The sequence below is a fragment of the Glycine soja genome, chromosome 1 (genome assembly GCF_004193775.1).
Source record: "Glycine soja cultivar W05 chromosome 1, ASM419377v2, whole genome shotgun sequence".
NCBI classification, from domain to species: domain Eukaryota; kingdom Viridiplantae; phylum Streptophyta; class Magnoliopsida; order Fabales; family Fabaceae; genus Glycine; species Glycine soja.
The window spans coordinates 8,389,554-8,461,642 of NC_041002.1; the positions used below are offsets into that span (position 1 = coordinate 8,389,554).

The 72,089-nt window shown below is 35.5% G+C and overlaps 3 pseudogenes; all 3 read right to left on the minus strand.

The window, feature by feature from the left end:
* Positions 1 to 25,097: 25,097 nt before the first annotated feature.
* Positions 25,098 to 25,765, minus strand: LOC114385028 (annotated as a pseudogene).
* Positions 25,766 to 25,883: 118 nt separating this feature from the next.
* Positions 25,884 to 45,771, minus strand: LOC114385875 (annotated as a pseudogene).
* On the minus strand, positions 34,097 to 36,905 carry LOC114399614 (annotated as a pseudogene).
* Positions 45,772 to 72,089: the final 26,318 nt, after the last annotated feature.

A 72,089-nucleotide genomic window follows, 5' to 3' on the forward strand; every position in this document is an offset into this window, starting at 1 on the left:
AAACTTCTTATAGAAGCAATGTTTGTGACTGCATAATTTCACTGGAAGGTCAAATGGACGAAAAATAACAACTCTGCATTGTGATTTAAGATACCTCCCATCGGCTGTAATAAATAAAACTTTATCTAAATTGTGAAATAGCTAGAAGCTAAATCTTTTTTCATGGCTAATTAATATTATTCCAAATAGCTCTCACAATACAGTTATCCAAAATTACCCAGGCCTCTTTCAAGATAATTTATTTAGAGTTCTACTTCCCAAGTATGTGATTGATACGACCTATATACATGATTTTGAATCTGCTACTCTATGGTGAATGAATCTACTAGTTACCCAAGTATATTAATTATTGTTGTTTATAATAGCAATTATGTTATAGAATTTAGGTGGGAAAGAGAAAGAAACAGAAAGATAGAGAAAAAGAGAGGGGAAAATAGAAGAAACAAAATAAGAGGATAGAGGGAAAGAGAAGAGAAACATGGAGGTCAAAGAATTGTGCACTCCACTTTTGGATTTCAGTTTGAGTCTACATTCAGTCTGTCTAAATTACAATATATAGACCTACCTTATTTATAGACAGCTACCCACTAGCCATAAAATCTAACTAACAGTAGTTGACTAGTAACTAACTAACTAACATCCCTTTTCTTTTTATATTTACATATCAAATTAGTTATAGCTATGTAGCTATAGGCAACACTTACTATATATACACATATATAAGTATTTTGCCTGGAAATATGGTACAACAACCTGAACTTTTAACCTATAAGAAGTAAGAGCCATCTATAGAATAAGAAAAAGGAAATGAAATAACGCAAGGAGGAGATGCAGTACAGTAGCAACAAGAGAAGGCAAGCAGCTAAGGTTGGCAAATTCTGGAAAGCGCAATACCTTTCCAGCATAATTGCTTTCCTGAATAACTTTCAGAGCCATTCAATAAGAGGTTCTGATAGGTAACTGGTTCCTATTGAAGAAAAAAAGTATAGTATTGTTGAACTATAACAGTATAAGTTTAAGAGGAAATAGAGCAATGCTCCCTGCTAAGGGAGGATTTCCATTAACTCCAAGCTAATGCCGAACAATCCAATGCAAGAAAGATCCCCCTCACGCCTTCCATTCTCCCTTTTCAACAGAATACATGATTTCTTTCCCTCTTTCTCTCTCCTCTAACTAACCTCCTGTTGGGATTTAATTCCAAATATAGGGATTCAATCAATCAGTCTAGTTTTATCTAATAATCAATCATCAATCCTAACCACATGCTTTCTATTCATATAGAGAGAAAGTATTGTACAAAGATAAATAGAACCCCGTTATGTTCCCATACACAAAATCATGATGAAAACTATATGCGGAAGCGTACCTGGATTAGCCATAATGGAATGATGATGATGAAAGGTTGATCAGAAATTTGGTTTTATGACCTTCCAATTGTAGATAGCCCTTCTTTTCTTTCTCTGAATTTTCTCTTTTGACAGGATAAAGAGAAATCGTACGCGATGCGTTGCTCCCTACAAATGGGGACCATAACCCCTTATATTGGTAACTGCCATCAGTTACCCCAAATTTGATAATTATAATTTGACCCTTCATCTAATTATAATATCAGTGGTATCTACACAATTATCATTTCATGACATATATTCCCTTAGTCATACTTTTATATTGATTAGACCACTTTAATATTTTGGCTAATTATATAATGGCCCTAACTCATTCAATTATGTGATATATATATATATATATGTATGTATGTATGACCCAAAATTGCTAACAATCTTCCACTCGTCAAATATATATATATATATATATATATCCTTACAATCCTTATGAATGTGTTAGACTTTATGAGCTCAAAATTTGCCATTACATGCCTTGAGCATATTCCAAAAATCTTGTCTATTGATTACATTCGCATGTAGAACCAAAGCAGTTTTCATTGTATCAATCACAACTAAACTCATCAATGATCACTAATGCTGACAAAATCAAATGACATAGACTCATCATGAAATGTGTAGCATGAAAATTATGTGAAGGTGGTCTGTACACGTCTATTTTCAACTAGTCCTACTTTACCTCAATGAGATCATTTAATGACCTTAATGTACAAAGTGTAATAACTGAATAATAAACCATATTTATATATATAACCAAATATACCTAACAGTCAATGTATGCATACATAAAATCTAACATAGAACATAAAATACATAAAAGTGACTAACTCCCACTAAACCAAAGATTCCTTGAACGATAAAACACTCATGTGAGCAACATGCTCATGAAAGACCTTGGGTGGAAGTTCCTTAGTAAGAGGATCTGCTATCATGGAGTTTGTCCCTAAGTGTTTTATGGAAATTTGTCCACTTTGTACCCTTTCCTTAAAACCTAGGAACTTGATGTCAATGTGCTTCGACTTGGATGAGCTCCTATTGTTGTTATAATACAATACAACTGATTTGTTGTCACAATATAACTTAAGTGGTCTTTCAATTCCTTCCACAATTTGCAACCCTATGACAAAAATTTTCAGCCATATTCCATGATTTGATGCCTCATAGCATGCCACAAATTATGCCGCCATGGTGGATGAAGTAGTAAGGGTTTGCTTGGCACTGTGCCAAGAAACTGCACCACTAGCTAACATGAAAATGTAACTTGAAGTGGATCTCAAACTATCTAGGCATCCTACAAAATCCGAGACAGAATACCCAGTGATCTCCAACTGATCTGACCTCTTGTATGTGAGCATATAGTACTTTCTTCTCTTCAAATACCTCGTAACCCTTTTGGCTGCTTTCCAATGATCCATTCTTGGATTGCTCAAATATCTACCTAATACCCCAACTATGTATGCTATATCCAGACACGTACATACTTGGGCATACATCAAACTCCTTACAACTGATGTAGAGGGAATCTTCTACATTTCCTGAATTTCCAAATTTCCTTTTAGGCACTGTTTGAGACTAAACTTGTCTCCCTTAGCAACTGGAGTATCCCCAAATTTACATTCCTACATGCCAAACCTTTTAAGTACCTTTTCGATATAGCTCCTTTGTGATAATCCTAGAATAACCCAAGATCGATCTCGGTGTATCTGAATTCCTAATACAAAGGAAGCGTCACTAAGATCTTTCATTTCGAAGTTTCTTGATAGAAATCTCTTGGTTTCGTGCAACATGCCTATATCATTAGTGGCAAGCAGTATGCATCAACATATAAGACCAGGAAAATATAATTGCTCCCACTGAATTTGTGATACACACAATCATCAACAAGATTCATCTCAAAACCAAATGAGAGAATTACTTGATGAAATTTGTGGTACCATTGACGAGATGCCTATTTTAGCCCATGAATGGATTTTGTTAGTTTTTCAAACCATATTCTTTGGGTCTCCTGACACAAAGTTTTTTGGTTGCACCATATAAATTGTCTCATCAATGTTGCTATTGAGAAACGCCATTTTAACATCCATTTGATGAAGCTCCAAATCATAATGTGCAACAAGAGCCATGATTGTCCTAAAAGAGTCTTTCGATGAAACTGGAGAGAAAGTCTCTTTAAAGTCAATCCCTTCCTTTTGGGTATAGCCCTTCACCAGAAGACGAGCCTTATACCTCTCCACATTACCATTGGAATCCCGCTGGTCTTAAATATCCCTTTGCAACCAATGGGTTTCACACCTTCTGGTAATGGGACAAGTTCCCAAACTTTTTTGTCTTGCATAGACTTATACTCCTCATTCATTGCTTCAATCCACTTTTCTGAGTTGGAATCTTGCATGGCTTAATGGAAGTTGACTGGGTCATCTTCCATCATACCATTATTTTCCTCATGTTCCTGGAGAAATACCACATAATCATCTGGAATAACACTTCTCCTTTCTCTTGTAGATCTCCACAAAGGTATTGACTCATGAAGCATAGGTTCTTAAGGATCTTGAGTTTGTTCTTCATGAACGACCAAATTATCTTGAGTGGGGGATTCAATAACAATATCTTGTAGAGGTTTCGAATTTGCTTTATCAAATGCAACTATATGAATTGGTTCTGGAATTGTTACTGATTCTTCCTCTAAGACAAAGTCTCTAACCTTATTCCTCCCCCCAAACTCAATATCCTCAAAGAATGTAGTGGTTCCTGTCTCAAAAATTGTCTTTAATTTGGGATCATAAAATTTATAGCTCCTGGATCTTTCAGAATAACCAATAAAGTAGTTGCTCATTGTTCAAGAGTCCAATTTCTTTTCATTTGGCTTATAAGGCCTTGCCTCAGCTGGACATCCCCATACATGAAAATGTTTCAAACTAGGCTTTTTCCCAACCCAAAGCTCATAAGGTGTTTTGGCAGCTGCCTTGGTTGGCACTCTATTTAGAATGTAAGCTGCAATCTTTAGTGCCTCTCCCAAAAGTGACTCTGGTAAGTTAGAATGACAAATCATGCTTTTTACCATATCCGTAAGTGTTATGTTTCGTCTTTCAACCACACCATTCATGCTAGGTGACCCCGGCATGATGTACTGTGGGACGATTCCATATTCCTCTAGGTACCTGGCAAAAGGCCCCGGAGGTTGTTCACCTGAACCGTCTTATCTGCCATAGTATTCACCATCACGATCAGATCTGACACACTTTATTCTTTTGTTGAGTTGATTTTCAACTTCAACTTTAAATGTTTTGAACACATCCAGAGATTGTGACTTTTCATGTATAAGAAACAAGTATGAATATCTGGAGTAACCGTCTATGAATGATAAAATATTGTTGACCATTCCATGAAAGTGTATGAAATGACCCACAAATGTCCGTATGTATCAATTCCAAGACGTTTGTAGCCTTATATGCACTTAATTTCTTGCTTTTGGTCTGTTTACCTTTAATGCATTCAACACAAACATCAAAGCTTGTGAAATCAATGGAATCCAAGATTCCGTTTGACACAAGTCGTTCAATTTTGTTCTTAGAAATGTGACCTAAGCGCTTGTGCCATAATGCTCCTGAGTTTGTATTATCAATTCTACGCTTAGTACCACGCAATTCTGTATTAAAGGATTCACCATAAGAAGCTACAGTATCAAGTAAATATAGATTATCATTAACCAAGAGTGAACCAGTTCCAACAATATCTGAATTAAAATACAACCTGAACACATTGTTTCCAAATGAACATAAATAACCCAATTTGTCCAAATAAGAAACTGAAATCAAATGCCATCTAAATGACGGTACAACAAAAGTGTCTTTCAAATCCAAATAAAAACTAGTACATAATAATAATCTAAAGTGACCTATAGCTTCCACTTCCATCGATTTACCATCTCCAACATAGATCCATCTTTCAGAATCAATTGGCTTCTGGTAGCTTAGGCAACCCTGCATTGAAACACTGATGTTAGTAGTGGCACCAGAATCTAACCACGAAGTGTTTCTAGGTACTTAAGCTAAATTGACCTTAGAACAAACCAAAGTGAGAAACATACCCTTCTTTGCATGCCAAGCATGATATTTGGTACATTTCTTCTTTACATGTCCAGGCTTACTGCAAAAGAAATAGTTGTCACCTTGATTTTTTTTTTGTCCTGGACCCTTAGCAGCTTCATTCTTGGGCTCCTCAGTCCTTTCTCTTTTGCCCTTGTCTTTAAAGGTACTCACAACATGAGCACTTTCAGTCCTTTCTTGCTCCAGCCTTTTTTCTTCTTCTTGCACGTAGTATGAAATGAGCTCATTAAGAGACTATTTCTCCTTCTAACAGTTATAAGAGATCTTAAACTAACTAAACTAAACTATGAAGGTAGAGAAATTAACACTAAATGAATAAGCAAGTCTTCTGATAGCTCAAGCTTTAGTGCCCTTAATTTTGAAGCAATATTTGACATTCCCATAATGTATTCCCTGACATTTCCTTTACCTTGATACTTCATGGAAATCAAGTTCTGAAGAAGAGTACTTGTTTCCTCCTTATTGCCTTTTGCAAAGCGCTTTTCAATTTTAGCAAGGAAATCTTTGGCACTAGTTATATCATCTGAAACAGTGCCCCTAAAGACCTCAGGAATGCCACGCTTAATGATCATAAGACTCATGCAATTTAAGTGATCCCACTTCTCATGAAGTTTCCTATGTTCAGAGGTACTGGAATCCGTAGGAGAAAGGGGTTTCTTGATCCTTAATGCAAGGTCTAGATCCATGCAGCCAAGAACAATTTGCATGTTCTCTTTCCGGTCCTTAAAATTTGCACCATTAAGATCTGGAACCGAATTTAGATTAGCAGATATAGAAGCAACAACTGAAAAGATCAAAACAAAAGATACAATAGGCTCACATAGCAGTCATCAATGTATTTAAATAATGGTATTTCTCATCTTAAGATATCTAGTGCACCATTAATATCAAGTCTTTGGAACAATGGTATTAATTGCTAGTGATATCCTTGTTGTAATGTTCAAACATTGATAATAAAATCATGTCAAATAACAAACCCATATTTTGATGTGACTTATCATTCACATGCAAAACCTCATAATTATTACACGTTTAACATCACAGGTGTGTGTATGTAACTTAGTTAAATGGTAACTTTCCTTTGGACAAATCACCATTCATATAAATAATCACACACATTAACATTTAACATTTCTCATGAACAATCTACACAAGAGAGGTCACTTTGGTGATATCTTGATTCAATTGGCGCATTTAAATGCTAAATAATTAATATGATATACCGTAACTAAATTTTGAACATTGATGCACCAAATCCAAAATTAAAATGTTTCTTGAGTAAATTATTTTAACTTTATTTATTTATTTTAAATTTTAGAAGCCCATGATTATTATTTTAATATACTGCAGTGGCCTCTAAAAGTAACAACAAACACGTAAATGATGCATTTAAATTTATACCTATTATCTCACATGAAATATGTGCATGTTACTCATAAAATGCATAACCCATTAACACATCAAATTGCTATGCCTGCATCATAGTGTTACTCTACATGTGTTACATTGATTTATTGTTACCAAGTATCATTTACTACTTGTGAATTTGTCATGCTTATAGCATGTAAATAACATTACAAAATCATTTTCATGTAACATATCCATATTTTCAATCATGCAATATACTCTGAAAAATTGTCATATTAATTTGATGTTATCAATCACCCTTTATATCATTGTTCATTCTGAAGTAATGTGATAATCTTATTTTGTTTCCTCAAAACATTGTACCTAATGTGTGTATATTTTCCAAACATCATACATGAATCACAAGTATGGGAGGCTCTGATACCAAATGTTGGGATTTAATTCCAAATATAGGGATTAATCAATCAGCCTAATTCTATTCTAACAGACAATCGTCAATCTTAACCATGTTTTCTATTCATGTAGAGAGAAAGTACTGTCCAGAGATAAATAGAATCCCGTCGTGTTCCCATACTCAAAATCATGATGAAAACTATATGCGAAAGCGTACCTGGATTAGCCATAATGGAATGATGATGACAAAAGGTTGATCAGAAAATTGGTTTTATGACCTTCCAATAGAGCCCTTCTTTTCTTTCTCTGAATTTTCTTTTCTGACGGGACAAAGAGAAACTGTACGCGTTAGGCTGCCCTCTATAGATGGGGGCGATAACCCCTTATATTGGTAACTGCCATCAGTTACCCCAAGTTTGATAATTATAATTTGGCCCCTTATCAAATTATAATATCACCGGTATCTACACAATTATCATTTCATGACATATATGCCCTTAGCCGTACTTTTATATTGATTAGACCACTTTAATATTCTGACTAATTATATAATGACCCTAACTCATTCAATTATGTGATATATATATATATATATATATATATGACCCAAAATTGCTAACACCTCCCTCCTAAATCATTTTATTGTTGGATGAATAAAGGTAATGTAGTGGCAAATTGCCCTAATAGGGCTTCTTTTAGAAACAATATCCCAATCTGGGTTTGTTTCTAAACATATTCCCGCAGGGTGCTATTTTTACACATGCAAAACGCCATTTGGACTGGCGACTTTGCCTTGGATCAACACGTGGAGGAAAATGCCATTTAGACTGGCGATTTGCACTGGTCTCGCCATTGCCGTTGGCGATTTGACCAAGCTAGGTGGGAAGCGCCAGTTTGACTGGTGATTTGGTCATGCATGGCAGGGGTCTTTTCAAACGTAGTTGGACATAGCTTTGCTTTTCAGGAGTAGCAGTGGCAGGAAGTAGCCACTGCCATTGGCGACTTAGGCTAAGTGCAAGTCGTCAGTCCCTTTGGCAATTTAGGCTAAACTGAAGTAGCCATTGGCCTTGGCGATTTAGGCTCTTTAAATACGTGTTCGAGGCTTTCAGCCCTGCAACTTCCTTTCCTTTCAGTGTTTTGAAACTTCCTTTCCTTTTCAGTTTTCAAAACTTCCTGAAATCCTAAAAAAATTTGACTTCTTGAAGTTTAAATTTGCCAGGCTTAAAGGTTTGCAATTCTGAATCAAACAATTCTGTGTGGTATCAAATTGATTTTTTGAAGTAATTTTTTAGGCTGGAATAAAGTTTGAATGTGAATTATTTATTATTTTTTTTAATTAAATTAGCTTTATATTCCATATGCTTGTTCGTGTTAAAAATTTGTGAAAAAATATGCCATAAAAAAAAATTATGCCATCATGTTTATTTGAAGAAAATATTTTCAGTCCGGAAAAAATATTTTGAATATGAAGTTTTTAGTATTTTTTTAATTACATTAGGTTGGTAATGATTTGTTAGTGTGTTAAAAATTGATGAAAGTTGTACTTTCAAGTGTGTTTAAAATAAATAAAAAATTGTAGATCATATTTATTTGAAGCAAGTATTTTGAGTATGGAATTTTTTTTTGATATGAAGTTGTAGTATTTTTTAATTATATTAGGTTGATGTTAATGGGTTGTTTGTGTGTTAAAAATTTATGAGCGTTCAACTTGAAAGTGTTATTTGATGCTTTGTTCTTTCTGGTATCATATTTATTTTAATATATTTGTAGTAATTTTTTAATTACCTTTTTTTATTTTGAAGTTATTATTGTTAAGATTAATTATTTATAATACTAACTTCGTTCATGATTTATTTTGCCTTTAAAATTACTACCTTGAAATCCTTCATGTTTTTTAAGTGTCTATCATGAAATTTATTTGAAGTTAATAATTTTTTTTTGGAATAAAGTTTTAATGTGAAGTTTCAATAAAGGGACCTTTTGTGATTACATTTTACTATTTTGGATTTAAAGTTTTTTAAAATCGTTCATGTTTTTTAAGTGTCTTGATGTGAAATTTATTTGAAGTTAATAATTTTGATTACATTTTGATTACTTTAAAATTACTACCTTGAAATCGTTCATGTTTTTTAAGTGTTTTAATGTGAAATTTATTTGAAGTTAATAATTTTTTTTAGAATAAAGTTTTAATGTGAAGTCCCAGTAAAGGGACTTTTTGTGATTACCATTTTATTATTTAAAGTTTTAAAATATTGTTTTTGTAGGTACATCATGAATTCGGTTATAATAGTGTTGTATTTCAATGGAAGGGTATATGAAGAGAATGATGGTATAATATTTGAAAGCAGTAAAAAAGCGGTTTAGATTAAATGTGGAATTAGTTTCAATGCTTTGAAGAAAAAAATTGGAGATAAGGTAAAGTTAGAAAATAACGAAATTATTTCTACTATCAGTTGTAGATTTTTAGTGTCATAAATAAGGTTTTGAAGGATTGTCACAACATACGATAACAGCGTTGGTCAAATCAACATATAGTAGGTGTCGAAAGTACTTTGTTGATCGTGGCCGACAAGCCCAAAGACAGTTAAATGAAGGCCAAGTATATTGTTCTAAGTTTGTTAAAGAACTTAGAAAAAATCAAGAACAAGTTTGTTCGCACATCGTTCGCGTGTATGATATCCACTCGACAAGGTTTGAAGTAGAGGAGACCTTCAATCCTATCACGCAACGTGGCAGACAAAAGTGGGCAGTTAACTTGAATGACCATTATTGTCAATGCAGAAAGTATTCTATGCTTCACTATCCATGTTCACACATTATTGCAGCTTGTGGTTACGTGAGCGTGAACTACTACCAATATATAGATGTTGTTTACATAAATAAGCACATCTTAAAAGCTTACTCCGCACAATGGTGGCCTCTCTTGTGGCCTCTCTTTGTCATTAGAAGGCCAAATCAACAGCTATTGTAAAATTAGAATTTCGATCCAACGAATTAGAAAATGTTAAAGTATGTTAAAGATTTATTGAATCAAATCAACTATTATTGTCAAATTAGAATTTCAATCCAATAGTTGATAAAGTTTCAAGCTTTCTTTCCATATAGTACCAAATCAACTACTATTGTCAAATTAGAATTTCGATCCAACGGTTGAGAAAATTTCAAGTGTTATTTACATACAATGTATAGAAGATAGACATAGATATTCTTATTTAATTTTTTTACTCTATCATTCACTCAAATAAACAAATAATTTTTTCACTTTTTATTTTTTAGTTTTACTTATCCAAATATTTTTTTTTTGTTTCTCTTATATTTATTTCCGCCTTTTGTTTTCCTCTTACTTTTTCCCACTTTATTCCACTTGTAATTCAAACAAAATATGAAAGAAAAGAATACAAAGTGAACTTGCCTTTGTTAAAGAGGGTGAAGCCATGGAACTCCCATGTAGTTTTTCAAATGCTTGTTTTGTTATAGTAGATTTCTATCTACTTAAAATTATTAAAATTTTTAATTAAAATTTTTACAATTTAAATCAACCAAATTTTTTAGTTTAATGGTTATTTACTATTTTTTTAATACTTAAATCAGTTAGAGATCAATGCTGGTATAACTTTTAATATAGTTATTGTAAAACTAAACAAACTTTTATATATATATATATACACAATGGCTAGTTGGAAAGCCTTTCAATTCAGGCCAATCTCTTGATTCACATGAATGTGAAACCGTTGCAACCGATCCTCCATACCAATCATCCGCGGCTTACAGTAATGGTACTAAGCCAAGGTTTCTATGGATTCAGTCCTGTGGAAAAATACATATATTAGGGCAATTATATTAGTTGAGGATCAAGTCTCTTTTCACACAACTCTGGTCCAAAGTAGAACAATTGATAGTGGAGTGGAGCAACTTATAGAAGCATGCCAACATCACCATCAAAAAAATCAAAGAAACCCAATGCAACGTGTTCTCACCATTTTTTAGGGTGTGTTTGATTTGCATTTTCATTTTCTGTTTTCATTTCTTGTTTCCATTTTCTGAAAACTATTTTCATTTTCAAAAAATTAAAATTCTAAAAACATGTTTGATTTGACTTCTCATTTTCTGCTTTCAAGAAATAAAAACACTGAAAATGCGTTTTCAAAAGAGAATGTATTTTTAGATTTGCTTAAAATTACATTCTTTGCCACCACATTTTCATTTTACCCAAAATGAGATTCCTGATTTCAACTGAAAACGAGATTTTATTATTTTCAGTTTTTGATTCGTTTGAGAAAATATTTTTACTGGAAATATTTTCAAAAATCCAATCAAATGCATTTTCATCATTATTTTCTATTTTCAGTGAAAATGAAAATAGAAAACAATCTAACCAAACACCCCTTAAGTAGTCATTAGTCAATTAGTGAAAAAAGAAGCAGATTATTTTATGTAGTCAAAATTTAATATGCATATTGTGAGCTATTTCTCACCATTTTAATGTGAAAGTTTTTTCATGTGGGATCAACCGGCTGAGCAAAAAAAAAAATGTGGGATCAACCGTCTATTTAATTTCTCTAGTAACTAATTCACCCCAACCAAACAATTCCAAATTTTAAGTTTTTAACCTTCAGTGCGTTTCCGCTTTCTTCTCTTAGTTACTCACTTATTTAACTTTTACCAAAGTGTAAATAATGGTGACAAACACGAGGCGCTTTAAAATTTCAATTTTATTTTAACTATCTTTACTATATAATTATTTTTTTTAAAAAAAAGAATCATGCAATAATTTAGTCCCTATTATAAAATCATTAATAATTCAAATTAATCCTTTTAAACATTAACTTAATGATAAATGATAAATAAAAGGGCTACTTAATAATTTTATTTTTCTTCAAAATCTAAGTTGGACCATGAATTAGGTAGGTGTGCTTTTTTTTCGATACTTGGGGAAAACACAGAAACACTACAACGCTATAGAGCGCTTAAAAACAACTCCACGAGCATCATCCGACAAAATCAGACGCAAGGTAGGAGGGAAAGTATCAATAACAGAAACAACAAAAATGGCCCTATGACCCAAATTAGCCAAGAAATCCGCTGCTCTATTGGCTTCCCTATAAGAATGAACCAACGAAGCATTCCAATCTGCGGGCCACAAGCTAGTCTGAATATCACGGACAATGTTCCTCAGCTAAGGAGCATGAGGAATATCTGCATTAATCATATGAACAGCTGCTCTGGAATCCATTTCAAAAATGACAAAGTCAGATGCGTGTCTTTGTCCAACTTACAACACCACAGCTTAGCTAGGAAGGCATTACACAGACCCAACTTTACATAGAATCCTTTGATCATTTATAATTATTCCACCACACCCAGTTGTAGCAGTAGCCACATCATACGAGCCATATGTGTTAATTGTGAAATAAGGTTTTTCTCCTAATAGAAAAGTGTTATCTCAAATTCCTAACAATCACAAAAATAGAGAAAAAAAAAAAGAATAGTCAAAAGGAGTAAAATCTTGTTTCTCTTCTTTTCAAAAAAATCAAAGCACAATGAAAAAAAGTCTTATTAGGAAGAAATATATACAATATTTATCTATTATTTATGAGAATTATATATTTTAAGATCCTACTGATTTTCTATAATTGTTAGTCTTATAAATCCTTTCAAATTTACAGAGTCCACGCAATATGAGCTTCCCAATGAGTAGCAATCTTCTATTAAAGGGAGTTGTTGATCGTCAAGGTGAATGAGACGAACCTGACTTAAAATTTGTTGTATGAGGGTTGACTGGATATTAGATTTGTTATTAAAGACCACATCATTACGGTCTCTCCAAAGGTAATAAATCATAAGGTCAAAGAAAGAAGACCACTTGCTAATGGGAGCTTGCATAAGAAACTTATCGAGGTTAAACAATAGCCAATCATGGAGCCCAACACCAAAAAAATTAGCCCAACAATCCTGGCTAACAAATTGGAACCAAAACTTTTGAATCTCCTCACAATCCATCAAAACATGCATAATAGATTCTGACTTGGACCCACACCTTGAACACTGGTCGGAGTCTATCATGTGCCTTTTTTTCATGTACTCATTTGTGGTTAGCACCAGATTGCTAGTTATATGCTCCAAGTTATTAACTATAGCCTCTCAAATATCAGAGGACTTAGAGACCATTTTGACAATAGGAATAACAACAGATCCACAATTATACTTTGCTCTCATGATGCGTAGCCATAAAGAATTAGGTTCGTTAATCATGGTCCATCCGAGCTTCATGCAATAGGCCTAGTTGAGCACCTTAAGGCTTTTAAAAACAAGCCCCCCTTGATGTTTGGGCTTGCAAATAGTATCCCACGAGATGAGGTGAACTTTATGATGGTCCCTATCGCTGCCCCGAATAAAGTTCCTTCAAAGCTGCTCAATCTCATTACATATAGATAAAGGAATAACAACTACTCGGATAATATAGGCAGGAAAATTAAGTAAGCAAGACTGCTAGAGTTATGCGCCAGTCGTGGAGAGCGTTCTACTCTTCCAAGAAGAGAGCTTATGCCTCACCTTGTCCACTAGGTGACTAAATTGATCATGGCTTTTTCTCTTGTGCAAAATAGTGAACCCCAGCTCCTGAAGAATAATAAAATTTTCCACAGAAGTCCTACCTTGGACAAAGCTAGTCTGCAGGGACCCAACAACAAACAACATAAGGCATAACATGTTTCAACCGGTTGGCTATCAACTTTGTCGCCACTTTATAGACTACATTGCAAAGTGCAATAGGTCTAAAATGGGAGACAGATGAAGGCTCGTTTCTCTTAGGAATAATAGTCATGCACCCGTTGATCGTTCTCATCCTGAATTAGGTGTGTGTTGACCTCGAAAGCAGAGCAAGGCTTGTACGGATAAACTTAAAAGTGATGTGTTATATAAAAAAAATTGCCAACACATTTAAATATAAATATAATATATTTAATTAAAATATATCAATATATATGTTTGGATTGAAATATAATTAAAAAAATCAATGTTTCTTGACCTCAAATATAAATAAATTTTAACTAATTTTTTCATATTTAATGATAATATCTCTAAAATACCTTTTATTTTATTAGAGTTTTATTTTGAATAACCTTTTTATTTTTTGTCCTATGCATTTAATGTTAGGGGTATTTTAGAAAATAAATTAACTTTTGTATTGAGATTATCAAAATTAGATGATGTTTAACTAATTTTTTATGAGTTATTTTTTTCTGCTTCTTATGTTTAGGTCTGGAGGAAGTATTTATTGAATTAAAAATAAAGAAATACAGTAATTAAGTTTTGTTTTTTTAGACTTCATTATCAATTTGATTGATTTCCTATGTGTTTTTTTTTAACTTGTGTTGTGTGAACATGTGTTTAGTGTCGTTGAGAGTTTTGCATTAATCTCTTGAGAATTACCTAACCCAAGCTCAGGGTAATTAGTATAATTTTAGCTTTGATAAGTTAAATATGCTTAGTTATTGAGAAATCAATGATATATGTGCTTTAATTGAAATCTTACTTGTGAGTAAAAAGTGTTAGACTAAACTTTTTAACTTGTGATGTTACAAACTACAAAAAGAAACACAGGTCATTAACAAAAATGCGGAAAAACAAAAATCAAATTATACCTCCCGTCATTGCCATGAAAGAGTTGTCTTGTTTTGATTCTTCCAAGCTTTCTCTTTTTCTCTCTCTAGATAGTGTATCAGATGAATTGGAAGAGATGAGCTCAAGGGCCAAATACATGTGTTATATATAGGCATTCTACCATCAAAAATGCATTTAGTAGTCATTACCACTCATTATTGGTCATTACAACCCATTAATAGTCATTTAGTTTGGTTTCTCAATTCCAAAACTGATGAGCCTTTCATTTTCCAAAATGTTAAGACCAAAATTATTACATTCTCCCACTTGGTCCAAACATTTTGACTCAATGCTCAATCTTCTAAAGAAATGAATATACGAATCATAGTGATAGTTCCTCTTATAACGAGTTATATCATCCATGTATTACAATATGCTCAATTTCCCAAGCAATATATTCAAAATGGTAATAAAACTTAATGAATAAACCCAATGTTTATTCTTGGTCCAAAACATAATTTTTCTCAAATAAATCAATGTGCACCTAAATATGAGAAAATATCACAATATAAAAGTTTCAATTTTAACATGTAATTATACAATCATAAAGTGGAACCAAGTCTCATTCTTTCTACATGATCCATAAATTTAAATGGTGGCATGCCCTTAGTTAAAAGATTAGCGATCATCAACTTAGTGCTTATATGCTCAATGACCACTTTCTTGTCTTTTACTCTTTCTCTAATGGCTAAGTACTTAATTTCGATGTGCTTACTTCAACTTCCACTTTTGTTATTCTTAGCCATAAAGATAGCAGTTGAGTTATCGCAGAAAATTCTCAAAGGCCTTGAAATAGTATCAACTATCTTCAGTCCAGAAATGAAACTCTTAAGCCATACACCATGTGATGTAGCCTCAAAATAAGAGACAAACTCAGTTTCCATGGTAGAAGTAGCAGTCAAAGTCTGCTTAACACTCCTCCATGAAATAGCTCCACCAGCCATCATGAAAATATACCCAGATGTTGATTTGCGAGAGTCAACACAGCCAGCAAAGTCTGAGTCTAAATAACCAATCACATCTAGATTGTCTGTCTATCTATACATAAGCATGTAATCTTTGGTCCCCTGAAGGTACCTCATCAGTTTCTTAGCAGCTCTCTAGTGGTCAATACCTGGATTACTTTGATATCTTCCTAACATTCCAACTGCAAAAGCAATGTCAAGCCTTGTGCATACTTGAGCATACATGAGGCTTCCAACAACTGAAGCATAAGGAATGTTTTTCATTTGTTCCCTCTCAAAGTCATTCTTTGGACATTGGTTCAAATTAAACCTATCATCCTTCACAATAGGAGCAACACTTGGTGAACAATCTTTCATCCGAAATTTCTCTAGAATTTTGTTAATATAGGTTTCCTATGATAGACCCAAAATACCTCGAGATCTATCTCTATGAATCTTAATGTCGATGACATAAGATGCATCACACATATCCTTCATGTCAAAATTCTTAGAGAGAAATTGTTTTACCTCATGTAGCAAACCCCGATCATTGGCTGCAAGTAAAATATCATCTACATATAAAACAAGAAAATATAGTTTACTCCCACTGACCTTGTGGTATATGCATTGATCCATGGGGTTTTCATCAAAATCAAATGAAGAAATTATCCCATGAAACTTAAGGTACCACTGACGGGAGGCTTGTTTTAAACCATATATAGATTTATTAAGCTTGCAAACCAAATGCTCACCACTACTAAAGGAGAAGCCTTCAGGTTGTTTCATATAAACTTCCTCCTCTAAATCACCATTAAGAAAAGCTGTTTTCACATCCATTTGTTGCAACTCAAGGTCAAAATGAGCAACTAATGCCAAGATAATATGAAGAGAATCTTTCTTAGATACTGGAGAAAAATTCTCTATGTAATCGATTCCTTCTTTTTGAGTAAATCCCTTAGCAATAAGTCTTGCCTTGTATCTCTCAATGTTGCCTAATGAATCCCTTTTGGTCATAAAGACCCATTTACATCCAATGGTCTTTGCCCCATTAGGCAACTCTACAAGGTTCCAAACTCTGTTACTCTGCATGGAATTCATCTCATCCTTCATGGCTTCATACCATAAATTTGACTCTTTACAACTCATGGCTTGATCAAAAGTTTCGGGATCATTTTCAACTCCAATATTATAGTCAGATTCTTGCAAATATACAATATAATCACTAGGAATAGTTGATTTTCTTACTCTAGTAGACCTCCTAAATGTTGCATCAACATTTTCTTGGGGATCATGTTGTTCAATTGGTTGTTCATCATTTTCACGAATTTGATGATCAACTTGATCTATTGGATTATCAACAACAATTTGTGGAATGTCAATCATGTGTTGTTCATCATCCCTTTGAACATGAGGGGTAGGAATTACAACTAATCTTTCACTTGATGTGGAAGGTTGAGACTCTATATAATCAATTTTAGAACCTAAGTCCCTCAATTAATCACTTCCACTGATCAAGTCATTTTCAAGAAACTTGACATTTCTTGATTCCATAATCCTAGTAATATGATATGGACAATAAAACCTATAACCTTTAGACCTTTCGGCATATCCAATGAAATGCCTACTAATAGTCCTCGGGTCAAGTTTCTTCTCTTGTGGGTTATATATTCTCGCCTCAGACGGACAACCCCAAACACGCATATGTTTCAAACTCGGTTTCCAACCTTTAAATAACTCAAAAGGTGTCTTTGGGACAGCCTTGGTTGGAACATGATTTAATATATACACTGCCATCTTTAATGCTTTAGCCCACAAGGATTTAGGAAGATTGGAGTTGCTAAGCAAACTCTGCACCATGTCCAATAATGTTTGGTTCCTTCTTTCTGCCTCACCATTCTGATTTGGAGAACCAGGCATAGTGTATTGGGCAACAATCCCATGTTCTTGAAGAAACTTTGCAAAAGGACCAGGTGCTTGTCCATTCTCAGTATATCTGCCATAGTATTCTCCACCTCTATCTGATCTCACTATTTTTATATGCTTGCCACATTGGTTCTCAACTTCATCCTTAAAGACTTTGAAGGCATCCAATGCTTCGTATTTGTTATGAAGCAAATAAACATTCATATATCGTGAATAATCATCTATAAAGGCGATAAAATATTTTTGACCACATGCATCCATATCTGAACAACAAATATCAGTATGAATTATTTCTAATATGCTTGAACTCCTGTTAGCACCTTTCTTAGACATGTTGGTTTGTTTACCCTTAATGCAGTCCACACAAGTCTTAAAGTCAGCAAAATCTAGAGTATTGAGTACCCCATCTTTCACTAACCTTTTAATCCTCTCAATGAAGATATGTCCTAATCTTCGGTGCCATAACATAGAGGAATTCTCATTAATATTACACCTTTTAATACCAGTTTGAACATGCATTGAACTATAAGTGGCACAATTTTGTAAACCAAGAAGATAAAGACCATCATACAAGATACCATTCCCAACACATTTAGAATTATAAAATAACTCAAATGATGTGTCTTTGAAATTAAAAGAATATCCAAAAGGTACAAGTCTAGAAACAGAAATCAAGTTTCAAGAAAAACTTGGTACATAAAAGGTCCTTTCTAATTTTAAAATAAAGCCACTACTTAAAGTTAAAATGCAAGTTCCAATGGCCTTCACATGTGAGCCTAGCTTATTGCCTGATAAAATGTTTTGCTCACTTCCCACTGGTTTCCTTAGGTTTTGTATACCCTGTAAAGAATATGCAATATGAATAGTAGATCCATAATCAATCCACCTAGTGTTAATATTAACACTAACCATATTAGATTCATAACATACTAATGAGATTGATTTACCTTTCTTCTCAAACCATTTATGGAATCCGGGGCAATTCTTCTTCATGTGTCCCTTCTTCTTGCAAAAGAAACACTTTGCCACCTTCTTAATATCAGCTTGAGGTGGTATTTTACCATTTCCCTTCTGATTAGCTTGAGACTTAGTTTCTTTGTTCTTCCCATAAGCAGTTGTCAGCAATGCACTCTCACCCATCTCCATTACAAGCCTTTCTTCTTCCTGAACATATATGATCATTAATTCATTGATAGACCATTTATCCTTATGTGTGTTGTAGGAAATCTTAAACGACCCATATTCATGCGGAAGGGTGTTCAAAATAAAGTGCACTAGGAAGGACTCAGACATATCAACCTTTAGCTTCTTAAGTTGAGCTGAAATATCTCGTATTTGTAGAAGCAAGCTTCATGATGTTGAATCAAGATTGATTCAAGGAGTTTTGATGATAACAAAGATGATGACAAAAAGCCCAAGAGAATGAGTTCAAGATTGAATCAAGAACACTTCAAGAATCAAGAGAGAATGAGTTTCAAGATTTAAGTTGAAGATTCAAGAATCAAGAAAAGACTCAATCAAGATAAGTACTAAAAAGTTTTTCAAAACATTGAGTAGCACATGAATTTTTCACAAAACCTTTTACCAAAGAGTTTTTACTCTCTGGTAATCGATTACCAGTAGCAAAAATTGTTTTCAAAAAGCTTTCAACTGAATTTACAATGTTCCAATTGATTTCAAAATGGTGTAATCGAATACAATGATTTGGTAATCGATTACCAGTGTGGTTGAACGTTGAAATTCAAATTCAAATGTGAAGAGTCACATCCTTTCACAAAAATGCTTTGTGTAATCGATTACAATGATTTGGTAATCGATTACCACTGATAAGTTTTGAATAAAAATCAAAAGATGTAACTCTTCCAATGGTTTTCAAGTTTTTCTAAAGGTTATAACTCTTCTAATAGTTTTCTTGACCAGACATGAAGAGTCTATAAAAGCAAGATCTTAACTTGCATTTTATATTTTACATTGAATACATTGATTTCAATCCTTTACAACCCTTGAGTCTCTTTGAACATCTTCTTGAATTTCTTCTTCTTCTTCCTTTGTCAAAAGATTTCTAAAGTTTTCTGGTTTTCTAAACCTCGAAAACAAAAGTGTGCTATTCATCTTTTTCATTCCCTTCTCCCTTTGCCGAAAAGAATTCGCCAAGGACTAACCGCCTGAATTATTTTTGTGTCTCTCTTCTCCCTTTTCCAAAAGAACAAAGGACTAACTGCCTGAATTCTTTTGTGTCTCCCTTCTCCCTTGTCAAAGAATTCAAAACGACACAGTCTGAGAATTCTTTTGATTCTTCCCTTTCCCTAAAACAAAAGATTTCAAAGGACTAACCGCCTGAGAATTCTTTTGTTTTCCCATTCACAAAGTTTTAAAGGACTAACCACCTGAGAACTTTGTCTTAACACATTGGAGGGTACATCCTTTGTGGTACAAGTAGAGGGTACATCTACTTGGGTTGTTGTGACTGAGAACAAGAGAGGGTACATCTCTTGTGGATCAGTTCTAGTGGAGGGAACATCCACTAGGTAGTTCAAAGAGAACAAGGGAGGGTACATCCCTTGTGGATCTTTGCTTGTAAAAGGATTTTTACAAGGTTGAAAAGAAATCTCAAGGACCGCAGGTCGTTTGGGGACTGGATGTAGGCACGGGTTGTTGCTGAACCAGTATAAAACTCTTGTGTTTGTCTTCTTCTTCCCTACACTCTTTAATTTCCACTGTGCACTTTAATTAGCACTTTTACTTTTGGTTAAGTTAATATTTTTGTTCTTTACTTTCTTAACATTATAGTAAAAGCCTAAGAAGGGTAGATTTTTAATTAGTAAAGGTTTAGTAATAATTAATTCAACCCCCCCCTTCTTAATTATTTCTAGGCCACTTGATCCAACAGTATTTTCATTATGTACTCACGCACACCTTTCACACTGGTGAGCCGAAGAGAGGAGAACTTCATGATCAGGGTGCTTGCTAAAGTCTTATCTGAAGTGATGAACTGATCATCAATGTCCTTAAGCAAGTCTTGAACCTTTCCATGCTGGTCAACAGAACCACATATTCTAACCGAGATTTTGGTCTTAATGAACATTACGCTAAGCCGGTTGGATCGCTCCCACCACTCATATAGCGCAACATTAGCTGGGCTACTCAGTGATTGTAGGTGGTTCGTCTTTCCTTATAGCATAGTCTATGTCCATCCACCCTAATTGTAGAAGAATTCTCTACTTCCATATCTTATAGTTATCTCCTTTGAGTTCGGGAACATCACATTGAATATCAGAAAAACTAATAGTTTGAGAAGTTGCAAAATTCAAAGGCTTATGTCAAAATTTGAGGCATATTAATCTTAATTGTATCTTTTACCAATGTAAACATACCATAAAATTGAATCTTGTGACATAAAAATTGTCTGTGGGCTAAATTTTTAATTCAATAAGAAACAATTAAACCTTATGACAGAATAATCAAATTACATGCTCAAATTCATGCTTTACGGGTACAACATGAAAATAATTTAATTTCTATCGCAAATATTTACTTTATGATCAAATCAACAAATTATACATACCTCATGATGCCTGTGGGTAAACCATGAAAAATAATATGTCATTTCATCCCAATTAATTATACAAATATAATAAAAATTATTGTGGGATAAAATTCATTATATAAGTACAATTAATTACAATATTATGTCTAATTCCTTATATGATCTATAACCAACTTAATATATAATTTTAATCAAAATATAGATATTGTGGCTAATCCATAATTAATCAAAATTATAAAGATCCCTTTGACATAAAACTTAATTGTATGAGAATAAATCATATTATGCATTTTAAGATCAAGATATAATATAATTATGAATAAGATTCTCATATAATTTCATAATTGAAACATAATATCATGCATTTGATTTCATATATATATGCATAGAATAAAATTTTCCAGAATATATTCATGCATAAATTAAATCAGAATTCCATAAAGTGTAAAGCAGAACCAGGATATAACATATGAAAAACAAATACATATCAAAGAATCTTTACTGATTTAGTGGTTTGCACATACTACAACATCATGTAAGTCATGGGCTCAACACCTAGGTAGTGTAAAACGTAGGATTTTTTCAACCTGTGATGATGAATGCACTTATCTAATGGGTTTAATCCCTTAAATCTATGTGTTTGCATGATTATTGTGAATTTGATTGGAGAAGCCTATACAATGTGTGATGTTTATATTTTGTGTCCTATCTTTGATCTGTTCTAAATTTATCTAAAAGTATCCTTGAGCTACTTGACGTTATACATATGAGATTGGAATGAAGGAAGATCATATGTTACATATTCATGTTGAAATTGGCCTTATACCACACCTATGTTCAAAATTTCTATCTAACCAACCTATAGTGAATCTGTTTAATTGTGCCTTAGCTTTCAAATCTATTTGGTCCCACTTAATTTCGATAATTCTTTAAATTACAGTGATTTCTCCATTGAGACAGGTTTATGTTGGCAAAAGTGTAGAACTAGGTAAGCATAACTTGTGCCTAGTGAGTTTGTGACTTGTGTAGCTATTGGAACATAATCTGAAATTTTATCCCTTGTTTTAGTAAAGTCTTAAGATGTCTAAAACCAACCTGAAACAAAACCTAAGTCATGAATGTACTAGTGTAATATGACATACTTGCAAGTAGACAATATGTGCTTTCTGAATTCTTGTCTTGTAACCTGTTCTATTTCACGAATTCCTGGAAATAGTATATATGTTTTTTATTGAGATATTTTATAGTGTTTTAAAAATAATTGTCTAGCTCGTAAAGCAATTGGTCCCATATCATTTCGAATTTTGTGTGATTTATAACGAATATTATACTACGACATGTTCGGTCTGTGTTTTTCTCTGGACAGCAGTCACAAATGGTAAATTATGTATTATTCTGGATGAGGGTGCTTGACTTGTATTTTTAGATTGGAGTAGACATTTTAATTGAACTCCTAGAGTTGGAATTACCCAATTTGAAATTTTATAAAATTTATTGTGAATTTTGAAGTGTGAGATTAGTAATGAACATGGAAGCTGAGAAATTTGTTTGAACTAAGGAGCTTTAATTGAAGCCTTTGTGCTTGCAGTAAAATCTTGGGAAAATTCCCACTTATCACTTAATGTATTGAGAGATACCCTGTTATTTTATAGCTTCAACAGATGAGGTATCCATTTTTTAGAATTTCCTCACTTAAACTAACCTGTGTAAATGGAATTAGAAGTTGTTTAAACTAAGTGCATTACTTTATCTTAGTGTTAGCTATTCATGATTAACTAGTATCTTAGGCTTCCTTATATGCATGCTTTCTTAGCACATTATTTGAGTCCTCTTAAAATAGAGTTCAATCAATATGTTCCATCCAAATTTATATACATTTGCCTTTGGGTTGATGTCACCTCTAATGCATGTCCTATTTGCTATGTTTAAGTATATGTATGATGAGCACTATAAGTTCACGATGGACATTTTATATGCATGATGAGTATTGTAAGTGCACGATGGGCATTTTATATGCACGAAGAGCGCTACGAGTTCATGATGGGCATTCTATATGCACGATGAGCACTGGAAGTGCATGACAAGCATTTAATATGCACGATGAGCCCTATATGTGCACGAAGAACACTTCATCTGAATGATGACAAGGGCTCTAGTAATGTGAGACTTGGAAACCAGCAAGTATTGAAACCTTATTGAAAGGTAGCTAGTAAGAATTGGAATTGTTAACCAGCAAGATAGTGTGTTAGTGTGTTTGGAAAAACTTATCTAGTGACAAAAATTTATAGGTGTCTCTAGTGACAAAAACAAATGAAAAAGCTTAGTACTTCATCCTATAACATTGTCGAACTAAGAGTTACAAGAAAACTTTAGGAGAAACCATTTAAAAATTCACTCTAAATGATTTTATAGAGTCAACAACATATATGATCCATGTAGTAGGTCTTACCAAATGGGATAAAGTTGTGTTGTTACTCCTCCCCTCTACCTTGAACATACCTCTTACAAAAATAACCAAAATTTTCCTAAATTTATATTACAAACTACAATTAAATCCTAGATATTGTCAAACCCAATAAATTCATTAATAAAGTCACTAGCTAATATGTGTTTGTAGTCAAATTCCATTTCTATTATTCTTTTCATCTTTCTATGATGAGATAAAAGGAAGAGTACATTCATTTGGTATTGATAAACCATCTATTCAAATGGTTGGATGCTAAAATCAATACTTAACCTAGTTGCTGCAACAAGGATTGTGTTATTCCTCTTTGCCTAAGTATAAGGCTAAACAATAGTAACTGTGGCATTTGATCACAAAAAATCCATGAACTAAGGTTGAGTTAATGAATTTGTGAAGCACTATACCATTTTCAAGTTAGGTGTCACAATTTTCTTTTCAAGTTACTATATATATAATGTTAGTTTCATTCAAACCTTTTTTGCAACTCCATCTCCAATATGATCGACAATAGCTGGTACAGCTGCCATAAGTGTAGGCTTTAACACATTAGCAACCTAGTTGGTTCCTTGCTTGATTTTACTTGATAAGTGAGTCAAAGTAACAATAAAGCTATAACTGATGGCACAACCTACACCTAGCATAACAAACTGGACAACCACAGTAAGTTAGAGATAATATCATCAACTACTTTGACAATTAGAAGGCTAAGAAGAAATTACCTCTGCTACCATTTCAAAAGCATGAGCAAGGGGCAAGTAGACCATGTACACATCCTTGCTACCAAGATTTGGAATAATTTTCATAACAGTTGTTCTTGCTACAATGTTTCCATGAGTAATCATAACACCCTGTCAAATCCAAGGGAATCATAGAACTAAACTACACCAAATGAAAAACTTGTTTAGTAAGAATAAAAGGAAGACTATTAATGTTAATTTAGACTGATGGAACAATTTGTTAATTAGAGGTGGGGTAAGTTTTATAGATAGTCAGAATAAATGGTAGGGATGTCATTTTATGTATAGAATACTGATACATGAGTGGAGTTGTGAATGTAAGGGGAAAAAGGACTATCACTGGATTAATTAGAGCAATGTACAGAGTAAAAAAGTTTAGAGTGAAAGTTTTTATAGGTGACGAGAGAGTGTAAATTATAAGGTTTGTTGTCCATATTCACCCTTCCAATAGCAAATCTGAGTTGGGTGAGAGAGGAGTAACATAGTCTTATGATTTTTCTTACTAGTATGTATTAAATCAAATCAAACTCACAAAAGAACAAATATTATGTATAAAAATTAATAACCCACATACATTAAATTTTATTTATTAGGTCTGTTGTATGGGGTGATTGAAACAATAAAGTGATCAATTATACAGTAACTAGCTAGTGTGAAATGCTCGTCCATACTCCCAAATTAGTTATTGTTGTCGTACCAAGATTGCTTTTCAAGATAATCAATTATGCTCTTGTCCACCTGGCAAGCTTTGGTGAGAACCTTAGAAGAAATAGGTGGATTAGCTTTAAACAAAGCATTTGCAATAGTAATGCCTCCTGCATTTTAACTGCTAAGACCAACAATGGCGGCAACATTGCCATATCCCACATTGATGCAGAAATCAATGAGACCAATTGGGAACACAAACACATCACCCTTGTTCAGCACTTTGTTGAAGAGGTGATTTCCATCTTGATTGGAAGTCACAAATCCAACATAGAGAGTACCCTCAAGGACTATAAGGATCTCAGTGCCTCGAGGGTGAGTGTGGGGAGCGTTCAAACCCAACGTGTTTAGTCGTGATAGTTGATCAACAAACACTTGAGTCACGTTTGAACCTATTGGGTTGTCAGTCTTCCCCAGTTCTACATGTCTGAAGAAGTCTTCAGCTCTCACAAGCTTGAGATCTTTGTAGAACTTTCCATTTACAAATACTACAAAATATTTAACACTATACATTGAGTAACAACTCTAAGCAATAAAACAAATATGTATATGTACTGCTCCGTGAGTGAGTGGTAATTAAATTAAATATCAGTTTTCCTTCATTTCATCGTTTCCCTTTCTTCAGTGAACATCATAATAAAAATGTGTAGGAGCCCAATCCACAGCACAATACCTTCATTGTATAGTAACAGCCATAAGTGTAGTGAATTATGTATGTCTTTTTATTTCCTTGTCCCATGGAGGCTGACACGCATAATAAACAAACAAGTTTTATTAAATTTGCTTGTGATGAATTCAGTTTATACTGACAATGTAAGTATGCCTTTTAGTGTAATGTTAGAAAATGAGAAGCAACGAAGGATAGTCCAAGAACCTTCAAGTTGAATAATAAGAAGAAAAAATGTCTACGTTGACAATGGAAAAATGAATATTCACTACTACAAAAAGCGGATTTAACATCGGTTGTTAAAAAAATCGATGTTAACGTAAGCGTGGTGGCATAATTGTAAATACTATGTATCTGTTAACATCGGTTTTTCACAAAACCGATGTTAGCGAAGTGCATTAACATCGGTTATTGGAAAAACTGATGTTAACATTGATTAGTTAACATCGGTTTCCAAATAACCGATGTCAACATAAGTTTATTAACATCGGGTTTTGAGAAAACCGATGTTAACGTTTGATAAGTTAACATCGGTTTTTTCCAGAAAACCAATGTTAGCCTTAACATCATGTTGTTAACATCGGTGTTTTTAAAAAAACCGATGTTGAACTTATATTTTACAAAATATCGTGAGCCCTATGAAGCTTGCGCTGTCTTCTTCTCCATCTAAGCTTTCGCACTTTCTTCTTCTTCTTCTAATCTCCGTCTACCTTGAAGGTCTCTGTTCTGCATCTGAGCATCGTGTTCATCGCACTCGAGCATCGTCACAAGTCTCTGCTTCTTCTCCTTCGCCACCATACCTAGGTATGTTTCGTCTCCTTCGCATTGTCTTCTTCGCCATCTAAGCTTTCTTGCTCTCTTTGTTGTCCATTTACCTTGAAGCTGTCTGTTCTCCATTTGAGAATCGTTTTGTCTAAGCTCGAGCATCGTTTTTGTCGCACTCGAGCATCGTGACAACTCTGTGGTTCTTCTCCTTTGCCACCACACCTAGGTATGTTTCGTCTCCTTCGCGTTGTCTTCTCCTTCTCGTTGTCTTCTTCTCCATCGAAGCTTTCTTGCTCTATTTGTTGTCCATTTACCTTGAAGCTGTCTGTTCTCCATCTGAGAATCGTTTTGTCTAAGCTCGAGCATTGTGTTCGTCGCACTCGAGCATCGTGACAACTTTGTGCTTCTTCTCTTTCGCCACCTTACCTAGGTATGTTTCGTCTAATCCTGTATAAATATTTGATTGCATTCATGTATCGCACACTTAGTGAAGTAAACATGGCTAGGGTATCTCATATTTAACTCGAGCATCATAACTGCTTTGTATTCATTACAAGGATAACAACTTTAAGGAATAACTGCCTCTTTAGGTCTGTTACTTTAATACATCATTCATTAGTTCTCATGAGGCAGGTGATCTTGAATCCGAAGCTAGACAAGAAGGGCAAGAGGGCTGCTCTGTTTTTTGAAGGGTGCTTGAGGTGTCCTTCTTTGTTACCACTCTTTGCTTTGTCAGACTATCAATTCATTTTTTTGTGCTCGTTATAATTCGATTTTTGAGATGAGAAGTAGAAGCTATTACATACCTGTTATTACTTAAGAAATTTCTACATGTCTTATGTTCAACATTTTACTGCTCTGACTCTCACTAGGCTAATTTCCCTTTCATGAGTAATAGCTAAAATTCCTCTAAATTTTTTGTCTAAAACCAAGATCATACCCTCTTCGCTCAATTACCATAAGACCTACTTAGAACATGCACTCTCTAGGGCGGTCAAACAGTTTGACACTATCTTATAATTTTACCATTCCATTAAAGTGCATATCTGCCTTTGTTTAAACAATTGCTTCTGAGATGATGTACTAGGGCATCATTATGTTTTGCTTAATGGCTGAAGAGTATTAATTCCTAACAATTTGTCTCAACATGGTGACTGCATGGTTAGCATCCTTGTAATGAATACATAGCAATGGTGGTTTTGATAGAATTAACTTAAAGATGATTGATTGTCTGCATATGCTGTATTCCTTAAATATTGTCGGAATTTTTTATAACCATTAAATGCATGTCTAAAGAGGTAGGTCCATATTGTGTGTGATACCCTTCTTTGATGTGGCTTGTATTATATATAGTTGTCTTGTGATCCCTTTCGATGTTTCTTTTTCAATTTTGCCAGAAGGATACATATAATATATTCTTAGAGGTGCTTATTCTCCTTTAAACCAAAATATAGAATAGGGAGAAGATATATAAAAGATTTGCTCATGTACAAGTACAAGTGGAGAAAGGCATTTACATGTTACTCCATGCTAATATAGAGATGCTTGCTCGAATTATGGCTATATATTTTCATGTGAGGTGGTCATGCTAACGGAAAATCATAAAGACTACAAATATATTTTGACGCCTAAGCAAAATGCATTTAATTAATATACTTTTATTAGTTTAATGCTTATTGATAGTTTTATATTATGTTTCAGTTAATTTAAGATAATTATTTTCTCCGGTTGCATCTGCGCTTGTGGAAAGAAAATATTTCCTTGAATCACGGAGTTAAAGTGTGAGACTCATCAACATATTTCAGTTTTCTTCCTAAATCTACTCTTTTTTTCTCACATTCAGTTTATTGCTTACGATTTGGAATAGTGACAAGTAAAGACAAATCACAACTCACGGTCATCCAATTCCAAGAATAAAGGTTTGTTCCTTTCTTTATAGCTTATTATACTGGCTACTTCTTTTGTTCATTTATTTAAGATTTGATACTTCTTATGGCATTATGAACCTGTGTGAACTTATGTAGATGAAACTGTAATTTTCATACTACAAGTAGCTAACAAACTTATAGCATAAGCACATAGAACCCATTGTTGTGAGCAGAACTAGGAGCCATTTTGGAAATCCAACAAACTAGTATGCTTTTCCCCCTTTAATTTTACTAGTGTAGGAGTATTATTATAATGATTTAATATTATACACACAAAAAATGGATCAAAATCTAATTAAAATAAATGATATTCATAGGTTGTAGGGAAAGAAAGGTAGAGTCTGGAACCAATTTTTTGAACCAATGGCAGCAAGCTGATGGAGGAAGCACTGTTTTTAGTATGGTCCTAGTTCAGACAGATGGAGAAAGGTTTGACAGTGCATTATAATTACTGGTCTAGCAATCTACTAGCAGCTTTTTGCAATTAGGATAAATGGGTTGTTTTGACTATTGTTTTTATTTTGCTCAGCAAAAATAGATAAGGTTTATTAATAGTGAGTAACAGTGGTACTAAAATTATAGTATTTTAGGGGCCAACTGGTTTTTATGATTATTAGTAGGACCCAAGCCAGCACCACAACACCCTACAACCTAACACCGTGCTACAAAAATCCATCCCCCATACTCCCAAGCTAAGTACAAAAACCTAGTGTTAGATTGGTAGTCCATTGGTTAAAATGAACTGTGAAATCTTTCTCGTTGGACTTCAGCCATGACCAAAGTAATAGTAGAGCATCATCCATAACCTTGCTGCTGTTGAAACATTGATTTTGAAAGACTATTCTATTTCTTTGTTGCCAAATGGTCAAAGCACGATTTACTAGCTTGTAATGATGAGTTGAACTCTCCCCTACTAAGAACATACATGAATTCTAAATCAAAGTGACTAGTTACTAATACATTTCATGATATCTTTTTGTATGATTCTGATAACTATTTTTAACAAAGCTTGAAGGCACTTGTAAATAGAAACTGATTGTTGCATTCTCTTAGCAAATAGCTAGGGCTTGAATGAAGCAGCTATGTATCATACATTTTAAGCAAGAGAACTGATGACACACACACACGAACACACACACACACACTCATCATACAAACACACACACACACACACACACAAGTTTGATAACAAATTTGTTCAATTATACATGCAGAAATTTTTTCAATTCTGACTTATTAGCTGTGACAAGGTAGTTGGCCTCTTCATAAGGTACTTATCTAAGTTTAACTTAAATTCTACTGCAGTGGTGATGACCTACTAATATTAGTGAAAACAAATTTGCCAAGTGTACCTTAGTTAATTTGTTTAGAGTTGTAAAAAATGAATAGTTTTTAACTTGAGTTATTCGTATTTTAAGTTTTCAAATATGCTTGCATGATTGTATTTGTATGAGGATTATATTCTTTTTTATATAAATTTTGGCAAGTTGAACAGTTGTTAGTGTAATGTTGGTATTTTAGGGGCAGTGGAGTTATTTAAGGGTACTTGTTAGTTTTTTTTTTTTTTTGAACGGCGAAAATAATTTATATATTATAAGATAACTAGTACCAGAGGTACTACAAGATAACACAGGAGATAAGATCTCCTGAAACAGAAAACAAAAACAACATTACATCAGCCCGACAATAAATCACCAAAAGCCCAACCCTACAGACCGCACACTAATTAAAATCCATAGCCATAGTTGAGGACCATTGATGGAAAGGAACATTAAAATCATTTTCCCACCCCCTCAGCCAGGACCAAGTGAGAAAATTTGAATTATCCACCAACTTTGAGATGTGAAAAGGCTGATTATTAAAGATCATATCATTTCGATGCTTCCATATTGACCTTGTAGCTGCTATCCACCATATTTTCCATCTTCTATTGGTATCCTTCAAGCCTGCCAAGGTTGAATGCTGGAGGAAATTATCCATTGGCCTACAGTGGAGAACTTTATCTTCCTTAACCCAGGAGTTAAATTCCCAACACAAAGGCAAAACTTTTTGACACGTGAAAAACAAATGAGAGGCAGATTCATATTTGCTTTGACAGAAGGGACAAAGGTCATTGTTAATCTCAACTTGTCTCCTAAATAGGTTCTCCTTAGAGGGAAGCCTATCCCAAAGTAATCTCCAACCAAAAGATAGAGCTCTAGGTGGGATTTTAATGTCCCAAAGCTGACGAAAACCTAGACATTGATCATCAGAAAGCTGCTCAACTTTAATACAAAGATAAGCAGATTTGGTAGAAAAGATCCTCGTAGGATCAACTCCCCACACCCAAGTATCCTTCAAACTAGCATTTAAGCTTATAGCAGCAGTTTGATCAATAAAAACTGAAGCTATCCCCATCTCATTGTCGAACAGATTTCGCCTCCAAGAAAACTTCCATTCCCATCCAATTTCACAGAAGGAGCCCATATCTGCCACTGTCTGAAGTTTTTGAGATGAAATTTGATATAAATCTGGAAATTTTTCTTTAAGGGTTATCCCACCATCAACCCAAGAGTCTTCCTAGAATAGAATTTGATCACCCTTACCCAGCTTCCAAATGAACTGCTTGGAGACATCAGCCATACTTCTATGATGGTTAATGGACCTCAAGTCAGACCACCAGTGAGAGAAATGTTGCTTTGGTGGCCCCTCTTCCAAGCCTCTCCAACCCCTGTACTTCGAATTCAGAATTTTGCTCCAAAGTTGATCTAGTTGGTGAAACATAAGCCATTTCCATTTAATTAGAAGAGAATTGTTGAGAGCCTTGATGTCTTTGATTCCCAATCCTCCCCTTTCTCTAGAAGCACACACTTGACTCCAATCCACCCAAGCGATCTTCTTCCCTTCTAAGTTGCCACCCCAAAGAAATTGTCTTTCAATGGCAGTAAGTCTATTAATCACTGTTGAAGGGGCCTTGAAAAATGACATATAAAACAAGGCAATGCTGTTAGGACAACATTAATTAGAGTGATTCTGCCAGCCATTGAGATGCTTCTCTGGTTCCATTTATTCAACCTAGCCTCAAATTTTCTGATTATAGGCTCCCACACCACCTTCCTTCTTGGATTGATTCCTATAGGCAGCCCTAGATAGCAAAAGGGAAAATGCAGTAGGGCACAGTTCAAATAGTCAGCAGCAAGACAGCACCACTCCTCAGATTGCCCAACTGCTCCTGTCATACCCTAATTTTGTCTGGGGACCATTGTTTGATAGCATGCAACCTTTGCTTGACCGCTTAGAGGTACTTGGCACCCATTGTTGCACAATACGTGAAGTTCCATAACGTGCCAGAAGTCAAAAGAGAGCATTGTTGCACGATCCGTGAAGTTCCGTAACATGCCGGAAATCAAAAGGAAGCATTGTTACACAATCCGTGAGGTTCCGTAACATTCTGAAAGCCAAAAAAGGGATGATTACATAATCCGTAAGGTTCCATAACATTACGGAAGGAAAAATCGTATCGTTACGGAATTTGTAAAGTTTTGTAACGTTACGGAAAAAGAATCAGCAAAAAAAAGGCATGGGGTGTATTTAGTAAACAGGGGGTGCAAATAGCAACCAGACCCACTTGGGCCTTCCAGGAAGTTCCTCCAAAAGGCGGTGCCTTCTGGAGGAAGCAACCTAGCTCGCCTGGGCGAGCTGGGTGGCAAGCTTCTCCCTCTTTTCCCTATAAATAGGGGGAGGAGGGAAGAACAAAAACGTTCAACCCTCCTGGTATCTGAGGATCACTTGAAATTAGTGAGAAAAATCATTTCCGTGAAGAAAATCCAAGCCGAGGCGCTTCCGTAACGCGTCCGAGACGTTTTCGTGGGTGATTTCGTGAAGATTTTCTGCCATCCTTCGTTCGCTCTTCGTCGTTCTTCAGTCTTCAACCGGTAAGTTCTCGAAATCGAACTTTTCAATTCATTCTATGTACCCTTGGTGGTCCTCATTTGTTTCGGGTACTTTTGTTTTCATTTCATTTACTTTCCGTACCCCTTTTGACGTGCTTTAGTCATTTATTTAAGTCATTTTCTCGCCTAATCAAAAAATAAAATAAATTTCCACAGATCATTTGAATTGTAACATCTGTTAATTTTTGTTAAAATGAAATTTGACCGTTCGGTCATGTCGTAACCACGTTGGAAACCAAAAAGAGGTAAAATAAATAATATAATAATCAAAAAATATCTTTTAGTAAAATGAAACAAAAAAATCAATCGGACGTTTTCTCTTTGGGATTTTTCTTTCTTAATTGAATTGACTAATAACGAAAGTGAAACTAAGGCTAAAATCAACTCACAAAATCAAGCTTTGTCCGTAAAAATCACTGAAAAAATGTTTTAAGGTCCAACGCCTTGAACGGTCCTCTTTGCTTTTTATCGGTTAACATGGACCGTTCGAAAGCGTAAAATCGACACATCACTGCCTTTTACAAGAACTACGTAGGTCTGATTTCCTCTTCGATGGAGGATACGTAGGAGCAAAAGCCCCGCTTTTGTCAACCTCGTGAGATGGTTAGAGGTCCAACGCCTTATCTTTCTCACCAAGTAAAATAGATCATTTTAAGGTCCAACGCCTTAAATGACCCCCTTCCAAGTAAAAAGAATCACTTGATTCGCCCCTTTTGAAAGAACTACGTAGGTCTTATTTCCTTATCACAATTGAGGAATATGTAGGAGCAAGGGAAACACCCTTGTCGACCACAAAAAGATAAAAAATACAAAAAGGCATAAAAAGACATAAAAACGTAAAAAAGGGAAAATAAAACAATTTGAAGACATCTTTGCACACTCGATTAAAGGCTGCCGTCTTTTGTGACGGACGCGTGGGGTGCTAATACCTTCCCCATGCGTAAATATAACTCCCAAACCTTTCACACTTAAAGTTCGTAGACCACACCTTTCTGGTTTTTTCCGACGTTTTCCTCGAATAAACGTTGGTGGCGACTCCGCGCATCTTCCTCCCATGGAAGACACACCCGTGAGCCCTCGCGTTGCCCTCGCGCCGAATGGTAGGTTGCGACATCTCCAAATTGACTGCTACCAAAATTGATTCTCAGGCCAAAAACCATCTCATAACTTCTAAGAATAGCCTTGACAGCTTTAACATTATCTATTGAAGCTTCCCCGAAAAAGATAGTGTTTTAGGGGAATAACAAAGTCAAGTCTAGTCTTTATGAAACACCTAAATTAGTGTTACCTGGGAGCTGCCATATTTGATATTATCCCTGTTTCCGAAGCTGTTTGTTCCATGCCTCCTCTGTGATTGTTCAGCATGATGAGAATCTGCAAGGCTTGTTTATTCATGACCACACTCGAATTTAATCTCCATTATCCTTCTAATGGCTTCCGCCATGTCTAACCGCTGCTGAGGGTTACTTTCAGTGCAAGCAGCACCAATGAGGAGGAGTTGCTCCATCTCAGCAAGCCAATTCCTAGAGCCTGCAATCTTAGGATCAAGCACTTATGATTCCCTTCCCTCAGAGATTGCAGTTTCCACCCATTGCACCACATTAGCCCCACCCTTTCCATTGCTGACATACTGAGAAGGGAACCTCGCTGTCAGTATCTCAATTATGACAACACCAAGACAGTAAACAACGCAACTGCGTGAAACCTGGCCTTGTTGTGTTTCCTCTGATGCCTTCTAAGCGAATAATGTTTGTGCAATGGTTGAAGGGTTAACTATATGGCTGACCCCGTAATCTACAAGCACACATACCCTCATCACAGACACACACACACACACCCTCTTGAAAAATACACACAAACACACCCCCTGATGAGACACACACACACACCCCTGATGAGACACGCAGACACACAGACAAACCCTAATGACACAGACACACACACCCTCATGGCAGACACACACCGATGAACCCAAAGACACACACACACACAAAAACCCTAATGAGACACACACACACACAAAAACCCTAATCACATACACACACACCCTCATCACACACACACACACACACAGTCACAAACCCTAATCAAACGTACACACAGAAACCCTAATGACACACACACACACCCTTATGACACATAGACACACTTAGTCAACCTGATTTCCGACCTAGTCAACCTCCCTTAGCTTTGTTGTATGTCATGAATGTAATATGCTATAGAAACAACTGTTGATGTCGATATTTGTCTATAATTGAAATTTAGATTTTGTATGTTCTTGTATGTCATCAATGTTATTTGCTATATAAACAAATGTTGTTCATGTTGAGTGAACCTTAGATTCCCGTTTGAGACAAAATGCAATGATTCTTGCGGAGAGTTTGCATTAGTCATTGTATTTAGTCTTGAATTGTCCGTTTGGACAGTTTGGGGAGACTGATATTTTATGTTAGATTCATTCGTTAAGGTTATTATTATTTTGATTAATTTGATGAAATTTTGGTTCAATGCATTTCAAGTTGTTCTCTGGGTGCATACTTGATTATCGGGAAATTCATTTCACCGATGTCATGTCGTGTACTTGGAGACCAATGCAAAATGCTGCCGAAATTTTGTCAAATTATTCAAAATAATGCTAACACGAATGAGATAAGACTAAAAAAAATGGCCAAATTCAACATTAATAAAAACTGCATGAAGAGAATGAGAGTTGCAAAAGAGAGGTATGTTGCATTTTAGGCCTGTTTGGATCAGAATTCTTGTCATCCTTGTTCTGTTTCTTCTTCTGAAGGTTCTATTTTGTTTTCTGCAACATTGCTTGGGTGGATTAGCATCAACTAAAGTACTGGGATGTAAAACAAAAGGACTAGGACTAAATTGATACAGAAGAAAAAAACTTGATTATATTTTCAATTTTCTCCTTCTTCTTAAGCAGTTGCAATGCTTCTTGTTTTTGAACTTTCATATGGTCCTCCTCTTCCTTCATGAAATGGCCAGCCTCCTCATCTTTCTTCTGTTTATAAGCCTCCATTTCTAGGGCATATTGCTCCTTATTTTTCTTTGCCATCTGAGAGTTACATAATAAGTTATGCGTCTAAATAACTCAATGATAATTGATACACCAAAGAAGCATACCTCTTCATAGGGTCTTTTTTGTTCTTCTGTCATGTTTTTCCACTCTTCGAATGTGATTTTTGGAACCTGAATTTAAATAATCAACCTTTTATATGTGTTCTTCAATCATGATTAATGAACTCTAAGATCACAATTCACAAACAAGGGTGGCACGCAATTACCTCCAAGAAATTCTTGTTCTCGGCAGCAAGAGCTGCTCGCCTATCATTAGTGAACAAGAAATAGGCTGACATAGGGTGCTTTGGTTTCAATGGATCCTTCTCTTTCCTGTGAACATGTATAAAAAAACATCAATAACCACACAAGAAAGAAGAATGGTCCAAAGGGAGGTATATGTAACTTACTTGTTCTTCTTTCCATCTTTTTCTGCCTCTTGTTTGAATTGCATGTACTGTTCAAGCAATTCCATCGCAGTCCTCTGCTTCTGCTCGTCTTCCAACAACCTCATTGACTCAGTTTCATGTTTTTCCTTTGCAATCACCTGCAAATAAGCTTCTTTCTCCGCATGGTATATCCCCTCATAAGGCTTCTTCTCTTCTGCAGTAACAGTCTTCCATTTAACACCTAGCATGGTTGAAATTTCCTTAAATCCGGCCTCTGGGTTCACTTTCTTGATCTGCACCAAGCCATCAATACATAAAAAACATTGAGCTTAAACCAACAAAATAAAGAGAAAAAATAAGAAAAATTGAATGGATTATCCCAAATGATTTCCTTTTTTACCTCATTCCGTTGGTCTTTCATCCACAAAATGTAAGGTGGAGAAGGTCGTTTCTTCTCAGAGCACCCTTTTATGATAATATAATTCTTGTACAACTTCACAGCAGCTATTGCTTCTAGTTTAAAATCAACTAGCAGACCCAATACATGCCTAACCTCTGCTAGAGTTAATCTCCAGGTCATAGGTCCAGAGTTTTCACCCCAAAAATCTAGAATCTGAGAAAGGTTACAAAGTAGGACAAATGACATGTGAATTGCATATATTTACAGGAAAGTATAATTCGTATTACATTTGAACATCATCTATGCAAAGGAATAGTTGATTGTAAAACTTCAATCAACAATCATTCCAAGCAACATCAGTGTATGACCAATGAAGGGTAAAAAATTGAACAGGTGAAAATCCATGTATAGTTCTTAATCGTGAGTGAGATGACATTTTTAGGAATTTGAACACATCAATTAACTAGTCAAACCTTTAAACCATGCTCCTCATTGCTCACCATTTGAACTTGGCACAAGCACACGACTCATCAAAGAAGGAAAAAAAAAAACATTAATCATGCCAAGTGCCTATGCAAACAAATTGCCATCCGGATCTTAAATACCTCAATGTTACAGATTCTCTTAGAGACCAAAACAAGAGGCTATGGATGCTCCATGTTTTTTGTTGCAAAAGGTAAAAAACGTTTCTCTTCTGCTGTGGCAATGGCTCTCAAAAATCTTGGGCATTGAAGTCTGGTGTTGATGGATACTCAAGGCCCTGAAGAACAGCCATCCTTCGTATATCTTCCTCTGAATAAGCAGGGATGAACCAGTATCTCTTGTCCATTCCAAAAACCTGAGATACCATAACAACATAAATCATAACATAGAAACTAGACCTATGTTTTCCAGTTTTGTAATGTTCTATCTATCCACTGCTTCTGCCAGTGCCAGTAGTAGTTTGGTCAAATTAATGGTGCATGGACTAAACCATCTCCAGAACTTATAGAAGTTGGCTAAAGTATTTGCACATTGCAATCTTCTTATTTAAGAAAATGATGCTAAGGACATTAACTAAGATTAAAGTCCAAACCATATGACTGAATGAAGCCAAATCCATCTAGATTTATTTTTTAGGATATATAAAAATTCAGGGAAAAGGAAACTGTCCTATTCCAGAATAAGGCATGAAGAGTAATTTGACTCTTTTGAAGTTCCAGTTTTCAAATATCTTAATCCAATCAACCTTTATGTCATAAATAAAAAATAAAAACCTTAGAATCCTACTAGAGATTGACCCTAGAAGAGAAACGACACTGCACTAAACTACCATTATGCAGGCCATTGGCAGCAAGGGCAGAAGGACCAAGCTGAACCAAATTCAGCAGTGAGATGCCTCATAATTGTAATGAAACACATATGAAAGAGTTTAAAATAAATTCAATTAAACACGTTTTGAGTTTATAGGCAATTTAGTGCATGTTTGTGGGTAGTTTCTGTTCAGTTCGAACATGATGATGGGTGGAGACTTGCAAGCTTTAGTTGGGTGAGTGTTTTGGTTGCCTGATCATGATGGACTTCTATGGTTTTGTAACTAGTGGTAGGTGATCATTTGTAAATATTTTACGCTTAAGTAAGATATAACTAAATTTACACTGGTGTATGTGGTTCAATTAGTAAAATTATGCTTTCTAGCGTGTGTGAGTGCATCATATCCCGCACCGTGCGTAAGGAATTTTTTCACCATCAACGTTATGTTAGCACACCAGATTATAGGACCGTAACTCCTTGGGTCGTGTAATCCTTTGAGGCCGTGAAGCCAAGCGCATGTAACATACTCTCAATCTCAAATAAAACATAATTTCGTCCCTTGACACTGTTGAGAGGATCATGTACGACCCCAATGATCGGTTTCTTGGTTTGGGTTACTACAGATCTTCGTGGTAGTGGCAAGGGCCTTATTCTTCATGTCTCCAATCTGTAAAAGAATAATAATTCAGATTGGAAATGATTATTATTTTAGAAAACCCGTTTGACTCATTTTAAGAACATAAAAAAGAAATAAATTGAATACAACCGAAAACATAAAGGATTAAAGATTTATTTTAGTCTTATTTGTTCAACCTTTTTTATATTATGTACAAAATAATTATACTCGTTTAATATATTTTAAATGACTTCAAAACTAAGTTTTGATTTTTTTTTACATGTTTAACATCATTTTTTTTACTTTTGTTCTCTTAATTTATAGTAGTGTACCTAAGTTTAATATTTATTTTATAGTTTTCAAATACAATGAACTGTTGATGTCGATATTTGTCTGTAATCCAAATTTACATTTTCATGATGTATATAGGATCATGGCTTCTCCACCTGCCTCGCCTCCTCCTCTTCCTCCTTCTTCTCCTCCTCCTCCTCCTCCTCCTCATTCTGATGCATCAGCTTCACTGTCTGCCGTGAAGCAGACACGCAAAGTCTCACGTCTATGATCCTTGTCTGTTAGACCAGCTGGTGCTGAGAGACCAGTGGTCCATATTGATCCTGCTACCGGTAATGTTGACGGTCCCCACGGGAAGAAATTAAGAACTTATTTAGGGATTGTGGCGCGTGATAAGGTGGACATCGCGTACGAGAACTGGAAGGAGGTCCCTACTGCTCAGAAGGACTTGATTTGGGAGGATATTCAGGTATTTTTATTTTCTTATTTGATGTTGTTTAATTAATAGCCAAAAAATACATTATTGTAACAAATAAACCTTACTTGATGTTGTCAGGCGGAATTTAAAATCCCAGAGGCTTCTGACAGTAGGACGAAAAGGAAGTTACTTCAGATTGTGGGCAAGAGATGGAGGCAGTTTAAATCAGACCTCACGAGGAAATGGGCCCTTGCACCCGATAACGATAGTGTGGACGACACTGTCTGTGAAAAATACAACATAAGCAAGGAAAAATGGGCCCAATTTTGCCAGACTCGTAGAGACCCTTCTTGGGAGGTATGTTCCTTGCCATTTAAGTTGTTTTTCAAAAACATTAACTTGTTATACTTCATTCTACCAATTTGAAAAATTATTGTTTTATTTTTGCAGGATGTGCGCAAAAAGGCACAGGCCATCCTGAAACAGAACACTGCCCCCCACGTTTTGTCTCGTGGGGATTATGAATATTTGGAGCAGAAGCTCTTGGCTGAGAAGACGAAGAAGAAGTTGGAGGAAGCTGCACAGTCAGGAAGTGTTGATGGCGTCATCGACCCTCCATCCTCGGTCAGACGCCACGTGAAGTGGAAGATGGCCCGCACAAAGAAAACAGGGGAGATGATTGAGGCTGCAAAGGAAATCGCTGAGAAGATCATAAGTCATTTTCAACTAACCATTACAATTATATTTCAATATTTTGTGAATGCCATGTACAACTGTGTGTTTTCTATGCAGGATTCTTTTGAGGAGCAGGCGACACAGTGATCCTTCGTCCCCCATAGACGTCAGGATGTTCTCAACGCTGCATTTGGACGTCCAGAGCACCCTGGACGTGTCCGTGCTGCTGGAGCCGGTGTCACCATCAGGCACTACTTTGGTTCGGCTCCACGAACGTCCCACACCTCTTCCTCCCTGCCTCCTGAGGAACTGCAGCAACTGACCCAACAAATCAGGGACCAGCTAGAGGAGTCCATCATAGAAAAAGTGACGAGGCAGCTCATGGCATCGTTCAGCCAGATGCAATCCCATATTCAGTCCCAGATGCAATCTCAAGGACTTGCACTGCCTCCCGAGCCTCTGGTTGGTCCCTCAGGTGCTCGAGTAAGCACGAAGGGGAGTTGTGTTGATCCCTCTGGAAACAATCCAGAGGCGGGTGACTCAGATAGGTGCGACTTGTACATCGCAGCAGATCTTGCCCGCCTGGTTGCCCTGGGGAGAGTTTATGAGGGATCCATTGTTTTTCATAACACTCCTTTGTTGCTTGGCCAAGTAAAGGTGAGTGTGGAGGAGGTTACAGAGGCAGATGCTCCAGTTCCTGTACCCACTGATGAGGTTTCCTAAGTGGGGCAGGCACTTCACACCTTCCTTGCTTGGCCGACACATCTGGTCAAGTCTTTATCACAGCAAGTACTTTACTCTTACTATCTGTTTCTTCTTTTTAAATTAATTCATTCAGTGTGCCTCAAATTAGGAAATTTAGCTTTGTTTCATGAACAGGTAGATGTGTCTTCGGCAAAACCACCTCCAAAGCTCGATCCGGAGGTTGATGATCCGCTTTATCTAATGACATTGACCATCCCAGAGCTTTTCTTGAGGCCTTACTAGGTTACATGGGATGCTACCGTGTTCGGGGTCTTTAATCCAGATTTCCCGCTCGACATAAAGCACGAAGACCTCTCCGAAATCGCACATGGTGGTCAATGTCTCAGCATATCAGTGTTACAATTGTGGATTCTGTAAGTCATTTTATATTACTTTTAATTATCCAAGTTATTGCTTTCAATTCATAAATATTTAACTTTGACTTAACATAAACAGACATTTCAATGAAACAAGTATGCGAGCGGGGAATTCTGATATCTATGGATTCCTCGAGCCACAGTCCATTCAAAGGTCTGGGCAATCACAATTTGAGTCTGAAAGTTACATAAAGACTTGGATGCAGAGTTCAAAACGCGATGTCTATCTTGGAGCCTACCTAAATGGGTAAGTCACACAAAATAACTTAATTTAATTAATGTTTACTAATATACTAACCCATATTCGTCTCCATTACAGCGGACACTGGCAGATGGTGGTCATCCTGCCCAAGGAACACCTAGTTGTCTGGTTTTGTTCATTGCATAACAGGCCAGACAACTACCTTAAGGGGATTATTAACAGGTTAGTGTTCTTTTCAATACATTTGCATTGAAATACCTCAACAACACCAGTTTTTAATTGCAACTCATCTGGAACAGTGCTTTAAAAGGTCTTGATGTCCACCATCATTTTAGGAAGTACTGAGTGTGGCTACTATGTCATGCACTGGATGTCCACCATCATTTTAGGAACTTTTAGGAATAACTGGGAAGCGGTACATTTGTTTCAAACAAATTCGATTTTTTAATAATTTGTATTACATTATTAACTTATTATCATTTATTTCATCATGCAGTATTTTAATGATCCTAGACCATTGGAGCCAGAGAGATTAAAGGCGTTGCGGATCCAGTGGGCACAGTATTATCTTCGAGTTAGAGATCAGACTTAGGGTATAGGGACATTAAGTTTAGCTTAGTTTACTTTGGTTTAACATTTTTTACATTTCCTATGTAATTTGAACATTGAATTCATTTGTTGATGGTTGTTTATGATAAATCAATTATTAATTGTTTATTGTGTGATTAAAACTGCTTGAAAGCAGAATTAAATGTTTATTTGCTGTGAATTGAGTCTGAAATTGCATTTTACAGGTACAATTTTGGGTTTATTGTAAAAACAGAAAGTTTATATTAAAAAAACTTGAAAACAACATCGGTTATTAACAAAAACTGATGTCAACATTCACCTTAACATCGGTTATTTTATAAACAACCGATGCTAATGTACATAGGTTAACATCGGTTGTTTATAAATAACCGATGTTAAACTGTATGCAGTAACATCGGTTATTTATAAATAACCGATGTTACTGCATACAGTTTAACATCGATTATTCATAAACAACCGATGTTATACATAAATTACTACAGCAAAATAGGTGCATGAATGATGAACGTTGACATCGGTTTCCTCTAAAAACCGATGTTAATATAACATATTAACATCGATTTTCTGGAAAACCGATGTTAATATATTACATTAACATCGATTTTCTGTTAATGTAACAAATTAACATCGGTTTTTACAGTAAATCGATGTCAACGTCCCTCACGCATACACTTATTTTGTTGTACTTCTTTCTTTATAACATCGGTTATTTATAAAACCGATGTTATCGTATTTATGTTAACATCGGTTTTTGAAAACCGATGATAACAACAATACATTCAACATCGGTGCTTTCAACATCAGTTTTACAACCAATGTAGAATGCCCTAAATAACCGATGTTGAAAGTGTATTTTCTAATAGTGATTGCATTATTCTCGTACTATTCTATGTGACTTCTATAGCATGTTACATATATTAACAAGCAAGTATGCAAAATATAGTACACTTTTAAAAAAAATTGACATTTTAGAATTTTATTTTTTCTTTATTTAAATATATGATTTAGGTTGCACTTAAACAAACTTCAATAAGCCCAGTTTGGATTAGCTTATAAGAACTTTTTAATAATAAAACCTTAGTGTTGAGACTTTTCCAAGAAAAATACCAAACTCCTAAGTTTATAGTGCTTATGAAGAAGTTGGATAAGTGAGCTCCTAAAACAGTTGGAATGCATAAATGATTTTATCGTGTGCAAGAAGTTTGATTTTTTTTTTTTAATTTTATTTCCTGCTTATTAAATTTTTTATCCAGACTAACTTCTATCATTGGTCATTTAAATGGCTACACGGGACTAATGTGTTTTACTTGGGGTCTAGTCAGTAGTGTATGATACCAATTCTTATATATTGTTCTAAGCTTATTCACTATTACATATTAACATGAAGTCCTTGTATAATTTACTTATTAATACTGGCCAGCAGAAAAAATAAAAATAAAAGACAGAACCTTATTGAACCTGAATCATAAAGTCCTTGTGTAATATGTTACGAACACCATGAAGAGCAAATGCAACAGCATAAGCATACCTAAAACAATGATACAAAAGAAAAACATAAAAAAAGTCAAGTTGTGAGGTTAAGAAAGGATATTATTATAGATAACAGAAAGAAAGCAAATAAAATAACATTTGAAGCACCCATCCAAAAGCTTGATCAGTTTCAGGATCTTTCTTGATTGCAAGAGAAACATTCATCCAAGTGGGAGCAATCTTCTTGAGGAATTCCTGACATTTTTTTCACAAAAAATTAAACAGCTTGGCCCCAAATCAAAGAGTATTCATTATCATCAAAGAAAAATTATTTTGACCGATACCTTTCCAACAATAACAGGGGAATTCCCAATGGATCAATATTGGTTATTGGTCCCTTCTCCTCAGGAAAGTACTTCCTTAGCACTGTTTCATACTTCTTAGGCTAAATGTAAAACAAAGGGAATGCAGCTCCTAGCCCATCTCTGGCTATGTTGGGTATAGGTTTGACAATTATATGATCTGCCTCTAACATCAATATGTAACTGATATACAGAACTAACAAAAGTCAAAACCAAAATCCCAAGAGAGAAGGAGAAAGATAGAGAAATGTATTCCAGCTTTGAATATAGAGATTAAGGTTAAACAGGTCATACTCTTCTTTAATATCTGCTTGTTGAAGCCACTGCACAAATGCCCATGGTCCGTTAAGGACTATGTAACCCTGTTATAGACTAGAGATGAGTTAGAATTCATAAGAATAAGGAATAAACCAGTGATTTTGATCACTGAAAATGTGCCTTACTTACAATTTACAAACCAGAAATTGACTTAAATTAATACGATTTTAGTCCTTCAATTATTCAAACCCATTTATGGTAGGAACTAGCCTTTCATAATCTAAATCTGGAACAAATATGCATACATTTCCAATAGCCATTTTCCCCCTTTAGAAATCTTATAATTTGGATTCAAGACTAACTCAACCTTCAAAGTTAGTTCATGGATGAGCACTCTTCCTCACTTATCTATAGTATTTGGTCATATCACTTGTTGATGCGAGATCTCTAACACATTCCGTTCATGCTGAGGATTGGACGTCTCAAGTGTGAAGGATGGTCCATTAACGAGTGCTCCTATAGACCCAACAACTACCACTAGGATACATACAAAGATGTCCCCACATATATACTTTATTTTTTTCTATGGTTAATAAGATCTCTAACAAAGAATAAGTGAAATCATTCAGAAATTGAAGCGCCCGTATAAACATTTCCTTTCTTTATTCTTTTGTTTTGAATAGTCATAGTCATAGTGGTAGAGAAACATAACTCAACCCAACCAAAGCCAACAAATAACCAATAATCAAAACACCACTTGAAGTTACCAAAAAGTCAACCTACGACCACTCATAGTTGTTGGATACAAGTTTAAAACTTTTTCACACTGTTAGACCATTTCAACTAAATCCACACCTATTATTTCCTCCAAGAATAAGTGCATTCACACAAATCACCCATAAAATCAAGCCCCAATATAAAAAATTTGAATTTTTTTTGTATAACTTTTTGCATAATGACATCAACAGTTGTGAATTTGTAGCCTAAAAATTTTTCACACTATTAGACCATTCCAACTAAAATTCGCACAAATCACTCAAAAACTCAACCCCCACATAAAAATTCATTTGTTTAATATACCTTTTTGCATAATCACACCCACAGTTGTGAATTTGCAACCTAAAACTTTTTCACACTGTTCGACCATTCCAACTAAAATTCACACAATTTTTTTTCTCCAAGACCAAGTGCATTCATACAAATCACCTAGAAACTCAACCCCCCACATAAAAAAATGAAATAAAAATCATTTTTAACAACCTTTTGCATTATCACAACACACAACCGAACCCAAAAAAACACAATTTTGCAGGAACCAATTAAGAGGAATTCAAATTCAATTGAGAACCCCAAACCAAAACCAAACCAGATCCATTCCAACAGGCAAAGGTTGAGCAACAAAAGTGGGGATCTCATCCATGAACTAATCTGGCTTCCCGGACTGCAATGAAGCTTGTGAACCCCTCATCCCAGATACATCTCCTCGTTCATCCCTTAACTTCTTGAACCAATCGTACATCACCCTGCACTGCTACGTGATATAGACAGAGTCAGAGGCAGTGACAGCAGTGTGGAACATCAACCTCTTCTTTACATTTTTTTGGTGAATAGGTTCTCTTTTAGATAAATAGAGAGGATTTCCATTTTCTAAATTAGAGCATGGATACAGAGTCACATATCATGAAGATATGACTATCAAGTTAGGCACGTAAGATACTCAGTAAAATAAAAGTTGTACAACTTTTGTTTACTTTAATAATGAAATGAACATGAGGAATGATAGGTCATCTAAATAGTTGGAGAACACCAACATAATGGAAAATGCGGCAACCGGTAACACAGAATTGCAGACATTGGCCAAAGACAAATTTATATGAGTTTAAACATGGGAAGAATCCTTTTGTTTGAAGGATGACATTGGGGTCAATGGCATGTATTATTATGTTTGTCTCACAATTACATATATATGCATTCCTATATTTGACAATAATGCATGAAAGATATTTTGAATCAGAAAGGATAAACTGAAATATTGTCACTTAATTTGTTCGTTTTTGTTTCATACCATGCATCAGTGCTAACATAGATTTCTTTTGCTGAATATATATGCATTAAATTCTATTAACTGATTAAAGAAGGTAGAAAATTCCAACAAGGATTACAATACACAATATAACTTGAAGAGCTACATTGAAACTTTATTCAAAATGTGCAAGAAAACTTTCTCACCTACACATATCGTCTCTTATTGGTTGTAGGTACTACTATTTCAGTGGCATAGGAAGTTAAGGCATTTTTATGTTGTTGTTGCCTGACTGAAGATAAAGTCATACAATTTTCGCTGCCATTACCGCACTCATAGTTATTGTTACAAGCATCTTTGGAGGTATGTATCTCATTCTGACACTTAATTAGATATTTTATTTTTGTTCATATATGGCTATTCTTTAATATTAAAATTATCTGCATTCTGAGTGAACCTTAGTTTTCCGTTTGAGATTCAATACACTAATTAATACGGACAATTTGGATTCATCGTGGTATTGAATCTTGAATTGTCCGTTCGGACAGTTTAGGAACTCTCATTTTTTTACTTAATTCATAGTTATAGGCTAAGTATGTTGTGTTATATTCGATGAAATTTTGGTTTAGTGTATATTGCTTTGTTCTTCGGGTTCATACTTGACCATGGTCAATTCATGTGACTGCTTTCATTTCGTGTACTTGGAGACCAATGTGAAATGCTGTCAAAATTTCATCAAATTTACCATAACGTACTTAATTTGTACATATGAATGAAGTAAAAAAGGGAGTTCTTGAATGGGATAGGACTTCACCTTTATATGAAAAAAAGTGATATTTTCATGCATACGGGATAACGTAGTCGATATCACATAACACAAAACATGGATCAAAGTTGAATTAAAGCACCACGCATAAGTGACGACTATCAAAAGGGGATTGAATGTGTTAAATGTGTGAATGGGAGACGTTAGCCATTGAATGACATTAGATCACATCTTACATGTGAGGGGTTCATTCCGACTTATACAAATTGGATATGGCATGGTGAATTGCCACACATGTCAACAACCCCTCACACTTAGGCGGTAGATTTATAAACCGAAGATCGTATGGAAGACATGATACACGATCTTGACCAGGAGGGTTTTTGGAAAGCTCATGCACCTTATTATGAAAAATTACAAACAGATTCCCAACAGTCATTGTATTTGGGATGCACAACCTTTACTCGATTATCAGCGGTACTAACTTTGGTGAACTTGAAGGCCAAATTTGGGTGGAGTGACAAAAGCTTCATTGAGTTGCTTGTGTTATTGAAAAATATGCTTCCTAACGACAACATATTATCGAAGAGTCACTACGAGGCAAAAAAGATAATATGTCCTGTGGGTATGGTGTACCAGAAAATTAATGCATGCCTTAATGATTGTATTCTATATAGAAATCAGTTTGCGGAAATGCGCAAGTGTCTGATATGTGGGGTATATCGCTACAAAGTGAATGATGGCGAATGCAGTGATGATGCAGTCATAAATAACATTCCTCCAACAAAGGATTGTTCGTATCTTCTAACAATACCAAGGTTTAAGAGATTGTTTGCATGTGCAGACGATGCAAAAAACCTTAAATGGCATGCAGATGGCGAAATAATTGATGGGTTCCTCCAACATCCCGTTGATTCTCCATAATGGAAGATAATTGATCACTTGTATCCAAAATTTGGAAAGGATCCAAGAAACCTAAGGCTTGGTCTTGCATCAGACCGCATGAATCCTTTTGGTAACTTAAGCACCAGCCACAGTTCATGGCCTGTTTTGCTAATGATTTACAACCTTCCTCCTTGGTTGTGCATGAAGTGAAAATACATTATGTTGTGTATGATGATAGCGAGTCCAAGACAGCCAGGAAAATATATTGATGTCTATTTTACTCCCTTGATTAAAGACTTGAGAAAATTGTGGGTAGACGGGGTTGATATGTATGATAGGAATGTTCAACAAACCTTCAGGTTACGTGCAATGATATTTTTCATTATTAATGACTTTCCAACTTATGGGAATTTGAGTGGGCATAATGTGAAAGGACACCACGCATGGCTTATCTATGAGCAAAAGATGACTTACATACGACTAAAACATGGAAAGAAGACAGTATTGGCGATTGCATAAAGCATTTAATGGAACCCTTGAGATTGAAAGTACGCTGGAACCGGCTAGACACGAAGTTTATGATCGAGTGAAAAACATCATAACTATCTTTGGTAAGACACAAAAGAAGGATGTGTCTGAGAAGAACATTTGGAAGAAAAGGTCAATATTCTTTTATCTTCCTTATTGGTGCGATCTAGATGTACGACATTGTCTGGACGTTATGCATGTCAAGAAAAATGTGTGTGATAGTTTAATTGGCACCCTTTTTAACATTAAAGGCAAGACAAAGGATGGTTTGAAATGTTGTCAATATTTGGTTGACATAGGTATACGAGAATAGTTGCATCCACAATCACAAGGTCAACAAACATATTTGCCCCCAACATGTCACACAATGTCAACCAAGGAGAAATTTTTTTTGTCATTGTCTCAAAAATCTAAAAGTCCCACAAGGATACTCTTCAAATATCAAAAGCCTTGTGTCAGTTAATGATTTGAAATTGGTTGGCTTGAAATCTCATGATTGTCACGTGTTAATGCAACAATTGTCACATGTTAACTCACTTCTGTTTTTTCTTTTATGCTATCTGTAGCAAGGTTATTGACCCTCAACAATTAGATGATTTGGAGAATGAGGCTTCCATTGTCCTTTGTGAATTGGAGATGTATTTTTCACCATCAGTTTTTGACATCATGATTCACTTAATTGTTCATCTTGTACGGGAGATTCGGTTGTGTGGGGGGTTTTTTTACGTTGGATGTATCTGATTGAGCACTACATGAAGGTGTTGAAAGGATATACAAAGAATCAATATTGACCAGAGGTAAGCATTGTTGAAAGATACGATGCTAAAGAAGCTATTGAGTTTTGCTCAGAATATATAAATACCGCTACAGTAGTGGGCATTCCTCAAAGTCATCATGACTCCACAATTCAAGGTAGGGGTACACAAGGATTCAATGTTGTAATCATGGACCGACAACAGTTGTCATAAGCACATCTATACGTATTAAACAACACAGTAGAGGTGATCCCCATACATAGATGCTCACAAATGACATGTCACAGATACTCACCCAAAAATGAACATGATGAGGTTTTTGCAAAAGCACAATAGAACTTTCATCAACTGGTTTAGACAAACAATCTTCGCAGATGATAGTGCTTCAAACACTTTAAGATTGTTAGTTGTTTGTCCAAATCTCAACGTTCCAACTTGGAAGGGATATGATATCATTCATTATTCTTTCTACATAAAGTCACGGGATGATAAAAGTAGCGTGCAAAATAATGGGGTGACTATTGATAGTCATTTGGATCACTTTTGTAGTGCTTCAGATAACAATCCGATTCAAGCATCCATGTCTTACTATGGAGTCATTGAAGATATTTGGGAGCTTGATTATGGTGAATTTAGAGTGCATGTCTTCAAGTGTCAATGGGTAAATGGAAATACCGAAGAGCATCAAGACAAAAGGGGATTTACTTTAGTAGATCTTCAAAAGGTTGGTTATAATGATGACCCATTCATCATGGCAGCGCAAGCTAGGCAGGTGTTTTGTTAACCGTTTGGCAAGTGCACCAAATGTCCAAGTAGTAAAAGCTCGGAAGTCCGGGTGTCGATTTCCACAGGGACTTTGTTTTGTACTTGTATTGTATTTTTTTCAATTTATAAGAGAAGAGATAAAGAGAGGTAAAAGATAGATAAAGGGAACATAAATTAACAGTAGATAATTGTAGAAAAGAAAATTAATAGAGAACAAAGTATTTAATTAGAAATTTCAATAGAATACAAATGTTAGGACCTAGCATGCCTTGTTTGCCTAGGATGTATGAATTTTTGAATTTTTCTTCATCAATTAGGTGAATCTATCCTACCCACATCTATTCAATTACTTGCCTTTGATGCCTCACAATGATAAGCCTATTTTACCTACCTATCTCCTAAATGCTTTTGTAAAGATACAATAGATAAAATGCATGAAGCCTTGATTCTAGATGTGTGTTTTAATGCATGGGCATAATGTTATCATCCTATGTCTAGCAATGCTTTCGTTATGATATCTTTTCCTTTTAGTTCTATTAGAAGTTATCCTCTGTCGAGCGCCTAACCCCTAAAACTGATGCATGCATATTTTCTTTATATTTTTATTAAAAGCTACCCTCTATCGAGCATCTAACCCCTAACATAATGTAAAGATGAGTAATGCATGAAATATAAATAGAAAAAGACAATAGGATAGAAAACACTTGTTGCATTGATAAATATGGAATACATCATACATCTCTTTGTCTTTTTAGGCCTACCAGGCCCTAACTAGGGGTTTAGCCTCTCATAGCCATAAGGACCTTACACTGAAATGGGGGTATAAGAATTGGTGGAGGAAAAAGGATGGAAGAAGGGAATAGAGAAAATGATGAGAGAGAAGAGAGGATTCTCTAAGGAAAAGTTCTCAGGCTTTGGGTATGTATGAGAGTGCTCTGAGACTCGGCGTGTCCTTTCTGCTTGGCTTAACTCTCTTTTTATAGTTGCTGGAGTGGATTTGGACCTTTATACTCGCGCTTAGCACGCTCTGCTTGCTCAGCGTAGATGCCTATTTTCACGCTTAGCGCGAGTGCTTACTTTCAAGCTTAGCGTGTCTTGGGCTGGGCCTGATGCTAAATCTTTATTTTTTTCTTCATATTTTTTGCATCTTTTTGCTTTTAATCCCTCCATTTTTTATATCTACAAGCCATAAAGAAAACATCAATTGCTAACAATTAAGAATGGATAATTACTAAATAATTATTTTTAAAGATATTTTAACTCTATTTTCATAAATAAAAAAAAACAACTCTTGTTTAGCAGTTATCATGTTTTATGTCCAAGATCCGTGCAAGTCAAGATGGTCAGTGGTAAGTAATGTATATAGTGTACATATCGCATAATTCTAATACATTTATTTATTTGAACATTTACAACTTAATGCTTATGTTGTTTATATAACTCATTATGTGCTAACTCAATTTGTTTTATTTGCGCAGACTCATGGCAACACCCCCAAGGTCCCATCCACATTCAGATATTCCTCCGGAGGCTACGTCTAGGAGGACTAGACAATCCACCCGACTGAGAAGGCTCACTATCAGAAGCCTAGATCAGCCATGACCAACTGTTAATGTCAATCCTGCGACTGGTAGAGGATCAGACCCCCATAAAGAAAAGTTCCATAGTTATCTGGGGGTTGTAGCGCGAGAAAAAATTCCTATTGTCCACTCCAATTGGAGTGTTGTCCTAGAATCTCTAAAGAACCTAATATGGGATGAAATTTTGATAAGTGCATTTAAGTACACATATGTATTCAATTTTCTTTAATTAAGTTCAAAATATGATCATTCACTAATTGTTACATAACAATTTCGATTTGGAGAGAAATTTTGACATCTTTAAAGGTGACAATGCCAAAAGGAAGGTGATGTCAACGGTCGCAACTAGATGGAGGAAATTTATGTCTTCCCTGATGAATAAATATATTTATGCTGACAATGAAGGTCAACAAAAAGATGATCCTTCTGTTAAGTACAATCTTGATCCAACAACTTGGGCCGAATTTGCAAAAAGCCGACAAACCCCTAATTGGCAGGTTTATTTAAGTAGTTTTGTATTTACAATTGAATTCGGTATGATTTTTTCATTAACTAATTTGTGAAAATTGTTAATAATTTTTGTAAGGGAATATGGGAAAAGGCACAGGAAATTCAAAAATACAATGACTGCCCCCACTTACTGTCTCGTGGGGGTTATGATCTTATCGAAAAAAAACTTATGGACGAGAAAAGGAAAACATGAGAACACCAAACTGAGTTTAATGAAAATTCATCAAAGACCATGGACCCTTCATCCCTCGTTTCAAGACATGTCAAGTGGAAGATGGCCCGCATAAAGCGATATCGACATATTACCTCTATAGCAGCACAAGAAATATTAGACAAAATTGTGAGTTCATGTGTCGGTGGTTCACAGTCCAAGTCAATTTATTGTTTCATAAGAATGTACATTCAAATGTAAATCCATATTGTGTTGCTCACAAGACTCTTTAGAAGAACAAACGATGTAGGGCAGCTTTGTTCCGCATGGTCATGATGACATATTGAACATTGTTATTAGCCAACCATAGCATCCAGGTCGTGTTCGTGTCGCGAGGATAAGTGTCACAATCAACCAGTACTTTGGACAGGCCTCACATGGCTCCAACACTTCCTCGGCATCAATCACCCAACAACCATTGGTTGACATCATCGGTAACCTCAAGGAAGAGTGAAGGAAAGAGGTAGAAGAGGAAAACAAGAACCTTCAAGAGGCGTGGAGGAGGAAAGTAGAAGAGAAAAACAAATGTAGTTTGGAGATAATTAAACAAGAGTTGAAAAAAGCAATAAAAATAGAGTTATCCCAAATTGTATCACAACACTCACCCCCCATTGAGGCGCTGGATATACAAGTATTAGTTGTACATGTGAGCACCAAGGGGAGCGGCACTGAAGTTGACACAAATCCATTAGGTAAAAAGCCTTTTGATGTTCGTGTGGATACTATGGGCTTGTACATAGTTGCTAAATAGTGTACTCGGCTAGTGGTGTTGGGAAAAGTGTATGACAATTCGTCCACCATACACAATGTCCCTTATTCAGATGATGTGGTTAGGGTAAGTGTTGTGACAATTTACAACGGTGACGCTCAGGTCCTTTTTCTAATGTCAAAGATTCAGTTTGTGAGGCAAGTCGTTGGCACATTCGTGGGATGGCCAACACATTTTGTAAAACCTGTATCTGATTAGGTTTTTTCTCTTCCCTCTGAATGTACTAATTTCAGTGACATTGTTAAATAAAATTAGCGTAATTGTTATTTTCATTAACCATGTAAGATTCACATAAGCGTGTGGCGAAATCAGTTGGACCTCTTGAAATGGGCAATGCAGTGGCTGGAGTTGATCCATTGGGAGAATTGGGTAAGAACTTGTTTGATGTATACCAAAAGTCAATTGAGTTATCGTGGGATGGGATGAAATTTTGGATACCTAATGCAAAAGATAGCTTTTTCATCACACATGCAGATGTAACTGAAATCATTTTAGGTGACAAATGTTTGAACATATCTATACTACAGCTGTGGATGCTGTAAGTAAATTCGGTTTAGAATTTGTCTTATAGGTTAACTCTTTATTAATATTAATTACAATATATGCTTAACAATATTCATGTCAAATGTTTGAAATAGGTTTATGAATGATTTAAGTACAAGCTTAGGTTATGGTTCAGTGTATGGTTTCCTTGAGCCCTAGTCTATACACCACACAAAGGATAGACGTCAAGAATGTCAACAATACATTGAAATGTGGATCAAGGAATCATATCGACTAGTGTACCTAGGACCTTACTTGAATCAGTAGGTGAAATGCATGTCATTATTGTGAAAAAAAAAGTTTGCATTATAAGTACCTAATTATAGTTTTTCGACTTCAGGGCACATTGGCAACTTCTTGTTCTATGTCCACGGGACAATACTGTTGTTTGGTTTTGTTCTTTGCGTAAGAAGCTTGGTGCTCACATCAAGGTTGTAGTTAACAAGTTATTTTTCAAATTATAACAAAATGACTATATACCAATTGTAGTATATCAACACAATATTTTTTATCTTATATACATTAACGTTATTTTGGAAACTAGTGCAATGAAGACATTAACCACTATTTTGGAAGGTAAGCTAGATCAACCTACACCTCGGTGGATTGAACCAAAGGTATGTTATTATTTCATCAATAGGTATTTCGAATTAGTGTCATGTGTTACTTTAAAAGTACTAGCTTTGGTAAATATATTTCATATTGCATTTTGAGTCATGTTCAACCCGGAGGCTATGAGTGTGGATATTATGGCATGCATTGGATGTGGTGCATAGTCAGCGACAGTTTGAAGAATGAATGGAACAGGTTATGCATACTATAACAAATTTTAATTGTTACTTTAGTATCAAATTCTAACTCAATGTATGATGTATGTCACTAATTTCATATTTACAATTTTGTAGTGGTTTTCTGATGGAACAACATTAGACAGTGAGGCCATGACAACACAACGCAAGAAATGGGCAGCATATTTTCTACAAGTTACAAACATGGAAGTACACAAATTTAGATGACATAGGAAGATTTTTGTTTCGAACTTAACATTTTCATTGTTTACATTATAAACAATTATGGTCAACTGGCATTTAAGTCAGCATTACTATATATATGTTTATTAGTATTTTGGTGCACCAAAGTCATTGCATAATGCTTTGTCATTGCGATCTGTACTTATCCTGATAGGATAAGTGTTTTTTTGTTGTGGCACACTACACATCTTGCAAGTCATTATTATCCGCATTATGGTAGTCCTGTTGACAACTCATCTCACAAGAACAAAAATCAGGTAGGACATATACATTCCATAATTTAGTGTAATTATTTATAGTTGTTATTTGTTTTGGTGAAATGTTAAAATAATTTAGTTCATAATTACTTCTTTTTTTTTGTTTGTGAAGGATGCACAGGATCTTGGGTTTTCTATTGAACTTCTTTCCTTGAGTCACCCTAATGAGGTGTTCAATGTATCTCAATTCTATGTTGTATGTCTACACACCTTTGACATATATTTGTTATGCTCCCCCCCCCCCTCCCTAAATTTCTTTTGTTTACTGATATTGATTATATAATTTATTCATGCTTACTTATCAATTGTATGTCTTTTAGGATTTGATTGGGTTGGAAGGAGATGATCTTGTAGACTTTATGTCATCAGCAGGAAAAAAGTATGGCATCCTATTTATGATATTCTCTAACTTAATTTTCCATGTTATTGAAATAGGACGACTAGTTATACCCTTTGGAGTTTGACTAGTTATATGTGTAGTGAGCTTAAACTTGTTCCTTTTTTTGTCTATATTAAGTTTTTACTTTTCATAAGAATATGTTTATAAAATACATAGATGCTAGTAAATGGTCCAAATCATTTGCATAAAATGGTTTTGATATGTCTTTTTGGTTGCAATGCATCTATGTTGGAGTTGGATAGTTAAAATAACTTGTGCAGAATATATAAAATAAAAAGGAATCCTTTAATTTTGTTTTCAGTAGACTAAAAGGCCTTGTATGGAACCAAAGCAACAACAAGGTTGGTACAGTTCCTAGGCATTGTAGTTTTGTTTTCAGTCAGTATTAAAAACTCATATATTCTTCTTAATTTAAGGTGAGGCTTTGGGTTTTGGGCTTTAGTTTTAGGGGGGTTCATGTGTGAGAGTGATATGTATCACACAAGAACAGCAAAGAATAAGCAGGTAAAATTGAGGAGAAACAAAGGTAATGTTCTATGTTAATGGTAAATGAGGTACCTACAACAGGGGAAATCCCCTCTTGTTCCAGAGCAAGCTCCTATTAGAGAAATACAAAGGATTCCTCTACCCAATTAAGCATCAAAATATAGAATATCCCCTCCAAAAGCAAGAAACAACCTTAAATACTCAAAAAGGCAAATAACAGAAAAGATATCATTCTCTCTCTCCTCTGACAACCAAATTCTCCCTTATGCCAATTTTGCCCCTCTCTTTTTGCGAGAATAAACCAACCATTCCTTGTTCCCTCCTTTCTTCCTCTCATGGGACAGAGGTTCCAAAAGCCTATTCTGACTTGGGCTCATATCAATACCTCCCCCTTGAAGAACAGTTTTGTCCACAAGACTCAATTCTGGAAATTGGCTCCTCATATTCAGCTCATCCCCCCAAGTCGCTTCCTCTACTGCCTTGTCCTTCCACTTGACCAACCATTGTTGATCTTTTCCCCCCTCTTCACAATGATCCTCACAGCCAAGACAGATTCAGGTTCAAACTTCTCAACATCATCATCTTCCAACCCTGTAGGCAATTCAGCTAGAGCATGATATTTTCCCTGAGCTTTTTTAAGTAGTGAGACATGGAAAACTGGGTGAACTTTGGAGGATGGAGGCAACTTCAGCTTATATGCTACTTCTCCAATTCTTCCCACTACTTCAAAAGGTCCATAATAACATGCATTTAGTTTTGGGCTAATGCGTGTAGCTATAGATTGCATCTTGTGTTGTTTCAGTTTAAGAAATACTAGATCTCCCACTTCAAAACACTTCTCTTGTTTGTGCTTGTTAGCCTGGTTTCTTACTCAATCTTGAGCTCTACTCAGGTGGTTCTTGAGCTGCCTCAAGGCTTCATCGCAATCCTACAACTCCCTCTTCACTGCCTCCACCCTTATTTCCCCCTATATACTCCTCACTATCTTAGGAGGTTCGCGTCCATATATTACTTCAAAAGGAGTAGTGCCAATAGACTCATGGTATGTAGTGTTGAACCAGTATTCCGCCCATGGAATCCAAGTCACCCATTCCTTTGGCTGGTCCACTATAAAACACCTCAAATATGTTTCCAATCAGCAATTGGTTACCTCAGTTTGGTCATCCGTTTGAGGATGGTATGTTGTACTCATTTTGAGAGTTGTTCCTTGCATCTTAAAGAATTCACTCCAAAACAAACTCATGAACAATGGATCTTTGTCACTTATCACTGAGTTTGGAATTCCATGCAACCTTACTACTTCCTTGACAAAAACATTTGCAATAGATCTCACTGTGTACGGGTGTTTCAAAGGGATAAAATGACTATACTTTGAAAGCCTATCCACCACAACCAAGATTCCTTCATGTCCCTTTGATCTCGGTAGTCCTGTTATAAAATCAAGATAGATATCCTCCCACACTCTCTCCAAAATAGGTAAGGGCTGTAACAGACCCCTGTTAGTCGATGAATACGACTAACTTATGTGAAATATGTGCAAATTATATCTAACTCCTCCCATTTATGGTTATGTTGTAGTATTGTAATTACTTTTTGTTAAATATAGGTAATAAGTACTTAGTACTCCCATTTTGTGTATTTAATAATCATTTCCTTTCAATTTCAGGTTAATTAGGCAAGTTTGTGAAGTGCTGATTTTTAGCTTCTCGCTAAGCCAATCTGTCGGCTTAGTGAGCCATCCGCTGAGTGCATCACTCTTGCAGCTGAGCGCGAGGAAGAATTTGGAAGAAGGATGAGCTGGACACACGCGCTAAGCAAGAGCTCATCCTACTAAGCACACTGCTTGCATGCATCCACTAAGCAAGAAGCCAGGGGCTAAGCCGAAATTCACTTATGCACACTAAGCGAGCCAGACTTGTGCTAAGCGCACAAGCACCAACAAGGCCACCTAATTAAGCTTGAAACCAGAAATGGAAGGGGAGTTTGGGCTTTTCCTTGAGCTTCAGCATTTTTAGAGATTTCTAAAGAGAGAAAGGTCCAAGTTCCAGAGAGTTTTGAGAGCTTTTGTTGTGCAAAGACTGGCAGAGAACTGAAAGTGAAGAGGAAGCCATCTTGAGAGCATAAGATAAGTCTGTGAGTGATTGTGAGGTTCTAGAGGTGGAGACATCCCCACTACTTGCATTTCTTCAATCCTTCATTTTTCTCTTCTCTTTGTTGTAAAGGAAGCTTCCCAGATATGGAGAGCTAAATCCTTTGTTGGTTCTTCCTTGTAGGTACTTGATGTAAATATCTGTATATCTATTTAATGATGTTTTATGTGTTCTTTGTGCTACCAGTACGTCATTTCAGTGTGCTTTTGCCTTGATCATGTAGATGCATGCTTTGTTAGGATCATTCAACAGTGGAAACTGGTCTGATTCTTAGAACTTGATAAGACAAGGCTAGTTTATCGTATTATCATGAGGGATCGGGGTACGGTAACCTAGTTGTTTGTATGTTTGTCTTAATGCAGTTCTGGTCGAGTTTAGTCCAACAAGAGGAATCTGCGGATGATGCTTGATCAGGATTAGGCTACACTATCACGAGGGATCGGGGTTTAGCATTTCAGGAGACACCATAGAACACATGAGCATTGTTAAGTAAAGAATATCCTTATAACATCAGGCACCTAATAGGAAGACCAACACGTTGTCTACTTGTCTTTACACATCATTACTCATGTGATTTTCCTTTTTAATAGTTAGTTTAAATACTTGTTCATAGTCCATACATATCTTTTCATACTAGACACATATTCACTGAATATAGCTTTACCAAGTAACACAAGTTCCCTGAGAGTTCGATACTCGATTCTTACCGTTTTATACTACTTGTGTGATCCGGTGGCATGAGCTCCACCACAAATTGTACATCCTACAACCTGCAAAATAGAAAAATGTGAAGTTTGTGCAGAATGAAGCTGAGTTGGAAACTTACTTAGTGTTTCTGTTAATGTCTCTAGTTGCTTGGACAACTTGTTTTGTGCCAACAGAGCGTCCTATGAGGTTAGCTCCAATAAACTCTTCTTGGTAGGAATATGGGCTCGGTCTCTCAAAATGGCAATGTCACTAGCAGTCATGCTTTCAATTAAGTCCATTGCTTCGTCGGGGGTCTCCATTTTGACCTTACCCCTAGCTGAAGCGTCCAAGAGCTGCTTAGATTGTGGTCTCAACCCATCTATGAATATGTTGAGCTGTATTAGTTTTGAAAAACCGTGAGTGGGAGTCACCCATCTATGAATATGTTGAGCTGTATTGGTTTTGAAAAACCGTGAGTGGGAGTCTTCTGCAATAAACCTCTAAATCTTTCAAGTGCCTTACTCAATGATTCATCTGGAAACTGGTGGAAGGAAGAGATGGCAACTTTGCCTTCTGCAGTCTTTGCTTCAGGGAAGTACTTTTTTAAGAACTTTTCTACCACTTCATCCCATGACTTCATACTGTTTCCTTTAAAAGAATGAAGCCACCTCTTAGCTTCTCTAGATAAAGAAAATGAGAACAAACTCAACCTGATTGCATTTGCAGGCACACCCGCCAACCTAATAGTATTGCATATCTCTATATAGGTGGCTAAGTGAGCATAAGGGTCTTCATTGGGTAGACCATGAAACAGATTATTTTGAATCAGTTGTATCAAAGAATGAGGATATGTATTTGTCTGAGCTTGAACTTCTGGCTGTGCAATACTAGTGAAAAATTGTGGCACAGTAGAACTTGAATAATCCTCCAGGGTTACTCTTCTTGGCTTTTAAGCCATGATTGTAACTTCAATAGGTTTTATATGAGAATGCCATGCAATAGGAAAACTAGAAGATGCCTCGAAAGATCGAGGTTCTTCTTCTGGAGTTGTTGTTGCTTCTAAATCCTGCAAAAAAATTCTAATTCTCTCTTAATTACGCCTTCTACAGGTGGCGTTAATCTCCAAATCAATGGGAATCAAATCACCTACAGTAGATCTTCTTTGCATACAAGAAAATAGAACAACAATTATCCAATTCAAAAGAAAAATGAATATACGGTAACTAAAATATGAACAAAAAAATCAATGAATCAAAGAGAAAAACATAAAGCAATGTCGTAAAACTGAACTAAACTCTTCTTAAATCTAGTTCCCTGACAACAGCGCCATAAATACTTTGTTGGATTTCCCATGCAGTTACTTTTTGGTCCACTTTTTCTTTATACAAATATGTTCAAAGGAAATCCAGTTTGTCGGAAAGCGCACCGGATCGTCAAGTATTTAAAATTAAAACGGATGAATCCGAGTATCGAACTCAGGGAACTAGTCTTAGACAAGGTTAAATTCAGAAATAAGGCATTGTTGAAAGAAACATTGATAATTGATGATTTGGAACAGAATTAAACTAAGTCTAGGCTAAAAACAATAAAAATGCAAGTAAGTAAAATTGACAGCAGTAGGTAAAGAAGTTGGGTCTTTCTAATAAACCAGCTGATGCATATAAAGATGTTTCTCTAATCAATCATGCTTTTATGTTCTATGTTGTAGCCTGAATTACTAAACCTCGATCCCTAGTTAGACTGAATCAATCCAAGCTTCATCCTCAGATCCCTCTTGTTGGACTAGGCTCAATTTAGACAGCCCTCCTAGGTTTAGACTAACTCAAACTAAGCTTCATCCTCATATCCCTCTTATTGGACTAGACTTAGCTTAAATAGCTTACGAAAGTTTAGACTAATTTAGCCTAAGCTTTGTCCTCAGATCCCTCTTGTTGGACTAGACTTAGACCAAACAGCATTATTGTAACAACATACTTAAAACCAAAACTTAATCCGTAGATCCCTCTTGTAAGACTAAGTTTCAATTCTACTTCATTCAAGTTCTAAGGTAACAATACATTTCTCAATGTTAAAATCACCTAACTACGCACACAAATGGTTGATCAGACCAAGAACATACAAAATTTAAGCACTGAAAGAAGCATTGAACACAAGAAACACAATCAATTAGATATTAAAGTAATTACATCAGTTGTTCTTTAGAAATCCCCAACAAGGGTGTTTAGCTAGCCATTATAGAAGAAACCCTAACAATAATGAGATTACAAAACCTAGGTATCTCTGCAAAAGCTACTCCCCTTGCTGCCTCCAGAGCTCTTTTCCAGAAATAGGCATTGTGGTATGCTCTGGAATTCTGTATTCAGGGCCTTGTACCCTAATTCTGCACAAGACAAACTTTAAATAGGCTCTGAATTCGCGACGTTGCGCTTAGTGCCACCCTCGCGCTCAGCGTGAGTAAGTGGATTTGAGCTTAGCGCCAGTCGTGCATTGAGCCTGGCTGAAGACAACTACTACGCTTAGCGCACTGATCTCGCGCTTAGCGCGTGGCCTTGATATTGATGCTTTGCCAGATTCTTCTGTTGTGCTAAACGCACTGAAGCTGCGCTTAGCGGTGGATGCGCGCTTAGCCCACTCATGAGCTAAGCTCAACTGTCACTTTTGGCACTTCATGACTTAGCCTCTTTTTCACCTAAAATTGCACAATTTCATCATTAAATCCAATGGAAGTATTCTAGAGACAGCTTTAACCATAAAACAAGACTTATTTACAAAATCTCTACTAAATAACCATAAATTGAGGGAACTATACAAGTTTTAGAAAATGTTTTCTATACAAAAGTTAGTCGTATAAAACGACTAACACTGGGCACTGATGTAAAGGCCCAAAAACTCTTCCACATTTAAAACAAAGGCCTTTTTTACGCCTATCCAACAAGTCCTGATATGCTAAATGTTTGGTCCCTCTGTCACGATACCCAGCTAGTTTCTTATCTCCACCTCTTTTTCATTTGGGCATGGCCCATTAGTTCCACCCTGAAACCCAACACCCCTTATTACTCCATGACCCGTATTAGTTCCATGGGTTTTTTGCACCAACCCAAATCCGGAACCTCCTCCTCGCATATCTACACGCCCTACGCAACCCACGCGCCAGTTCTGCCTCAATGGCTCTTGTAGTATTCATCAACCTACCACACGTCAATGGTGTTGCCATGTGCAGGCTTCATAGATGAACGCAAATGTCATCCTTCAACCCATTATTAAAATACGCAAAGTACTGACCATCCAATAATCGAGGTACTTGCACCACCAAACTCTTAAATCGATAAATATATTTCTCCATCGTTCCTGTTTGACGCAACGATGTGAATTGCTCAAACACAGAACCTTCACTAACCCATTCGTATCTCTCCAGCAATTCATGTTTCAGATCCTCCCATGTCAGATTTTCGTAGTCCAACAACAAGGAATTAAAGAAATGGATGGTACCATTCTCCATACAAATTTGAGCGAGACTCACCTTCATAGCATCACTTGTATTCTAAATGCGAAAGTAAATCTTCGCACGAGATATCCAACCAGCGGGATCCTCTCCTACCAATGCCGTAAGCTCAACCTTCTTCTCCGATTTTCGAAATTCCTCCATCTCGTCCTCATCTAACCTTTGTCCTCTAGATTTTGCCATCTCTGACGTCGGCATCTCTAGTAAGTCATGCACCCTCGACTCTTTTGGATCCTTTTCTTTGTGTGATCCTTCGCCTTTTCCCCCGGTATTCACACGATTCCCCATACTCCCCAGACTCCATGTCATCAGCTCAATCAATTTCGACTGATTGTCAGCAGCTTCTTTTCTCATCAATTCCATCGACGACTTCATCTCAGCTAAATCCTCGTCGACCTTCTCCAATCTAGCATCCATGACTTCTCCCTCCGTTGATCCTTTCTTTTGTTGCATTCAATACTCTTGATGTATCCGGCAGGTTAGACCAATGATACATATCACACAAGAACAACAAAGAATAAGCAGGTAAAATTGAGGAGAAACAAAGGTAATGTTTTGTATTGATAGTAAATGAGGTAACCTACGATAGGGGAAATCCCCTCTTGTCCCAGAGCAAGCTCCTATTAGAGAAATACAAAGGATTCCTCTACCTAATTAAGCATCAAAATACAGAATATCCCCTCCAAAAGCAAGAAACAACCTTAAATACTCAAAAAGGAAAATAACGGAAAAGATATCATTATCTATCTCCTCTAACAACCAAATCCTCCCTTATGCCAATTTTGCCCCTCTCTTTTTGCGAGAATAAACCAACCATTCCTTGTTCCCTTTCTTCCCCTCATGGGACAGAGGTTCCAAAAGCCCATTCTGACTTGGGCTTGTATCAGAGAGGGTCCTGGCATATATTGTGATTCAATATTGTAATAATCAGTTTGTGACTTGTATATCAAATATAAGTCAGAAGAGATATATGGTAATATGATAGGAGTTGGTAATAGGAGTTGAGACCAGAGTTATGGGAATTCTACACTGACCAAGGCATTGAACTCAGGTCGAGGGGAGCCTAACCAATTTGCAACCCACTACCATGACCATGTCCCTACATAGAGCACTCCTATTGTAAAATATGGGTCAAACTCCATCACAACAATTGTGACCAGTAGTGTAGTAAGTAGTAAATTGTGTGGCCCAAACTGGTGTTTGGAACGACACTTGGAATCATGTGTATCGAAAGGAAAAGAAGCAGATGACAAGGAGAATATAAAGGGTGAAGGAGTAGAAAAATAGAAGGAGGATATAAACCCAGAGTTAGTAATGATGTAATATGACCTCTTGAATAGGCTTTACTCAGCCAAATACTCTGAAATTACGAGTAGTGGCAAATTGGATAGTAGTAGTGATGGTTGATAACTGAGCCAATCATAGCTTCATCGAAATGATTTGGTTGTGGCACTAAAGTTACCAATCGAGGAGACTCTTGAGTTTACAGTTAGATTGGGGGATGGACATTAGAAGTCAAGTGGGCTTTGTAGGCAACTGGGTTTGTAACTGGATGGGATTACAATGTCAATTTTTTTCACATGTTTCCTTTGGTCGGTGTGGACATCATATTAAGAATTTTGTGGTTGGAGACGTTGGGATATATGAAGGTAAATTGGAAGGCTCTCATAAGTCATAATGACCTTTGATCAGCACGGTAGGCATGTGCGGCTTATATGGGATCCTTGTTAAGACAGGAACAAGGTATCTCCCAATGCCTTACTAAAGGAACAACAACAAGAAAGTTTTATCCTACTAGGTGAGGTCGGCTACATGGATCTTACTACGACATTCGGCACGGTTAAAAATCAAAGGTATAAATAGAAAATTTTGACATCTAATATCAATTAATTCTAACCCATAATTTGCTTGTGCTATATCCCAAATTTTATGTTGTGCATTCACTATCTAAGAAGTTAGATCAGCCTATTTCCCCAGTATTATGACATAAATCGGTTGCCCATCTCACAAAAGAATGAAATTTAAAAGCTGGTAGATGAGATGTTGCAAGCAAGGATAATGAGGCCTACCTGACACAAACGTGTAGCAGAAAATATCCCATCAGAAAAGTCACTCACTAGAAGAAAAAAAGGGACACATCTGTTAAAGAACATTGTTCTTGGGTTTTACATAGACATAGATATGTTTTTACAAATTGGCTTAAAGGCCCAAACTACCCATATACATTAGCAAATAAGATGATAGAATCTCACATTAGATAGTTTAGACATGTGTGGAAAAGAACTATAGAAGTCCTAGTAAGGGAGTAGATCCTATAGAGGATAATGAAATAATTAGACTTAGATGTAGAAAAAACTATCAGCCAAACCATTAAGAAAGATTCAGGTTCAAATGATTTGTTGTTTATTCAATGGGCATGATTTATGACAAGACATTTATAGCACTATTTGATCCACATAACCAATCTTACCTAATAGGGAAAGACTTTTGTTGTCTTTTTCTTTTTCTTAAAACATTAGGGGACAAATTTATTGGGATACTTCTATACAATTGGAATGCATTGGTCTCTTTTCGATATTTTACTTAGTTTTCCCAATCAAAGAGATGAAATTCATTAATGTGAACCGTATATTACAATGCAAGTAGGCTCTGTTTCACAATCATTTTAAGGATGAACATGCGTTATTTCTTGAAATCATTACTTCATTGAATAAAATAGCTCATACTTTTGCACCATTGTTTATTTCTATTGCATGGGGATTATGATGTTGAGCAACTATGATTAAGAGGTCTAAACCAGGGCAAGTAGTTAATATTGGATTAAAATTATAAGTTGTGTTTATTTTAACACAATTCATTTTAAGTCAGTTTTTTTTTCAATGTTGTATTTCAATTTCATATTGGAGTATATGAAAGATCAGTTAAGAAAGCACATGTTTACCAAGCGCATAGTCAAAAGACTTAAGTTCATGATAGTTAATGGGATATCGATAGAACTGAATTCTTATGCTTTAATTCGTCCCACCGTCCCAGGTATGCATTTTATGTCATTTTCTAGCTTTTAGCAGCTTTTATTTTGTAAAATTCATTTTCATCTGTATGACCTTTGCAAGATTTTTCCATGGTCCCTTTTAAGTTTTTAACATAGAAAATTATAATTTATACATTTTCAGCTTATATTATAATGAATGACAGCTCATGCTTTTGATGTGTAGGAGCTATCACATAGCTTGATTTCGTTACTAATCATCCTTTGAAGGTGATGAATCTTATAACCTCAATTTGATGATAGTCTATTTTCCATGGAATTCTATGTTGTTACAATTTAAATTTGAGAATTTATTCATCTTGTTCTTGTTATATAATTTACATTGCAATGTTATAATGTCCCTTAATTGAAACTAGATATGATCCTTGTACCCATACTCATTCTATATAGATAGCCAAAAAAGATAATTTTAGAAGTGATTCTACTTTCTAAAATTTATTTGTAGAATATGTATGGACTTTTTTTAATGACTTTCTAATAATTTCAAGAAAGTCAAACTATTGCAAACAAATCGTTGCCTCATTTTTTCTGTTGTTAGTGTCTATACTCTATAATCATGCCTCTTTTTGTTAAATGTTTTTTATTTGTAGAAACACAATGCTTTTGAATTACCATTGGTTATACTCTTTTGGTCACACCATAATGATGAGTGTTCTTAGAACTGTATAAGACAATGGTCAACTGGTTTGATGGTGCAGATTGAAAGAACTTTCATTTGTGTTGATGCTGGTGCATTGGTGGAAGAACCTACTAAATGGTTTCTTCCATATAAAAAGTAAGCATTTTTATCTTTATTTAATTTGAATATTATCAATTTTCTTGTTTGGACAATTTTGTTCACTTGAATTTTTTCTACTTACATTGGATTTGACAAATAATATTAACTATGCTATATGAGTCATTACTGAGAATAGAAGTTTCTAAGATCTAGATCATAACCAGTTCTTTATTCTGGGAGAAAACTGTTAATAAAGGAAGAAATGAGATAGATGGCTTTGTTTAATTTCTGAAAATTTAAGGGTGCCTAATATGGCTACAAATTCTTTTGAGTGATAATCCTTGGACTGTGTCATGTTTGGGATCCAGTGCTTCAGAAGGTATCTAAGAACTTTAATAGTTGGAAGGGTGCTTTTTTCTCTATGGGTGATCACCCAAATTCACTCTTGTGTTTCCAGCAATACCTTTTATTCCCTTTACAATTATTAGATCCTAGTTGAGTGGTTCATAGGATGGAGAGAATTTTTAGTAGTTTTCTTTGTTTTGTTGTGGTAGGGAAGAGTAGTAATGTAGAGTGTTGCCATTTAGGAGGTTTTTGCAAGATAAAGGAAGGGAACAGGGTCTCAGAAAAGCCACTAGTTGCAGTGAGGTTGGGATTTAATATTTGATTTTTGGAGGTTAGTAATTATTATTTATATAACACAGTGATCATCAAGAATCAGAACATCTATTCTATCGACCTCCTTCCAATGTAGACTAAAATAAAACATGATAAAGGATTTTCCCCACTAAGCTAGCCAACTGTCTTTTTGGATCTACTGAAATTAGTTAAGAACATTGAACTCTATGTCCAAGTTTACAACACCCGAATTGAGAGTCAAAACCTTGTAAACTTTTTCATTTTTATAAATTGTGACAATATTATGATAGATTGTAATCTGACAATTTTAGAGTAGCAAATTTATTCAAGTCATTCAACATGTGTATTTAAGTGTTATGTTTTGGATGTTATTTCTAGGTAACATTCAGAACACTATTGCATTTAGCTTATGTTTGGCTGAATTCATTATGGTTTACTAATCTTTTTTAGGGTCAGTTTTACCCTTCAATTTGCAGAGCTACATCTGCCATCTCCCACGTCGTCCTGGGGTAGTTTAAGACTTGCATCCTCCTACTAGGAAACTATTATCTCTTTAGATCCAATCCTGGAAAAATCAGTATTTATGGTGCATTCACAGCTATTGCTGGTATGTGTGTTTACACTTACTTCAATATGAGGCAACAATCAAACAAGCCATCTCCTCCACAGGCTTCTGTTTTGCCAAAATCTATACTTGCCAATATGAACCGTGTTACTTCTTCATTAGTTGTATTGATAAATTCAATATTGCCAGGTTGTGGTGTATGTAATCTGTTTATTTTTAATTTTTGCCATCCTTGGAGGAGAAAATAAGGAAAGTGGTATTATCATGTGTTCAAATATCCATGTTGATGTCATATATAGGGCTTTCTTTTGTTACATGTGACTAAAAAGTCTAAACATTTTACAAATTATTACCTGGCAATTAATGTAAATGTATTGGTCTGAATTTGTAATATAGGTGGCTATGAAAACAAATGACTTGTTTTTAAAAAAAACACTTTATAGAACAGTTCTATCTCGAAAACCGTCTTAGAATGTGACACATTCTAAGACAGGTAGGGAGTCATCGTCATAGATGCATCGGCATTCTACGATGTTCGCTACGACAACGGTTAATAACCGATGTCGTATGTGCTTCATACCCAACGTAAAATCGCTATTATATAGTAGTGATTAATCCTAGCAATCATAAGTAATGACTGGAGAAATAGTTCTCACTAAGGTTACATCTATGCATATTTAAATTATGGATGGATAAGTACTTGTGTGTGAACATGGGTGAGTTACGACTTGTTGATGATGGGATAGATTACTATGTTTATGGATTTATGTGAATGAGTATAATTGTCCTTAAATTTTTAATTGTAAAAAATTCTCATTCGTGTTACTTGACCTTGGGTTAATATTGTATAAATTATAAGGCTAGCTACATATAATGACTTTATACTTGTATTTTGTGGTTTATCTCTCACGCCTAACCCTTTGTGTTATTACAAACCTCATACCTCCTTTTTTATGTTGCTTGGTTCACTTCATGATGAACATTATGAGTAGTAAAGAGCAAGGAGTCACAATCTAATGCAGCCGAAGAGTGTGAGATCTAGTGGCAATAATACCATCTTTGGGGATCCTCCCTACTTATTTTTTGCTTGTTTTGTGTTGTCTTGTATATACTACTTTTAGTGAGACAACCTTGTCAGAGGTGGTTTGTTCATTAAGTACTTGAATGTTTTGATTTGATGACAAATTCCATGACAATATAACCATGTGACCCTTAAACAACTTTATGTTTTAAGCTTTATGTTTTGAATCTTGAGATTTCATGATATACACTAGAAAGTTTATCCCAAAGTCTCCATTTAAATTTGATTTACATCTTTCAAACCATAATTTTCCAACTTGTATTTGACAGTTATAGAGCCTAATCCCTGTACGAGATTTGTAGAAGTACTTCCATACTAGATTTCAAAAATGCATATTTAAATGTTAACAAGTACTTGCTATTTTTTATTCGTTTCTTGATTTTTCTGCTGAAATTTCAAATGAATCTTTGGATTTATTTCAACATATTTTTCTGCTAAAATGCATATTTAATATGCCTTGGATTTTAAAGGTTTATGTTATGTTATTCATTCGCAAAAAAAAAAGACCATCATTTTCATAAAACTCTTCTTTTTAAGTTGTCCAAATTATGTTGAGATAGATTTCCAAAGATCAATTTCTTGCTCCAATAGTCAGGTCTTTACTGAGTGGGGTTGACAGTGGATGCAACTTCTTTAAATGGCTACCAAATGAAATAGTTGATGATAGAAACATGGTTATTTTTAGACAAAGGAAGAAGATTGTCAAGCTTGAGATTTTGTTTAAAAACAAAGAAAAATGGTTGAAGATTGTGATTGCAATTTGTTGTTTGTTGTTAATGTTGAGTGTTATTGTGATGACAATGTGGTGGAACACAGAAAGAAAAGACGATAATTTTGTATCTCAAATAGTTAAAAATTATAATGTTACATTTTAGTTGAATTTGGTGTAATGAATGGAGTTATAGCAGCTTGCATTTTGAATTCGAAACTTTAATCCTTTTGTATGTGATGATGATGATATTTACTTTTCAATGAATGAGACTTTCTTTCTCAAATTTGGAGACTTCAATTTGGCCATTTATCACAGGATTATGTATCTTTAGTTTGTCATTATGCTATGTAATTTTGGTACTCATATTACATGAGTATTGGCGATTATGGCAAATCTGATACCAAAAAACTTGTTGATAGGAATTGATGCTCATGGATATTGTAAGAAGGTAATTTATTGTGTTGTGTGTTGTTCACCATACACAATTCCTTTATTTATAATCAAAATGAATACATAAATAGGGAAACTTAATAATGAGAAATAAAGAAGGCAATCCCTAATTTTGGCTATATAATTAAAGCATATCAATTATCCTAAAATGTATATTTCATACTCCCTCTCAAGTTGGAGCATATATGTCATATGAACCAAGCTTGCTACAAATATCATCAACATAAGAAACCTTGAGGGATTTTGTGAGCATGTCTGCCAATTGGTCTTTGGAGCTAACAAACTCAGTGGTGATTTCTCCTAAGAGTACCTTCTCACACATAAAGTGACAATCAATCTTGATGTCTTTAGTTCGCTCATGAAAGACCAAGTTTGAAGCAATGTGCAGAACAACTTCATTGTTGCATGATTATTCGGTATATTGAATGTCTCCAAATTTTCTCTGTTAGAGAAGTTTCCTAAGCCATGTGATCTTGCATGTAGTTATTGCCAAGGCATAATACTCAGCTTCGGGATTGGACCTAGCAACAATTTTCTACTTCTTTCATCTCCATGAGATCAAGTTCCCTCCAATAAAGACACGATATTCAAAAGTGGACCTCCTGTATGATAGTGATCCTACCTAATCAGCATCAAAGTAACAAACAACTTTGGCATTGCCTTTGTCTTCGTATAAAAATCCATGACCTGGTATATTCTTGATATATCGAAGTATGCGCATTGTAGTATTCCAATGAGTACCAGTCGGGTCTTTCAGAAACTGACTAAGTACATCGACTGCAAAAAGTGATGTCTAGTCTAGTGATAGTGAGGTAATTAAGTTTGCCCACCAAATGATTATATCTTTTCAGGTCTTCCAATGGCTCCCCCTGATCTGGGAGAAGCTTCACATTAAGATCCATAAGAGTATCAATAGGACAACAATCAAGCATATCGATCTCAGTTAAGATATCGAGAGCATACTTCTTTTGGGAAATGGAAATGCCAAAGGAAGATTGGGCAACTTCAATCCCTAAGAGGTATTTGAGCGAACTCGTGTCTTTAGTCTAAAATTGACTGTGGAGATGAGATTTGAGGCGAAGAATACCCTCAGAATAATTGCCAGTAATGACAATGTCATCAACATCGACAACAACGTAAAAGCAACGACCAAATGGAGAATGGATGAACAACACCCGAGTGATTAGCCTCACAATGTGTCATTCCAAACTAGAGCAAGGCAGAGCTAAAACGACCAAACCATGTGCGAGGAGACTGCTTCTAACCATAGAGAGAGTGACAGAGTCGACAGACCAACTAAAAGTCACTTGAAATTGTAAAATTGAGAGGTTGATCCATATAAACTTTTTCTTACAACTCACCATGCAAGAAGGCATTTTTGATGTTCAGCTAGTGAATAGGTCAATGTTGAATGGTAACCATAAAAAGAAAGAAATGCTCAAAAGCGATTTTGGCCACAAGGGAAAAGGTGTCTTCATAGTCAAGACCAAAAATTAGCCACCAAGTGAACCTTATAGCAATCAATACTGCCATTTGGTTTGACCTTCACTGTATAAACCCAACAATGACCCATGGTGGTCTTGTCAATAGGTAATGGGACAAGTTCCCAAGTGCCCCTGGCATCTAAAGCAGTCATTTCCTCTAGCACCACTTGTTGCCATTATGGATTAGTCATGGTTTCACCTGTAGACTTAAGGATAAACACAAAATCCAACAAGGAGATAAAAGAGAATAGATGGGAGATAAATGATTATAATTAAGAGAAAAGGCATATAAAGGTTTAGGGTTGTGAGAAGATCGAATACCTTTTCTAAATGGGAAGGTTAGGTACAAGCGACGTTGGTGGAGGGGCAGTTAGAGCAGAAGATGATGCTAGAGGATCAGGATATGGCACCGCTGATGGAGGTTATGGACGCCTATGGTAGACCATTAGCGGAGGTGTAATAGGGGGGCAACAATTGGGGTTAGCACAATAGGTGGAATACTAGGGAATATCTTCAATGGTGAAACTAGAGAAAAAAAGGGTATTCTCAAAGAAGGTAACATCAATATAGACAATATATAGTTGAAGTGGAGAACAAAAACAAGGATAACCTTTTTAAAGACGAGAGTAACCAAGAAAAAGGCACTTTAGAGACCTAGAAGAAAACTTATATTTTCCTGGTGTAAAATCATGGACATAACAAGTGTAGCCAAAGACATAAAAAGGGATGGTGTATAGAGGTTGTTTAGGGTACAAGATGGAGTAAGGGATCTGATTTCCAAGAACAGATGAACGCATGCAATTGATCAAGTAACAAGCTGTAAGAAGTGCATCACCCAAAAAACAATATGGAACATTATAGTGAAGGATAAGAATATGAGTTGTTTCAACTAAATGACGATTTTTCCTTTCTACAATACCATTTTGTTATGGTGTGTGGGCACATGAGGTCTTATGTAGAATTCCCTGTGAGGTTAGAAAAGAATGAAACTAGGAGATATTCACAGGCATTATCAATGCATAAAATCTTAACAGAAACACCAAATTTATTTTAAATATCATGTGCAAAACCTTGAGGAAAACACATAAAAACATCTTTTCATTAAGAAAACCCAAGTACGTCTAGAAAGTTATCAATAAAAGCAACAAAATAGAAATACCTTAAGGTTGAACAAACACAACTAAGACCCTAAATATCAAAGTGAACTAAAACAAAATGTGACACAACACATTTATTGACACAAGTACTATAAGTATTACGAGTATGTTTGCCTAACTGACATGAATTGCACTAAAAGGACTTAACGGTAGAAAGATTGGGAACCAAAAAACGTAGTTCATCAAGACTAGGATGGCTAAGATGCTGATGAGTAAGTTCTGGAGAGATGATGGAGATACAAGCCAACGACAATGTAAGTTGGTATAATCCTCTAGACTCATGTCTTGATCCAATCGTTGTCCAGTGTGTCGATCCTATACAGGAACGAAATTGTTAACAAACAAAACAGAATAGTCAAGAGTGTGAGTGAGTTTGCTAATTGGGATTAAATTAACAGTATAACCATAAACAAATAAGACGAAATTAAAAGATAAGTTAGGAAGAGGGTGGGTTTGTCCAATGCCACAAATTGGGATTTGAGAGCCATATGTAAGCGTAATAAATGGTTGAGAATTCAAAAAAGACAAATAAGAGAAGAGGGTTCGGTTACTAGTCATATGATCAAAGGCACCTGGGTCAAGGATCCAGGGTCCAAGAGAAGGGGATTGAGAGATTTTATAATAGTAACAGACTGAGCCACAATAGTAACAGGTGATGCAGGTGGTTGGGTTGTTCGAAGTTGAATT